Consider the following 72,089-nt stretch of genomic DNA (forward strand, 5'->3'; position numbering starts at 1 on the left):
ATCTGCTTGTCACTTTCTCAGGGATTCCTGATGAAGGGCGCCTGCCCGAAACATTGATTTTCCTGCTCCTTGGATGCTGCCAGACATGCTGTGCTTTTCCAGCATGACTCTAATCTTGACTTTCTTACGGATCTCCAAAAAAGTAATTGTATGATTTCACAGAACAAAAATAGTTTCCTCTTCACAAAACCATGCCAACTCTGCATTAAGCTTTTCTCAGTGCCCTGCAATTCCTTCCTTAATAACAGGCTCTAGCAGATTCCCAGCAATAATGGTTATGCTAAATTGTTCCTGCCTTCTGTGTCATTCCTTTCTTGAAGACAGGCGCCACATTGGAGGTTCTCCAGTTTCACTGGAACACTCCTGTAATCCAGAGAGTTATGAAATATTTCACACAGTGCCGCTCGTCACTCTGTGACCACTTCTTTTAAAATTAACTATGAATTACTGCTGACCTGTCTACCCTTATTCTTATCTGTTAGATAAAAACCTTGTTCCCTTTGTTAGAGACATTTCAAGAACTTCCCTCCTATTACCATTTTGTTTGCACCATTGACATGCTTACAGTACTTTCCCCATTAGGAGTGATTTAAAATGCGAGTGTAAATTATCTGCCTGTTCCCTGTGGCCAGTTCTCCAGTCACACCCTCCTAATGGCCTCAATGTACTTTCCTCACTTCACTTCTGCTTCAATTCACACACACATCTTCAAGCTTTAAATGTAGACGGAAAAGCTCATGATGCTTGTTTTTATATTTCTTGCCAATTTATTACATTTCGTACATTTTCCTCACTTTCTAGATTCACACAGTCATATCGTGCACAAAAAGACCATTTGGTCCAACTTGTCCATGCTGACCAGATTTTCTAAACTAAACTAATCCCATCTGCTTGGACTTGGCCCATATGCCTTTAAACGTTTCCCATTCGTATATTGGTCCAAATGTCTTTGAAATATTGTAGCTGTGCTTGCATCAACTACTGGTCCTGTGGCAGCTCATTCCATACATACATCACCCCCTCTGTGTAAAAAAAGTTGTCACTTTGTCCCTTTCAAGTTTCCCCCTTCCACCCTAAAGCTATGCATTTGTGTTTGAACTCCCTGATCCTGCAGAAATGACCTTCGCTATTCGCTCTATCCATGCCTCCCATGATATTATAAACTTCGAGAATGCCACCCCTCAAACCCGTACACTCCATCTGATACTAACTTCAACATCAAACGTTTAACGATAACCACTGCAAATTGAAAAGAATATTAAAAATGACAGGTAAAGAAAACAACCCAAACTTCATACTGTTAGTTTTGCTCTAAATTACAAAACTAAGGCAGCATGAAACTCTTACTCATGTTAATAAGAGGTCAAGCACCTGAATTCCATAGTGTGAAGGCATTGATGATGTATACTGTGAAAACGGATAGATCTAGATCTATTTAATACCACGTGGTCAACATTCTCCCTCCTGTTCTCCCTATGACCTTGTATGGTTGTGTCTTCTTTATCTTATACTCAGTTAGAGAGAATCCCGTTCCCCCATTCACACCTTAATTTAAATCCATTTTGCATCATTTTCTCGTTCACCACTGCTAATAGCCCGTTTATCTTTTGCCACGCCATCTTTTCCAAGTCAACCATCCCCCATCTCCGGCAAGGGATTAAGCCCAGTTTCCAACCCGTTTCAGTTCTGAACAAGTCACATTGGACTTGTAACGCTAACTCTGTTTCTCTGTCTCTGCAGATTTTGCCAAACCAGCTGAGTTTCTCCAGAAACGAATAGGCACCGCACAAATTTTCAATTAAACAAATAACTATGGATACTGGAAATAAATACAAAAATTGCTGGAGTAACTGCGAGCTTTGTAGATGGTCACTGGACCCGAAAGATTAACTCTATATTCATGACAGAATATGCTGGCAGATTTGAGTGATAGTGGAATCAAGGGTTATGGAGATAAGGCAGGAACAGGATACTGATTAGGAATGATCGGCCATGATCAGGCTCGAAGGGCTGAATGGCTTACTCCTGCACCTATTGTCTATTGTCTATTATCTGCTTTATTTCTTCAGCAATTTCTATTTTTGAACAAGTTCCAATGATGTGTGTGAAAGCTGCTCAAACGCCCTGTCCAACACGGAGCGCCCTAAACTGGGTACTGAATGACAACACAAAGTGCACACATTCATTCGCTCAAAAACTGCATAAGAGTGGCATCACTGGCGCCACAGAGCTCTTAATCATGGTCATGGAGAAAACCAGAGAGAAACACATTCAATTCAAACGCAGAAGATGGCACGACGACAAAGGGAAAGATTCAGGTGAATATTTTAAAGGGTTTGAGTAATGTAACAAATTGGAAGCATGGCACCAAGGAGAGCCCTCAGCAAAGTGAGAATACGAAAATGGAAGTATTACCGCAACAGAAACCAGGTGAGGTCACCGAGTACACGGCTGATCGGTGACTGGGTCTCGATGTGAACTGGGGGACAGTCAGTAGAATTGAATTGCAGATATTGCAGCTCAAACTGGGCTATCACGTGATGCTGTGGACAACAGCAGCAACAGAAGTAGGATTGTGTTCAAACATAATCTGTAACATTTTCCCCAGGATATTCCATCAGTCTACCATTACCATCAAACCGAGTGATGGTTCAGTGACGAGTGTAGGTGAACATGCAAGGTCAGAACCATATGTACCTAAAACTGATGACAAACCATCAAAGCTACGGCGCTTGAGTGGTTTCATTCCAAACAGCAGAACTAACATCTGATAGAGAGGTCTAAATGATCCCAAGATCAACAGATAGAGATCTAAGCTCTGCAGTCCTGCCACATCCAGACATAAATGTCGTTGTACTATGAAACAACTTACTAAAGGAGAGGCCACCAGAAATATCCCCATCCTTAATAATGGAATAGCCCTGCACATTAGTGAAAAAGACAAGGATCTAGTATCTGCACCATCCTCAGCCAGAGGTGTTGAATGGATGATCCACCTCACCCTCGCCATGATATCCACAGTATCACAGATGGCAGTGTTCAACCAATTCGATTCACGTGACATGAAGAAACAACTGAACACAGAAGATACGACAAAGGCAATGGGCCCTGGCGCCATTCCTGCAATAGTACTGAAAACTTGTGCTGCACAGCAAACCGTGTCCCTGTTTCATTCCAGCTCCAACTCTGACATCTCCCTGACAATGTGGAAAATTACTCAACTATTTCCCGTCCAATAATAGGTGAATAATTACATCCGGACAATTTAACACTCCCTCAGTCCCTCCACGATATCAAATTGGTGGGAGTTTTTTTTTGACAGAGCTATCAAGCAGCACAGAAATAACATGCGCATTGCGGTTTCCAGTAGGTTCCTATGTAGTGATGGTGGTGTTGTGCAAATGTTACTGGATTACTAATCCAATACAGGATAATGCTCTGGCAGCTGGTTGAAATTAAAAATAATTAATAAAATAATTAATTAATTAATAAAATATCAAGATCTATAATCTGGTGAAGGTAACAGTGACATTGCATCCAATGGTGATTGTAAACTTCGATCTCCTTCCCCAATGTACCTTCAGGAAGTGAATCTCCGTGCTTTTCTGATCTCTGAAACGGCCAAGCAAGACACTCAATTGTATCACACTGCTCCAAGGTCTTCAAGGATAAAACCAGACAGAATACCCGGCACCAGCCTTGTTATCAGAAAAGGGAACGGGAATCACAGTCCTGTTAACCCTGCAGAGACCTCCTTCCTAACATCTGAGAGCTTGAGACAACATTTACAGTGCTTTTCCACAGACTGCACAGAAACATCGGAAAAGGAGTAGGCCATTCCACACATTGAGTCTTCCCCATTCTAGTTCATGGAGAAAACCCACTCAATGCAGTTTTCCTGACACAGTGTTCATATCCATTAATATGTTTAAACATTGTGAAATATAAAATAAGAACTGTTGTAGTCCCTTCAGTCCATCAATCTTGCTCCTCGATTCAATATGCAGGCAGTTCTCTGATAACACGTGTTTATTAAACGTGATTTGACTGCAATGCGATTCGTGAATTACGCACCTTTTTTCTATAAAGTGAACTTCCGCTCAATGTGACGCGATTCCTTGCCAGGCACCAGCTGAACAAAAAACCCAGCTTCAGGATCCTCTGTCTGCAAAATGCACCCTCTGAGTATTTAGCTAAAACAGGAATGCAATCTGCTCTGCAAGCTTTGAACCTCTGCCGAAAACGGGGAAGTGTTCTCTCCAGTTAGAAGGAACTTTATTTCAAACCAGAGGGAGAATCTTGAGGAGAAATGGAATTCCGTGTTGACATCACGAGGTCAGTCAGCCCTGCGCGCTTTCTAGTGAAGAGCTTGGTGAAAGGTACAGGGATGTAGCCAGTGACTGTATTGTGTAAGTGTTGCATTTACAGCACTATTTCATTGCAATATATGATTTATAGGTTTAATTAGACTGTGCTATTGTATGTGTTAGACTAACTTTAATGTTTGGTTTTTACCGATATTTTGATGGGAAGTTTTATTTTTCGTTTCTATTTCTTCTGTGAAGGCATAACTGAAATATTTCGTACATAGTTCTGCCTTTTTCCTGTCCTTAATTCTCTGGAATCAGACTGTAAGAACGCTGCACATTTTTTCCCTTAATTTTGCCATTGACATATTTTTAGAAGATATTATGAAGATATTATTAATCTTAAAACCCTTGTTAATATACTCTTCAGAAGCCCATCAATTCCTATCTTAAGCTACTCAATAATTGACCTTCCACAGCCATACAAACACAGAAGCACAGACTTCGTACCATCAACAATACAGCATGGTCTACATTAGCCCCACTTTCCGATACAAGACCGTAGCCGTGAATCTTATGGCATTTCAAGTGCACAGCCGTGTATTTTCTAATGGCTGTGAAGTTACCATGGGGAGAAAGTGAGGACTGCAGATGCTGAGATCAGAGCTGAAAATGTGTTGCTGGAAAAGCGCAGCAGGTCAGGCAGCATCCAAGGAACAGGAGAATCGACGTTTCGGGCATAAACCCTTCTTCAGGAAAAGGCTTATGCCCGAAACGTCGATTCTCCTGTTCCTTGGATGATGCCTGACCTGCTGCGCTTTTCCAGCATCACATTTTCAGCTGTGAAGTTACCGTGACAAATCTTCTCTCAGGAAGTGCATTCCTGACCCCAGCACCCTCTGGGTGAAAAACAATCCTCAATTTCTCTCCAAATCCCAAACCCTTCACTTTAAAATGTGCTCCATTCTTCTTGGCCCTTTGACTAAAAGGAACAGCAGCTATCTATCCACTGTGTCCATATCCCTCGTAACCCTATCCTTAAGAATCTCGGCCCACTCAGACCTCTCTCCTCCAAACTAAACTTCCCGAGCATATCCAGCCTCTCTCCACAGCTGATATGCTCCATCTCAGCGAACATTCCGGTGAATCTCCTCTGAGCCCGCTCCACTACAATCACATTCTTCCTGTAATGTGGCTCCCAGAACTACACACAGTATTCCATCTTGACAAAACCAAACTTCCGCATAGATCTTATAATCTATGCCTTGATGAATAAAGGTTATGTCTATGGTCCCTTATGCTTTCTAAAATTGTGCATTAACCAGTTTAGTCACATTCAGGGATTTGTGGAGAAGCACCCTCTGAGCTTCCTCGCGTGCTGTCATTCATTGATTACTCCCCTGTCCAGTTTCTTCTTCCAAAGTGCATCGTTTCATATTTATGAGGGTTACATTCCATCTGCCATTGATCCACCCATCTGACCATTCCATCTGTATCTTCCTCACTGCCAACCACCCGGCCAATTTTTGCATCAAACACAAACTTAGTTGTCACACTCCCGCCACCGCCGTCTATATTCACAGCTGCATCATTTATGAATACCACAAATAATAAGTTTAAAGATGACACAACACCAGGTTATAGCCCAACAGGTTTATTCAGAGGCACTAGCTTCGAAGCGCTGCTTCTTCATCAAGTGGTTGTGCGCTTTGGAAGCTCGTGCCTCTGAATAAACCTGCTGGACTATAACTGGTGTTATGTGACTTTTAGGTTTGTCCACCCCAGTCCAACACCAACACCTCCATATCACAAATAATAAGGGACACAGCACTGATCGCTGTGATACACCATTGGACACAGGTCTCAATCACACTAACAGCCTTTCACCACTACCCTCTGTCTCCCTACAGTAAGTTGATTTGGATACAATTTGGAAAGTCACGAATGACTCCTACCTGTTCCCTTGTTATCCTTTTCCGCTTGACACACTTGCAGAATATAGAACATAGAACATAGAACATAGAACAATACAGCACAGAACAGGCCCTTCGGCCCACGATGTTGTGCCGAACTTCTAACCTAGATTAAGTACCCATCCATGTACCTATCCAAATGCCGCTTAAAGGTCGCCAATGATTCCGACTCTACCACTCCCACGGGCAGCGCATTCCATGCCCCCACCACTCTCTGGGTAAAGAACCCACCCCTGACATCTCCCCTATACCTTCCACCCTTCACCTTAAATTTATGTCCCCTTGTAACACTCTGTTGTACCCGGGGAAAAAGTTTCTGACTGTCTACTCTATCTATTCCTCTGATCATCTTATAAACCTCTATCAAGTCACCCCTCATCCTTCGCCGTTCCAACGAGAAAAGGCCGAGAACTCTCAACCTATCCTCGTACGACTTCCTCTCCATTCCAGGCAACATCCTGGTAAATCTTCTCTGCACCCTCTCCAAAGCTTCCACATCTTTCCTAAAGTGAGGCGACCAGAACTGCACACAGTACTCCAACTGTGGCCTAACCAAAGTCCTGTACAGCTGCAACATCACTTCACGACTCTTGAATTCAATCCCTCTGCTAATGAACGATAATACTCCATAGGCCTTCTTACAAACTCTATCCACCTGAGTGGCAACCTTCAAAGATCTATGTACATAGACCCCAAGATCCCTCTGTTCCTCCACCTGACTAAGAACCCTACCATTAACCCTGTATTCCGCATTCTTATTTGTTCTTCCAAAATGGACAACCTCACACTTGGCAGGGTTGAACTCCATCTGCCACTCCTCAGCCCAGCTCTGCATCATATCTAAGTCCCTCTGCAGCCGACAACAGCCCTCCTCACTGTCCACAACTCCACCTATCTTCGTATCATCTGCAAATTTACTGACCCACCCTTCGACTCCCTCATCTAAGTCATTAATAAAAATTACAAACAGCAGAGGACCCAGAACTGATCCCTGCGGAACTCCACTTGTAACTGGGCTCCAGGCTGAATATTTACCATCTACCACCACTCTCTGCCTTCGACCGGTTAGCCAGTTTTCTATCCAATTGGCCAAATTTCCCTCTATCCCATGCCTCCTGACTTTCCGCATAAGCCTACCATGGGGAACCTTATCAAATGCCTTACTAAAATCCATGTACACTACATCCACTGCTCTTCCCTCATCCACATGCTTGGTCACCTCCTCGAAGAATTCAATAAGACTTGTAAGGCAAGACCTACCCTTCACAAATCCGTGCTGGCTGTCCCTAATCAAGCAGTGTCTTTCCAGATACTCATAAATCCTATCCCTCAGTACCCTTTCCATTACTTTGCCTACCACAGAAGTAAGACTAACAGGCCTGTAATTCCCGGGGTTATCCCTATTCCCTTTTTTGAACAGGGGCACAACATTCGCTACTCTCCAGTCCCCTGGTACCACCCCCGTTGCCAGTGAAGACGAGAAGATCATTGCCAACGGTACTGCAATTTCCTCTCTTGCTTCCCACATAATCCTAGGATATATCCCGTCAGGCCCGGGGGACTTGTCTATCCTCAAGTTGTTCAAAATGTCCAACACATCTTCCTTCCTAACAGGTATCTCTTCTAGCTTACCAGTCCATTTCACACTCTCCTCTTCTACAATACGGTCCCTCTCGTTCGTAAATACTGAAGAGAAGTACTTGTTCAAGACCTCTCCTATCTCTTCCGACTCAATACACAGTCTCCCACTACTGTCCTTGATCGGACCTACCCTCGTTCTCGTCATTCTCAGGTTTCTCACATACGCATAAAATGCCTTGGGGTTATCCTTGATCCTATCCGCCAATGATTTTTCATGCCCTCTCTTAGCTCTCCTAATCCCTTTCTTCAGGTCCCTTCTGGCTATCCTGTATCCCTCCACTGCTCTGTCTGAATCCTGTTTCCTCAACCTTATGTAAGCCTCCTTCTTCCTCTTTACCAGACATTCAACCTCTCTCGTCAACTAAGGCTCCCTCACACGACCATTTCTTTCCTGCCTGATAGGTACATACATATCATGGATACGTCGTATCTGCTCTTTGAAAAAGTTCCACATTTCCACCACATCCTTCCCTGACAGCCTAAGCTCCCAACGTATGCTCCTCAAATCCTGCCTTACAGCATCGTAATTTCCCTTCCCCCAATTATAAAATCTACCTTGTTGTGCGCACCTATCTCTCTCCATAACCAAGGTGAAAGTCACAGAATTGTGGTCACCATCACCAAAATGTTCACCCACTAACAAGCCCACCACTTGTCCCGGTTCATTACCGAGTACCAAATCCAATATGGCCTCCCCTCTGGTTGGACAATCTACATACTGCGTTAGAAAAGCTTCCTGGACACGCTGCACAAACACCGCCCCATCCAATCTACTTGATCTAAAGAGCTTCCAATCAATATTTGGGAAGTTGAAGTCGCCCATGACTACGACCCTGTGGCTTCTGCACCTTTCCAAAATCTGTTTCCCAATCTGTTTCTCCACATCTCTGCTGCTATTGGGGGGCCTATAGTAAACACCCAACAAGGTGACTGCACCTTTCCTATTTCTGACTTCAGCCCATACTACCTCCAGAGGCAGATCCCCCTCAAACTTCCTTTCTGCAGCCGTTATACCATTTCTAATTAGCAATGCCACCCCCCCTCCTTTTTTCCCACCCTCCCTAATCTTACTGAAACACCTGTAACCAGGAACCTCCAACAGCCATTCCTGTCCCACATCTATCCACGTTTCCGTGATGGCCACAACATCGTAGTCCCAGGTACCGATCCACGCCTTAAGTTCACCCACCTTATTTCTGATACTCCTTGCGTTGAAGTATACGCACTTGAGCCCGTCTCTGTGTCCGCAAGTAGTCCCTGTCAGTGCTACCTTCTCCACAGCCTCCCTACAGTCTTGGGCATCCTGACAAACAGCTAACCTACTTGCTGGACTACAAGTCCGGGTCCCATCCCCCTGCCAAATTAGTTTAAACCCCCCCGAAGAGTGCTAGCAAACCTACCCCCCAGGATATTGGTGCCCTTCTGGTTCAGGTGCAACCAGTATTGTTTGTACAGGTCCCACCTTCCCCAGAATGCAGTCCAATTGTCCAAATATCTGAAGCCCTCCCTCCTACACCAGCCTTGCAGCCACGTGTTCAACTGCACTCTCTCCCTATTCTTTGCCTCACTGTCACATGGCACCGGCAACAACCCAGAGATGACGACTCTGTCTGTCCTAGCTTTTAGCTTCCAGCCTAACTCCTTGAGCTCTTGAATGACCTCCCCACCCCTCTTCCTACCTATGTCGTTGGTGCCAATGTGCACCACGACTTCTGGCTGCACACCCTCCCCCTTAAGGATTCTGAAGACACGGTCTGAGACGTCTCGGACCCTAGCACCCGGGAGGCAACAAACCATCCGTGAGTCTCGCCCATGTCCACAGAACTGCCTGTCCGTCCCTCTAACTAGAGAGTCCCCTGTAACTAGCGCTCTCCTCCTCTCCCCCTTTCCCTTCTGAGTCTCAGAGCCACAGACCCCTTCACTGCAGCTTACACCTGCAACGCTGTCCCCCCCAACAGTTTCCAAAGCTGTATATTTATTTTTTAGGGGAACGACCACAGGGGAACCCTGCACTGCCTGCTTCTTCCCCTTCCCACCTCTAACTGTTACCCAGCTACCTCGGTTCTCCGGCGTAACTATGTCCCTGTAGCTTCTATCAATCACCCTCTCAGCCTCTCGAATAATCCTCAGTTCATCCAACTCCAGTTCCAGTTCCCTAACTCGTTCGGCGAGGATCAGAATCTGACTGCATTTCCTGCAGACGAAGTCGGCAGGAGTATCGGTGGTCACCCCTACCTCAAACATCCTGCAGGAGGAACATTCCACCGCCTGCGCTGCCATGACTGTACACTAGAACACACCCACTCAAATACTAATCACTTACCTTCCCGCCCAGCTATGCGCTCCAACCTCACTTCCGCTGCTGGGGATTCTCACTGAACTTGCCCTACCGGCAGGTTTCTATGCTTTTGTTTTCGGCAGTTCTCACCGAGTGAAGTATTTCCTCATTATTGTGGTCTTAAATGGTCTGTCCCTCAATCTGCAATTATTTGCCTTGAATGTGGATTAGACAGCCAGGGAAACGTCCTGTTTATTTCCAACTTGGTATATGTTTTGTGAATTTCCCAAGTTTCATTGTGACCCTCCTCTCATTCTTTGAAAGTCTAGAGAACACAGGCCGAGTTTCCTCATTAGGCAAACTCGCCATCTGATGGATTAATCTGGACAATATCCATTGCATTTTTTTGTGGTCAGTATACTCTTTCTCAGATTGGGTCACCCACACTTTACACAATGGATGTAGGTTTGCTCGCTATGCTGAAAGGTTCACTTCTAGACGTTTCGTTATCTTACGAGGTAAGATCTTCAGTGGATCTCATGCGAAACAATGCTGAATATTCCTGCTTTCTATCTGTATGTTTGAGTTTCTTTGGGTTGGTGATGTCGTTTCCTGTGGTGATGTTATTTCCTATGGTGAAGTCACTTCCCTGTTCCTTTTCTCAGAGGGTGGTTGATGGGGTCTATAAACTAATAGCACTTCGAGTTAGACATCTGTCAGAAATACATTTTCTGTCATAAATGGATTTTCTCCATTGTTGCTGTTAATTCCTAAATATCCAATATCACATGCTGTATAATAGATTCCAACAGTTTCCTTGGAGATGTCAAGTTAATTGTTCGGCAGTTCTCCAAACTATGTCTTCTTCCCTTTATAGATGCTTGTATTCCTTCCATTAATCTATTGTGCTTGGACCACGTTTGCTAACTTCCATTTATTTATAATGGCTCACAGCCTCTGCAGAATGCACAGGAAAATAAAAGGCAGTCATCGACAGTGCAATTAATATTTCTATTGCTGATTTATGTCTGACATTTTAATATGAAGTACATCAGGTTTGTCAGACTTAGCAATGGTCAATCCAGTTACATTATCAAATACTACCTTGTTACTGATATAAATTGACTTTATGTATTTAGTTGCACAAGCCCTAGATGATCACTGGGAATTACTGGATGATTTTGTGGATCTTCCTCCATGAAGACAGATGCAAAGTAACTGGTTATTTTCTTGGCCATTTCCCTGTTCTTCACAATAAACTCTTCTCTCCCGATGACAAATTTCCATATTTGACCTTGCTTTTATTTTGTTTCCTTTGAAATACAGATTGTAGATTAATGCAGTTTTTTTGTTCCTATTTGTTAGCATACATGTTCTGCTTTTGATTTCCTTATCAGTTTCATGGCCCTTGATTCTGGATGCTGAATTTGTGAGAATTCTCAGGTTTCCACAATGACTGAAATTCATCTGAAGCCACTTCCTATGATTAATACATTTTCTAATTTGATATGTTAAATATCATTGTGTCACTTTCCCTTTCTTTAGTGTTTGTACCTGAAATAAATAGACGCATTTTTCAGACTTTGCAATATTTCTATAAATCTCCTGGTCGTGACCAGATAAATTCAGGGACACTGCAGGAGGACAGAGAAGGAATTGTGGGAGCCCTCGCTAATATTTTTGCATCATTGCTGGCCAACGGGTGAGGTCCGGTGGACAAGAAGGTGGTGAGTGTTGTGCCCTTACTCAAGAAGGGCTACAAAGAAAAACCTGCGAACTATAGACCACTGAACCTAAAATCTGCATTAGGTAACTCACTTGAAAAGGTTCTGACAGATAAGATATACATGCATTTGGAAAGACAGGGTATGATTAGGAACAAGACTGGAGTGCTGCTAGAAAAGCACAGCAAGTCAAGCAGCATCCGAGGAACTGGAAAATCAACATTTTGGGCAAAAGCCCATCATCAAAGTCAGCATGGCTTTGTGCATCGGAGACCACAGGTCACAATTTTGTTCGAATTCTTTGATGAAGTGACCAGCCAATGTTGAGGAGGGTAGGGTGGTGTACGTAGTCTATATGGATTCCAGTAAGGCCTTCAATCAGGTTCCACATGGTGTGGTGCTCTGGAAGGTTAGATCGCATGAAATTGAGGAGGACCTGCCAAATTAGGTACAAAATTGGCTTGATGGTAGGAAGGAAAGTGTAATAGTGGAAGGATGCTTGTCAGACTGGAGGCCCGGGACTAATGTAATGCCGCGGGTTCGGTGCTGGGACCACTACATATTACATATATCTATAATTTAGATGAGAATGTGCAGGCATGATTTATAAGTTTGAAGATGACAATAAAATAGGCGGTATCATGGAGACTGAGAAATGTTGTCAGAAATTTCAGAACTTACAACAGTATCTTGATCAGCTGGGGAAGTGGGCCGAGAAATGGTAAATCGATTTTACTGCAGATCAGTGCAAGTTCTTGCATTTTAGAAACTCAAATCAATATCGGAGTTTTATGGTGAATGGCTGGGTCTTAAGGAGTGTAGTGGAACAGAGGGGCCTCGGAATTCAGGTGCATGGTTCTCTGAAAGTTGAGTCAGAGGTGGACAGCGCAATGAAGAAGACTTTTGGCACACTGGCATTCATCAGTCAGGGCACTGAGTATCGAACTTGGGGAGGTAAAAACAATGACTGCAGATGCTGGAAACCAGATTCTGGATCAGTGGTGCTGGAAGAGCACAACAATTCAGGCAGCATCCGAGGACAGGCAAAATCGACGTTTCGGGCAAAAGCCCTTCTTATTCCTGATGAATATGGAAGTTATACGGGACGCTGATGAGGCCATACTTATGTTCAGTTTTGTTCACATTGCTATAGTAATGATGTTATTAAACTGTAAGGAGTGCAGAAGAAATTTACATGGATGTTGCCAAGAACTCAAGGGTCTGAGTTATAGGGAGAGGTTGGAAAAGCCAAGACTTTTCACTTTAGTGTTTATGAGACTGAGGGGAGAATCTTTTTGAAGGGTATAAGATCATGACAAGCATGGATAGAGTGAATGCACTCAGTCTTTACTCTCCGGGGTTGGACAATCACGGACTAGAGGGAATCAGTTTAAGGTCAGAGGGGTAAGAATAAAAGGGAACCTTTGGAGCAACCTTTTTACACACAGGGTTATACGCATCTGGAATAAGCTGCCAGCAGAAGTCGTTAAGGTGGGTACATTCACAACATTTAAAATGCATTTGGACAAATACAGGATAGGAAAGGATTAGAAGGATACGGGGCAATGGCTGGGAAATGGGGTTAGTGTGAAAGGACATTTTGGTCGGAATGGATCAGTTTGGGCCGAAGGGTCTGTCTCCATGCTGTAGGACTCTATGACTCTAACAGCCATTGCTTATCTCCCACTGCATGTTATATTGTACTTTCCCAATTCGCTGGAACAAACTTGACACTTTCGGCTCCATGCTTCCATATGTTTGACCAGAATGTACAAACATTCTATGTTGAATGCAGACGCCGTATAAAATACAACATATTAATATCACTACTCCTCCAAAGTTGCTTCAGAGGAAAGTTATTGATGAATCCTCCTGACCACACGAAACGAAATCCAATAAAACATGCTCTCTAGTTTGGTTCAATACATACTCTTCAACGCACCTGATATACATTTAGGGAATTTATTTTTCACAGCATGAGCAGTCACTCAGTTAACGCAGTTCTGATGCAACTTGAGACCATCCAATAAGACTGCAATGTCCATGATACTTGCATGTTTAATTTGCAGTGCATATGATGCTCAGACCTTCTGCAACTGTTTTAGTTTCGAAATATAATACACCAATGTTTGCTTCTCCTCTTATTTGTAAGCTCCACCTAAACTGAATCTGAGGGACATGGTCTGTGGCGTTATTAGTTATAGACTTGGACAAGACATTCCGGAAGGGTCACCTTGACGCTATGATCATCTGAAGAAATACTCAAAAATACAGGACAAGCATCAATAACCTTCTCCGCTCTGTCAGGATAAGGATCACCGAATTCTATATGCTCCCTCACACTCCCTGTATATCTGTTAGAGGACCGACCCACGAACAAGGCTCACGCTCTATCTCCAAATAAAGCTCAGGCACTATCAAACTCACTTTTGAATTCAGCAACTTTCTTCCTCACTTTCTCTATCACCTCCGCAATACCCCCCACGCTAACAATACTAATTGGATTCACAACTATCGACTGATTCATTCTGGACACCTCACCCCTCCCGGCTCACCTCCACCAGAACTCACAGTAGGGTCACCCATTCCCACTCTCCCTCCCTCCCTCCCTATTTTCAGTTCCAGGAGAAACTGCCTGGAATGGGACAGAAAGGGCCAAGCCGGGTGATGGAGTGCGTGATATCCGTTCCCTCACACACCCCTTCCCCCCCCCATGTGGAGAGGACCCTGGCACGAGCCGGACGGGAACAAGATGGCTCATGTGGAAATTCTGAAACATCCACTTCCCACCAACCAAGTAAGGAGCAACGTTCAGTTCTCATTTTAAGCCCAATGTCAGTTCCAACGTCAGTCCTTTCATGCCCCAACAAAAACAGATACCTCACTGCACAGAGACGCAAACACAGAAATGCAAAGATGCATTGGTAAACAACCCAACATACTAACATGCACAATATATGAAAGGAGATAGGCATATGCACACATTGCAACACACAGAGACATATACAGTTGCATACAAATAGACACAAACACAGATAGAAACACAGAGGCTGATGCACAGACACACAGATGTAGATACACATATACACAGAAAACAAGCACATGGACACACACACATTCATATACGTACACACAAAGACACAAACACTAGTGTCATTAAGACACAAATCGATCCATTTTTGGTTTATAAGGGGATCAAGGATTCTAGGGAGAAGGCAGGAGAATGAGGTTTAGGTACATACAAGAAATTATTGAATGGCATATCAGACTCGATGGGCCAAATGGCCTCATTCTGCTCCTTTTTTCATGCTCATATGGCGTTATGCTGTCAAGTATTCACTTTCTGAGACAGGAGCATAGGCTGGGTTTGATACATATTTGACTGGAAACAGTCAGTGGGAATGTGGGACAGGTTTGGAGGGCAGAATGGTTTATGTTTATTCATAATTATTATATCCTCAAGTATGAAAAGAGGCGGTGATTTGATGTGAGGTTAACACAGTTTTAAAGTAATGGGTCCCACAATGAAATAAGGATGTCCCTTTCCCTTTAGTGCTGTGCTCTCTGTGGTATCCTCATCCTCAGGGAATAGGGAAGACTCGGTTATTGAAGATATTCTAGGCTGAGCTTGACTGATTTTTGGTGGACAGGAGAGTCAATGTTTATTGGGAACAAACAGGAGAGGGATGATCAGACACACTGGGATCAGCCATGAGCATTCTGAATGGTGCAGCCAAATGGCCAACTGCTGCCCCTACCACATCTGTTATTCCCTCAATGGACCCGTTGAGGCTGTTACAGCGATATACTGCTGCCCCTACCCCATATTTTGTTCCCTCAATCCACTCTCGCGGCTGTTACAGCGATATACTGCAGCCCCTACCCAATTTTTTGTTCCCTCAATCCACCCCTCTACGCTGTTACAGCGATATACTGCCGTCCCTACATCATGTGTTATTCCTCAATCCACCCCGCGAGGCTGTTACAGAGATATACTGCTGTCCCTACCTCATATTTTGTTCCCTCAATCCACCCCTCGATGCTGTTACAGAGATGTACTGCTGCCTCTACCCCATATTTTTTACCCTCGTTCCACCCATTGATGTTATTACAGACATGTACTGTGGTCTCTACCCCACGCATTGTCCCTCAATACAGCCTCGAGGCTCTTGCAGAGATATACTGCTGCCCCTACCCCATGTGTTTTTCCCTCAATACAGCCTCGAGGCTCTTGCAGAGGTATACTGCTGCCCCTATCCCATGTGTTGTTCTCTCAATCCACTCTTCGATGCTGTTAGAGAGTTACACTACTGCCCCTCCCACGTGTGTTGTTCTTTCAACCCACCCCTCCTTGCTGTAACAGATATACTGCTGCTCCTACCCCACGTGTTGTTCTCTCGATGCTGATACAGAAATATACTGCTATCGCTATCCTATGCGTTGCTCTCTCAATCCGCCATCAAGGCTGTTACAGAGATATACTGCTGCCCCTACCCCATGTGTTGTTCCTTCAATCCACCCCTCGATGTTGTTACAGAGATATACTGCTGCCCCTACCACACGTGTTGTCCTCTCAGTCCACCCTTGAGGCTGTTACAAACATATACTGCTGTCCCTACCACACGTGTTATTCCCTCAATACACCCTCGGTGCTGTTACAGAGATATACTGCTGCCCCTATCCCATGTGTTGTTCTCTCAGTGCACCCTCGAGGATGTTACAGAGATATACTGCTGCCCCTACGTCATGTGTTGTTCCCTAAATATGTCCCTCGGTGCTGATACAGAGATATACAGCTGTCCCTACCCCACGTGTTGTTCCCTCAATACACCCGCGTGGTTGTTACAGAGATATATTGCTGCCCCTATCCCATGTGCTGTTCTCTCAATCCATTCTTCGATGCTGTTAGAGAGATACACTGCTGCCCCTACTCCGTGTGTTGTTCCTTCAACCCACCCCTCCTTGCTGTTACAGAGATATAATGCTGCTCCTACCCCACGTGTTGTTCTCTCAATCCACCCCTCGATGCTGATACAGAGATATACTGCTATCGCTATCCCATGCGTTGTTCTCTCAATACACCCTCGAGGATGTTACAGAGATATACTGCTGTCCCTACCCCAAGTTTTGGGCGGCACGGTGGCACAGTGGTTAGCACTGCTGCCTCACAGCGCCAGAGACCCGGGTTCAATTCCCGCCTCAGGCGACTGACTGTGTGGAGTTTGCACATTTTCCCCGTGTCTGCGTGGGTTTCCTCCGGGCGCTCCGGTTTCCTCCCACAGTCCAAAGATGTGCAGGTCAGGTGAATTGGTCATGCTAAATTGCCAGTAGTGTTAGGTAAGGGGTAGATGTAGATGTAGGGGTATGGGTGTGTTGCGCTTCGGCGGGGCGGTATGGACTTGTTGGGCCGAAGGGCCTGTTTCCACACTGTAAGTATTCTAATCTAATATAATCTCAATACACTCACGTGGTTGTTACAGAGATATACTGCTGCCCCTACCCCATGTGTTGTTCCCTCAACCCACCGCTTGGTGCTGTTACAGAGATATACTGCTGCCTCTACCCATGTGTTGTTCTCTCAATCCACCCTCAGGCTGTTACAGAGATATACTGCTGACCCACCTCATATGTTGGTCCCTGAATCCGTCCCTCGGTGCTGTTACAGAGATATACTGCTGCCCCTACCCCGTGTGTTATTCCCTCAATTATCCCTCAAGGCTGTTACAGAGATATACTGCTGTCCCTGTCCCATGTGTTGCTCCCTCAACTCACCCGCGAGGCTGTTACAGAGACATACTGCTGTCCCTACCCCATGTGTTGTTCTGGCAATCCATCCTCGAGGCTATAACAGACATATACTGCTGTCCCTACCCCATGTGTTGTTCTGGCAATCCACCCTCGAGGCTATAACAGACATATACTGCTGTCCCTACCCCATGTGTTGTTCTGGCAATCCACCCTCGAGGCTGTTACAGGGATGTACTGCTGCCCCTGCCCCGTGTGTTGTTCCCTCAAATCACCCGCGAGGGTGTTACAGAGTTATACTGCTGTCCCTACCCTATGTGTTTTTCCCGCAATCCGTCCTTCGCTGTTATTACAGAGATGTACTGCTGCCCTACCCCATGTGTTGTTTACTTAATCCACCCTCAATACTGTTACAGAAATATACAGATGCCCCTACCCCATGTGTTGTTCCCTCAATCCGTCCCTCGGTGCTGTTACAGAGATATATTGCTGTCCCCAACCCATGAGTTGTCCCCTCAGTCCACCCCTCGATGCTGTTACAGGGTAGGCGACCACACCATTCAGTCACACAGGATCGTTACATTGAGATGGGAGGAAACCATTCTCTCCTCTAAGGAATTACACAGGAATTTAGAATGAAGTAATTCAGCTCATTGATTACTTTACACAGCCCAGGACGATGTCATTCAACAGGCCTGAACGGATACACAGAAAGAGGGAATTTCTCGCGAACAGGAAATAAAGAGTAGAGAGAAACGTATACTTTTAGGCTGCACAGCTGTAACTGATGAAGTGCCTCAGAGATCACTGTGGGGTCATCAATGCACATTCCCACCGTTAAAAGAGGAGTTCATTGAGCATCTCAAGCTGGTTACACACTGATATGTGGAAGCTATTCAGCCCATGGAAACAACTGAACAAGAAGAGGGACAGCCCACAGGAAGAGAAGGGGTCTGGTCAGTACATCAACCTGTTAAACAGGAACAGGCAGAGCCCAATCAGACCCTTAAACCTGTTCCATGAGACCAGGAGGAGGCCATTCAGTCCCTTGAGATAATTATACAGGAACAGGAGGGTGCCATTGATGTTACAACATGACAAACCAATAAAACCGAGACTGCAATGATAGAGGGCTCCATGATGATAATCATGGCTCCAGCGTGTGTAGAACGCGAGCTACTTTAACATGGTTTGGTGGCAGTGAGGAGGGAAGCAAAATGTTTTGTGTCAAGTCTCAAGGAGGCATCTCCCATCTCCGAGAAGACAAACCCATGTCTCCATGGAGGTCAGAAGCTGCTGGGAAGAGTTAACTCCTTTATAATGAAGGTATTGCGTCTGCTGTCAGGATTATGGATAGCATGACCTTCAGGGCAGGATCACGCACCAATTGAACTGTATTAATGTTGGGAGAGTTTATTCAAAAGTCTGAACATCTGTCTGTCTGTCTGTCTGTCTATCTGTCTGTCTGTCTGTCTGTCTGTCTCTCTGTCTCTCCCTCTCTCTCTCTCTGTCTCAATCGAAATAGGGAGTTGAGGGTGGTTGGGTGGAACGTTCTCAGAGGATCTTAAACTATCGAGAATCATGTAACCTGAGTGAAAAAAAGCCATGGAACTTATCACCGTATCAGTGTCTGTTTAGATCATCATGAGCGATTGTCCATCCCGCTTAAGGTTCAATGCAATCACATCTTATTCTCTCACTGAGCTTCACTCACTGCTCATGGTGCCATCACCCCAGGGGTTAGTCTGGTGAAACTTGAGAGATGGTCTTTCCACATTTCCCCAAATACTGCTCAACTACACTGTCAGGGATGATTGCAATAATCCTTTTCTCTCACTTAGACATCGCCGTTTCTTTCCTGAGCCACAAAAAGCAATTACTTCTTTATGCAATACGACTAACTTAGAATTTGTAAGTTCCTTACATCTGTACGTCAGCAGAAACAAAACCAGCACCAGAGATGCCTATGGAGATGTGTATCACATTCGGGGAGAATGTCAATTCGATTGAATACACCTAAAATTGGGGATGATCACCTGTCTGAATAGAAATGAGCTGTTGGAATATGGGAAACAGCAGAGGAAGGGAGCCATCTTTACTTTTGTTCTTCTCTCACGGGATGCATGCAGCCCTGGTTAGTGCAGCATGTTATGGTGATCTTGAACTGAGTGGCTAATTTAGCTATTCCACAGTACCGTAAAGAGTAAAACACGTTGCTGTGGATTTGTAGCATTACAACACAGGATAAATTATCCTACGCAATTAAAACCAGCAACAGAGAAAAGGTTTATCCCATGCAGCAATATGTGATAATTCTAGAGTCCAAAAATATTTAAAGTAAAAATTAACAACTTTATTTCTTAAAGTATAACAGAGAATAATAAACGAATAATTTACAATTTCTTCCTCTAACCATCTTTTGCCTTCTCCCGCCACAATACTAGTCCGATAAGACTCCTAAGTAAGATTTGCAAAACAAAACTTCTAATCTCAAAACCAGGAAGCTTTCGATTCTTCTCCATATACCTGTCTTCTTTTCTTCTTGGGGATTCTGTTTCACCAGTTACTAATCAATAAAGGTACCTTTAACAGAGCTATTTTTTCAGGTAGTCTTTGCATGGTGATCTTGAACTGAGTGGCTAATTTAGCTATTCCACGGCTTGGCCGTTCTCCTCTCAACTGTTCAATTTTCCACGGTCGTGTACTCCCCAAACCATCTGATTGTGTCATTGGCTTTTATGATTGTCAAGAGACTAAATTCAAACTTGATTGGAGGTGGATATTTTGGAGTATAATTGAAACTGTTCGGTTGAATTTGTTTTTGTCTTGAGACAATAGGCGAATCGTGTTGTTCAACCAAATGTTACATTATATCTATTATCCAGAACACTTGGTGCTGTCAGGTAGTTATTGCTGGCTCTTAATTCTCTTAAAGGTACAGTACACACACATGTTCATCACAGAAGTCACACGGAAACCTGACTACAGAAGCATGACACATTGACTTTCCTAAAGGACTTGAGGCAAGCAGATGAGTTTTTATAAGAAATGATAATGGTTGCTTTCATATTCCACCAATTTCCTTCACGAGATATCAACAGACTATTATTCTGTGGCTCTAGATTATGAGCTAATGGCTTGACCAATATAAATTGTCTTCCTGTAATTACAGAGAACAAGTTAAACATCCTGACGAGTAATTATTTAGTGACAGACATGTGGTTAGAAGGAACTTGAAACTGTTGCATCCGGATTGAACAAAGGCACAAATCATGGTTTATTCAGAAGTTGCACTGAGACTGAGAAGGAGACTGGGATATCATGGTGGCGGTATTGGACAAGATTGGTGAGTTGAGAGGACATGGAGATGTAAATCTGTGGAGGACAAAATGGATTATGGAGTTTGAGAACAGTCTGGTTCATTCTCGCATATCAGTGAGTAATTTATAAATAGTAGTTTTATAGTTATAATTTTTAGGGAAGGATGTTTTGTTTGGAACTGAAGACATTGACTTGCACTTTTTGAAATTTATATATCATGAGCAGAAATTCAGTTCAACCCGGGTTAGAAGACAAATATAATGACTTACCAGGAACACCAACTATAGCGAGGATGGGATAATAACCACCTTGAATAATGTAAATGATAGCCTGGATCCGATATGCAAATGATATCCAAGGCAGAGAAAGCCAGTAAAGACTCAAAGATAAACTTCTGTCCATTGTTGTAACATTCCAGTTTACTGTTCTCAGATTCTGACCCATCTTTGGAACATTCCAATTCAAGGTCCTCAGATTCTGAACCATTATTGTAACGTTCCAGTCTGATAATCTCAGATTCTGATCTCTCCTAGCCCTCTCACTCGAGCTGCTGATCCCTGTTAGAGCTGTCAGTGTTCTCCTACTCATACCATGGAATAACACATTGACAGAGCCCATTTATCATTCAATGATGGAAATTCTCTACTGGGAAATCTAAGATCCATGGAGATTGACATTAATCACAGTCACTGAACAAATAGCCCCAGTTAACCCCTTTCAATTCAATACTGATTTTATTAAAATTCAAAAGAACATTTAAAATGTATCCATGTTGCATGGGATATGTGGGGGGCGACTGAGAGAAGGAACTTGGAGATGGTAGATTGATTGTGTGCAATCATTCAATCTGCCTTGGATATGGGAGTAATGTCAACGGATTGTCAGAACGTAACCAAGTTTCTCAGTTTATGAATGGAAACATACAGCCTGTAACTACTGATCAGTGAGTATAATGTCAGTAAAATATGGAGAGAACCTTTCTAGTCCATAATCTGACAGGAAAATGTGCCTATGACAACTTGAGTTATAACAGACAAATGGCATGGATATGTGAACAGAGAATATGACATGACACAGAATTCAGATGATTACTGGAGGATCAGAGAGGGCAGGTGAGGGTCATGCTATTAATGTTATCGATGTCAATCAACTGTGATTAAGTACCATTCACTGGAGTCAATTGCAGTGTGGTTATGATATTGGGGACATGGTTGCTGAGACTGGAGGGAGGGGGTATGATCTTTCCCAGTCATCAGTATTGTAATGTTGTTCTTTATAAATAGAACATAGAACATAGAAGAATACAGCGCAGTACAGGCCCTTTGGCCCTCATGTTGCGCCGATCCAAGCCCACCTAACCTATACTAACCCACTATCCTCCATATACCTATCCAATGCCCGCTTAAATGCCCATAAAGAAGGAGAGTCCACCACTGCTACTGACAGGGCAATCCATGAACTTACGACTCCCTGAGTGAAGAACCTACCCCTAAATTCAGTCCTATATCTACCCCCCCTTAATTTAAAGCTATGCCCCCTTGTAATACCCGACTCCATACGCGGGAAAAGGTTCACACTGTCAAGGAGAAAGTGAGGTCTGCAGATGCTGGAGATCAACTTCACACTGTCAACCCTATCTAACCTCCTAACCATCTTGTACACCTCAATCAAGTCACCCCTAAACCTTCTTTTCTCTAATGAAAACAGCCCCAAGTGTCTCAGTCTTTCCTCATACGATCTTCCTTCCATACCAGGCAACATCCTGGTAAACCTCCTCTGCACCCGTTCCAGTGCCTCCACATCCTTCCTATAGTATGGCGACCAAAACTGCACACAATATTCCATATGCGGCCGCACCAGAGTCTTATACAACTGCATCATGACCTCAGGACTCCGGAACTCAATTCCTCTACCAATAAAAGCCAGTACGCCATATGCCTTCCTCACCGCACTATTTACCTGGGTGGCAACTTTCAGAGATCTGTGTACATGGACACCAAGATCCCTCTGCTCATCCACACTACCAAGTATCCGACCATTTGCCCAGTACCCCATCTTTTTGTTATTCTTCCCAAAGTGAATCACCTCACACTTAGCTACATTGAATTCCATTTGCCACCTTTCTGCCCAGCTCTGCAGCTTCTCTATATCCTGCTGTAACCTGCCACATCCTTCCTCACTATCAACAACTCCTCCGACTTTCGTATCATCCGCAAACTTGCTCACCCAACCTTCTAACCCCTCTTCCAGGTCATTTATAAAAATGACAAACAGCAATGGTCCCAAAACAGATCCTTGCGGAACACCGCTAGTGACGGCACTCCATGAAGAAACTTTGCCATCAACTACTACCCTCTGTCTTCTTCCATCCAGCCAATTCCTAATCCAAACCTCCAACTCACCCTCAATGCCATATCTCCGTATTTTCTGCAATAGCCTACCATGGGGAACCTTATCAAACGCCTTACTAAAATCCATATATACCACATCTACCGCTTTCCCCTCATCAACCTCCTTCGTCACCTTTTCAAAGAATTCAATAAGGTTTGTGAGGCACGACCTGCCCTTCACAAAACCATGCTGACTATCCTTGATCACATTATTCCTATCCAGATGTGCATAAATCCTATCCCTTACAATTCTTTCTAAGACTTTTCCCACAACAGAAGTGAGACTCACCGGCCTATAGTTACTAGGGTTATCCCTACTCCACTTTTTGAACAAGGGAACCACATTTGCTATCCTCCAGTCTTCTGGCACTACTCCTGTAGACAAAGAGGACATAAAAATCAAGGCCAATGGCTCTGCAATCTCCTCCCTTGCTTCCCAGAGAATCCTAGGATAAATGCCATCAGGCCCAGGGGACTTATCTATTTTCACCTTTTCCAGGATTTCCAACACCTCTTCTCTACATACCTCAAAGCCATCCATTCTACTTATTTGTGACTCAGTATTCACATCGACGACAATGCCCTGTTCCTGAGTAAATACTGAAGAAAAGTATTCATTCAGTGTCTCCCCAATCTCTTCCGCCTCCACACGCAACTTCCCACAACTATCCTTGACTGGACCAATTCCTACCCTAGTCATTCTTTTATTCCTAACATACCTATAGAAAGCCTTAGGGTTTTCCCTAATCCTACCGACTAAGGACCTTTCATGTCCCCTCCTTGCTGCTCTGAGCTCTCTCTTCAGGTCCTTCCTGGCTAACCTATAACTCTCAATCGCCCCAATTGAACCTTCACGTCTCATCTTGAGATAGGCCGCCCTCTTCCATTTAACAAGGGATTCCAATTCCTTATTAAACCACGGCTCACTCGCACGACCCTTTCCTCCCTGCCTGACAGGTACATAATTATCAAGGACACTCAATAGTTGCTCCTTTAACAAGCTCCACATATCATTTACACTCTTGCCTTGGAGTCTACTTTTCCAAGCCACACATCCTAAGCCATGCCTCACCGCATCATAATTTCCCTGACCCCAGCTATAACTCTTGCCCTGTAGTACACACTTATCCCTCTCCATCACGAGAGTAAAAATCACCGAATTATGGTCTCTATCCCCAAAGTGCTCACCTACCTCTAATTCTGGCCTGGCCTGGTTCGTTACCCAGAACCAAATCCAGTATGGCCTCACCTCATGTTGGCCTGTCTACATATTGTGTCAGGAAACTCTCCTGCACACATTGAACAAACACTGACCCATCTAACGAACTTGAGCTATAGCTTTCCCAATCAATATCAGGAAAGTTAAAGTCCCCCATAACAACCACCCTATTACTGTCACTCATCTCCTGAATCACCTTCCCTATCCTTTCTTCAATGATTCTAGGACTATTAGGAGGCCTGTAAAAGACTCCTAACAGGGTGACCTCACCTTTCCTATTCCTAACCTCAGCCCAAACTACCTCAGATGGCAAGTCCTCATCCATCGTCCTTTCCACCACTGTAATACTATCTTTGACAAGCAATGCCACACCTCCCCCTCTTTTACCCCCACCTCTGACCCTACTAAAACATTTAAATCCTGGAACCTGCAACAGCCAATCCTGACCCTGTTCTAGCCATGTCTCCGTAATAGCCACAACATCGAAGTCCCAGGTACCAACCCACGCTGCAAGTTCACCTACCTTATTTCGTATACTTCTTGCATTGAAGTATACACACTTGAAGCCACTTTCCTGTTTACAGGCACCCTCCTTTGAAATTGATGCCATGTTCCTAACCTCCCTACACTCCAGGCCCTGCACCCTGAAGCTACAATCTGGGTTCCCATGCCCCTGCAGAGTTAGTTTAAACCCCCCCCCCCCCCAAGAGCACTAGCAAACCTCCCCCCAAGGATACTGGTGCCCCTCAGGTTCAGGTGTAGACCATCCTGTTTATAGAGGTCCCACCGTCCCCAGAAAGAACCCCAGTTATCCAAAAACCGGAATCCCTCCCTCCTGCACCATCCCTGTAGCCACGCATTTAAGTGTTCTCTTTCCCTATTCCTCGAATCTCTATCACGTGGCACGGGTAACAAACCACAGACAACAACTCTGTTCGTTCTAACTCTGAGCTTCCAACCTAGCTCCCTGAAAGCCTGTCTAACATCCTCGGCACTCATCCTAACTATGTCGTTGGTGCCAATATGGACCACGACTTCGGGCTGCTCCCCCTCCCCCTCCAGGACCCGGAAAACACGATCAGAGACATCACGTACCCTTGCACCTGGGAGGCAACATACCAAACATGAGTCTCTCTCGTTCCCACAAAACCGCCTATCTGTGCCCCGAACTATCGACTCCCCAATTACTACTGCTCTGCTCTTCTTCACCCTTCCCTTCTGAGTAACGGGGACAGGCTCCGTGCCAGAGACCTGAGCCCCGTTACTTACCCCTGGTAAGTCATCCCCCCCACAAGTATCCAAAACGGTATACTTGTTCTTGAGGGGAACGGCCGCAGGGGGTCCTTGCACTGGCTGCTTCCTCCCAGTCCCCCTCACTGTCACCCATCTATCTGCCATCTTTGGAGTTACTACTTCCCTATAACTCTGATCTATGACCCCCTCTGCCTCCCGAATGATCCGAAGTTCATCCAACTCCAGCTCCAATTCCCTAACACGGTCTTGGAGGAGCTGGAGATGGGTGCACTTCCTGCAAGTGTAATCGGCAGGGACGTCGATGGCATCCCTCACCTCAAACATGTTGCAGGAGGAACATTGCACTGCCTTCACTGCCATCCCTCTAAAGCTAACTTTTATTTAAAAAAAAACTGGGTCTAAAGAATACAACAAGCAAAATTCAGCACTTACCTACTTACCACAACAGATGTTATTATTAGGTTAGAGGAGGAGGGCGGGCGGGAGGCACTACCCGTGTAGTGCCTCGGGTTCCTCTCCTTCGCGCTTTTCAAGGGGGAAAAAAACCTACCCAGGTAAGCTTACACTATCTGCTTCCGGGTCTCGGCTGCCCCTCTGGTCGTCGTCACTTCCCCCTGGTGCTCCCGCTCTTTCTGTGAAGAGAGAGTGAAAGAGAAAAAAAAAATATGAATATCAAATTCCAGGATACATGTCCAATGAGGAATGAGGACAGCCAATATTAAGCATACAACTGGAAGACATTGCAGCAGAAATGTGGTAACTGAGCCCATTGACTCTTTTCCGCCATTCAATGATGCCTGTTAAGCTTCTCAACCTCAATGTCCTGCTTTTTTTGATCCCCTTTACAATGAAGAACGTATCTGTTTCACTCTGAAATATAATCAATGACCTGCCCCCAACAGCCGTCTGAGGCAGGGAATTCCATAGATTCACCACCTTCTGGCTGAAAACGTTTCTCGTTGTCTCTGTTCTAAAGGTCTCCTCTTCACTCTGTACCCTCGGGTCCTAGTCTCTCCTATCATTTGAAACATCTTCCAAAAATCCTCACTGTCAAGGTCATTCAGTATTCCGCAAGTTTCAATTAGATCTATAACATCCTTCTGAATTCTATCAAATATAGACCCAGCGTAATCAAATTTTATTCATATGTTAAGCTTCTCATTCCTCGTACCACGCTCGTCAATCTCCTCTGAAAACACTCCAGGGCCAGTACATCCTTCCTGAGATATGAGACCCAAAACTGCGCACCATCATCCAAATGTGGCCTGACCAAATCTTATAGAGCCTCAGAAGCCTCCTTGCTTTTATATTCAAGCCCTGTTGAAATAAATGCCATCATTGTATTTGCCTTCCTAACTATTGACAACCTGCAAGTTTACCTTTCGAGACTCATGGACGAGAACTCTCTTGGCTTTTTGCACTTCAGACCTCTGAATTTGCTCGATAATTAGAAAATAGTCCATGTCAGTATTCTTCCTGGCAAAGTGCATGGCCTCACACTTTCACATGTTATACTCCATCTGCCACTTTTTTGCTCACTCCCCTAACCTGTGCACATCCTTCAGCAGGAGAAACCGAGGACTGCAAATGCTGGAGATCAGAATCAAAACTGATCAAAGTGGTGCGAGAAAAATCACAGCCAGTCAGGCAGCATCCGAGGAGTAGGAAATTCGTCGTTTCAAGCATAAAGCCTTCTTCAGGAATGGCGGGGGTAGGCGAAAGGGGACTGAGAGATAAATGGGAGGGGAACTGGGCTGGGAGGAAGGTAGCTTGGAAGGCGATAGCTGGATGAAGGTGGGTGGTGATAGTGATAGGTCAGAGTGGAAGGTGGAGTGGATAGTTATGAAAGAAGATGGACAGGTAGGACTGTTCAAGAGGGCGGTGCTGAGTTGGAGGGTTATATCTGGGATAAGGTGGAGGGATGGGAGACAAGGAAACTGGTGAAATTGCCCTTGATACCGTGTATTTGAAGGGACCCAAGGAGGAAAATGATGCGTTCTTCCCACAGACGTCTGGTGGCAAGAATTTGGCAGTGGAGGAGGCCAAAAACTTGCATGTCCTTGGCAGAGTGGGAGGGTGAGTTGAAGTATTCAAACACCGGGCAGTGGGGTTGTTGGGTGTGTGTGACCGAGAGTCTTCCCTGGAGCGTTTTGCAAATCGACGTTCTCTCTCCCCAATGTAGAGGAGACCAGGAACAATGGATAGACTAGATGAGGTATTTGGATGTACAGGATTTTCTCTGCCTAATGTGGAAGGATTCTTTGTGGCCTTGGATGGAGGTGAGGTGGAAGGTGTTGGCACAGGTTTCAGACCTCTTGCAATGGCAAGGGAAAGTGCCTGGAGTGGAAGGTGGCTTGTTGGGTGGGGGGGGGGGGGGGAGGGAGGGGCAGGAGTGAACCTAACGAAGGAATCGTGAAGGGAATAGTCTCTGCAGAATGATGATGGGGTGGGAGGGAAGGAAATCGCTGGTGGTGGGGTCTGACTGTTGGTGGCGGAATTAGCGGAGGATGACACAATGTCATCCTGAGGTTGGTGAGATGGAAGGCGAGCGCCAGAGGGCTTCTATCCTTGTAGTAGTTGGAAGGTTGGAGTTCAAGGGTGGAGGAGTGGGAAGTTGAAGAGATGCGTAGAGCACGCTCCTGCAGCTGAACCACCTCTTCAATGCTACCTAACACTCTCTCTATTTTTGCACTGTTTGAAAACTCAGCCAGAATGCCCTCAGTTCCTTCATGTAGGTCATTAATATACAAAGGGAACTGTTATGGTCCCAACACTGAGTCTTGAGGAACACCACCTGTCACTGGCTGCCATCCTGAGAAGGACAATTTCATCCCCACTTTCTGGTTTCTGTCAGATAGACATGTTTCTATCCACGCTAACACCTTGCCTATAACTCCAGGGGCCGTTACTATTCTCAATAGCCTTCTGCGTGGCACCTTGTCAAATGATTTTTGCGGAGCAGGTGGATAGCATCTATTGGTTCTCCTTGGTCTAATCTGCTCGTTACTCCCTCAAATTATTCTAGCAGGTTTGTCAGGCATGACCTCCACTTGATTAAACTATGCTGACTTTGCAATATTTTGCTAAATACTTTCAAGTATTAAGAAATCCCATCCTTCACAATGGATTCCAGGATGTTAACCACAATAAAGGTTAGGCTACTCAATCTGTAATTTTCTAGCTTCCCCTTATTAAACGGGATGTGATGTTAACAATTTTCCAGCCTCTTGGCCCTTCCCTGATTTTAGTCATTCCTGAAAGATTACTACTTACACTTGCACTACCTCTTCAGCTATCTTCCTTAAAAGGCTGGGGTGAAGTTCATCTGGTCCAGGTTATTTCACAACATTCAGGCGATTCCATTTTCTAACACGATCTTCTTGATGATGGCCACCATACTCAGCTTTGCCCTCTCACTCTCTTCAAGTTTTGGGAAATTACTCATGTATTCCACCATGAAGACTGAAGCAAATTTCCTCATTCATTTCTTTGTTTCCCTCGACTGTCTCTCTAGCAACATTTCCCAGTGGTCCATATTCACGTTTACCTCTCTTTTGCACTTTATATATCTAAACAACCTCTGACAATCTCCTTTCTATTACTGGTTAGCTTACACCTATATTTAATCTTCTCCGTCCTTTTTTTTGCCCTCTGTTTGTCTTTGTAAGTTTCCCAATTCTTTAGTTTCCCGCTACCCTTCACTACATTTTACGCTTCCTCTTTTGCTTGTATGCAATCCCTGACTTCCCTCGTCAGCCCTGGCTGCCTCATCCTCCCTGTACCATGCCTCTATTCCTCGGCAAGAATCTCTGCAGAGTCTCCTGAATTAATCTTGGAATCTGCTGCCATTGCTGTTCCTCTGTCTTTCCTGCTTGACCCCTCTCCCAGTCAATTCTACCCAGCTTCTCCTTTACGCCTCTGTAGTAGACTTTATTCAGCTGAAATACTGTTACCTCTGATTCTATCTTCTCTCTCTCAAATTGCAGAATAAATTCAACTATGTTCTGATCACTACTTCCGCAGATTTCCATCACCCTAAGCTCCCTTATCTAGACTGCCTCATTAAATTCAGTATGATCTTTTTCCGAGTGGGTTCCCCCATAAGCTGCTCCAAAGAGCCATCTCATGAACATTCCTGAAATTCCTTTTCTTGCGAACCACTACCAATCTGATTTTCCCAGTTCCCTTGCATATTGCACTCACCCACGATTACTGTACTTTGCTTTTCTACGCATCTTTTCTGTCTCCTGGTGTATGTTGTACACCAGCTCCTGACTTCTCTTTGTAGCCCTGTACAAGACTCCAACTGTGGTTGTCTTATCTTTGTGGTTCCTCAATTCTACCCACGCAGATTCTACACCATCTGACCTTACTTCCTTTCTTAATAATGATTTCATTTCATTTCTTACTAATAATGCAAATCCACTCCCTCTGCCCAACTGCCTATCTTTTCGATAGGATAAATGTCCTTAAATATCCTGATCCCCTTGCAGCCACTTCTCCGTGATGCCCATCACCTTATATCTGCCGATTTCAACCTGTGCTACAAGCTCACTTACCTTATTCCTTATACAGCATGCATTCAGATATAACTCTGTCAGTCCTGTATGAACCGTTCCTCTTCTCATTGGCATTTGTTTGTCCAGTGTGCTTGAAGTTTGATTGTTAAACATTTCCAGATGCGCTATCCTATTTGTGTCTATGCTGGAGATTTTAATAACCCCTCCTGAGTTCTGTATTCTTACCTCCTCTTTTAATTCGGCTTTTTTAATTAAACCCTAAAACTGAACCCCCACTCCACACATACACACTCCTGATCAGCTTAAAGCTCTGTCTACAGCCCTAGTTAGGATTCACTCGGGCTCTGGTCCCAGCACGGTTCAGATGAAGACTGTCCCATCGGAACAGGCTCTTTCTTCCTCCGTAATAAAATGTGTTTATTCAACACAAAATGCAAGAACAGAAAAAGCTTTTCTGTACATACCAAAATATGAAAACTACAAAAAGATAGTATTGTTAAAGTATACTTACTATGTGGAGCTATATAAATTGAAATGTGAATTACAAAACCATGGAAGTGGTCGGCAAACTTTATCAATCATTATTTGACCCCCAGCCGAGATCCTGATTTCCCCTCTGTCAGTGATCCCCCTGACTGGGATTCTCTCGCCCTGTCTCTCACACAGTGCATTGAGTGGCTACAAGTTAATGATGGCCCAGAGTATTTCAATTCATCCACTTTCTCCCTGGAACCAATCTATTGGTCTCTTGGATGTTATTGACGATAAATGATCTGGGATGACAACAAGTATCAGAATGGTGCTCAAAGGGTATGGCACCAGACAAAGGGCTTACAGTCTCTGGAAGTTTCTAAATAAAGTTTCTGTGTATTTATCCTCATGCTGTCTCCTGTTCTAACTTCACACTCGTCTGACGCCCCTTGTTCTCACTCATTGTGTCGCTCCGTTTTCTCTCCACTCTGTTTATCTCACTTAACTTTCTTTCCCTCTGTTTAATTCTCTTTCTCCCTCTCAGTCTATCTCTGATCATTCTCTTTATTTTCAAGTTGTCAAGTTGGAGAGCTCGTGGAAGCACGGTAGGCTGAATGGCCTCCTTCTGTGCTGTATTAATTCTGAATTTTTCTGACCCACAATAAGCACTTTAGGTGCCTGGAAAGACAAACTGGTCCACTGAAGGACACAATGGACAATTAATCATAATGTTTTCTGACATGCAGCGGCCTCAAATTATCTGTTCAAACAACCAGACCCCTCACATAAAAATCAGCACACTTCAGACTGCCAGGCATATTGTGTTCAGTACCCTCTGCCTGTTTTTTGTTGGTCTTAGGTGTACTTAGATTAGATTAGATTACTTACAGTGTGGAAACAGGCCTTTCGACCCAACAAGTCCACACCGACCCGCCGAAGCGCAACCCACCCATACCCCGACATTTACCCCTTACCTAACACTACGGGCAATTTAGCATGGCCAATTCACCTGACCTGCACATCTTTGGACTGTGGGAGGAAACCGGAGCACCCGGAGGAAACCCACGCAGACACGGGGAGAACGTGCAAACTCCACACAGTCAGTCGCCTGAGGCGGGAATTGAACCCGGGTCTCTGGCGCTGTGAGGCAGCAGTGCTAACCACTATGCCACCGTGCCACCCACAAACTGGTATTAGTCTCCAACTCCTCCTCAGTCGTTGTACCTGTTGGCTTACTGCTGTGGTTCCCCACACCCCTCCCAACCACACCCCTCCCCCAGCACCGCCACACACTAGTTTAAACCCTCGTAAAGGACAATAGCAAATCTGCCTGCCAGGAGATTGCTGCCAGTTCAGGTCCGTCCTGTCCTTCTTGTGTATATCCTACCGAACTGGGAATCCCAATGATCCACATATCGGAGATTGCTCCCGGTTCAGGTCCATACCGTCCCTCTTGTCCGTATCCTATCGCCTCGGGAATCCTAATGATCCACATATCAGAAGTGCTGCCTCCCCTACCAGCTCTTTGGCCGTTTATTTATCTGTGCTACATTCCCATTCTTAACCTCACTGGCACGTGACATATTCTAATGTCTCCAAAATTCAAATATCCTTTCAGCACAACTCCATCAAGTCCTTTTCTTTAAAGTGAATAGACTTGATAATAAAAACTTAAGTGTGTCATCAGGAACGTGAGACTACTGAATCGGTCCAATGACCACAAGATCTGATATCGATCCTCGCCACCAAACCTGTTTGACAAGGCATACATATGGGCCATCTATTTGCAGATGGACGAGGATAAGCAGATGATTAGGAAATGTCAGAGCAAATGGATGTCATTCAGCCTGTTTACTCAGCTTTGCTATTCAATTTGATTCTAATCATTCTGTTCCTTTTAATGCCAGGGTGTTTACCCAGCATCCGCAGCGGGTCAGAAAGTGCCTAGTGTCATTGTGTGCACAGTCCTGCGAAGGGAGTATCCAATACCAGGCAGTGGGATGTGGGGAGTCCCGTGGTGGCACAAGGAAAGGCTACATGTAGTGATGATGGACTGAGGGACTGAAAGAGATGGAATGGTTATCAAGGGACACTGCACTCTGACAAGTGGCCGGGCAAGATTCCTAAATACCCAGGGAACCCGCGAACCACGGCTGTGTTTACAAATACCTGTCACATTTGCTGCATGTCTCCATCAAACAAAAGCGAAAATATTGTAGATGGTAGAAATCCGAAGCAAATACAGAGACGTACTGTGGAGAGAGAAAGGAGTTAATGCTCCCAATGCAGACACGGGAAGAATGTATAAAATCCACACAGACAGGGTCCAGAGATTGGAATTGAACTCGAGTCTCAAGCACTGTGAGGCTGCATTTCTGTGTCACCGTGCTGACCAATGATTGATAATTGGGGATAGTATAGTTAGAGGCATAGATACTGTTCTCCGTGACCGGGATTCAGAGTCCAGAAGGTTGTGTTGCCTACCTGGTACTCGGGTTTGGGATATGTCATTTAGTTTGCTGAACTTGGAGCGGGAGGGGATGATCCGGAGGTCAGGTTCCGTGTAGGTACCAATGGCTGGACAAACATATGACATTGAAAAGAGCGACGGGCAATACAGAACTGCACTATTATATCGGAATGCATGAATAAGATAAATACGCTTGTGACTCATACACAAATTGGCAGGCACGGCATGGTGGGCATCACAGTGACTGGAAGAGTATCAGGATTGGGAGCTGAATATTCAAGGATATTAATCCTGTCGAAAAGATAGGCAGGTGGGCAGAGAGATAGAGTTGCCTCATTATTAAGAACGGGATTGAATCAATAATCAATAATAAGAAATGAAGTAAGGTCAGGTGGTGTAGAATCTGTGTCGGTAGAATTGAGGAATGAAAACGGTGAAAAAATGCAGTTGGAGTTATGTACAGGGAGCTGGGGTGCAAGATACAACAGGAGCTAGAAGGATCTGTAGGAAAGGCAAATTCACAATGATCATGTGGGATTTCATTATGTAGGTGGACTGGGAATTCAGGGTGATAGTGGTTCGAAAGAAAAGGAATTTTTGGAATGTCTATGAGATGGCTATTTGGAACAGGTTGTGCAGGCAGACTAAATGAGGGAGCTTAAGGAGGCAGAAATCATAGGAGGCAGAGATCATAATATGATTGTATTTACTCTGCAATTTCACATGGAGAAGTTAGGATCAGAAGTAACGATATTACAGCTGAATAAAGGCAATTACAGAGACATGAGGGAGGAGCTGTGGGGGAACGAGAAAATGGCCAAGGAACTGAATAATTACTTTGTATCAGCCTTCACTGTGGAAGACATGAATAATTGCTTAAACATTCAAATCATTGAGGGGCCAGACCTGAGTATGATGGCCACCACCACGGAGAACATGCTAGAAAAAATTGAATGGCTCGAAGGTGGTTAAATAACCTTGACCAGATGGACTACATCCCAGTTTTATAAGGGAGATAGCTGAAGAGCCAGTGGAGGCAATCGTGGTGACCTTTCAGGAACCACTAGAGTAAGGAACAATCTCAGAACACTGGAAACCCTCGAACGTAACACCTCTTTTTAACAATGGAGTAAGGAATCATTGCACAATGATTAACCTCGGTCGTGGGTAAGATCCAGGAATCCATTGTGAAGGATGAGATTTCTGAATATTTGGAAGTGTTTGGTAAAATAGAGCAAAGTCAGCATGGTTCCATCAAGGGAAGGTCATGCATGATAAATCTGTTGGAATTCTTTGAAGACAAATAAGCAGGCTCGACCAAGCACAGCCAATGGATGTTATCCACCTGGACTTCAAGAAGGCCTTGGACAAGGTGTCACACAGGAGATGACTGACTACGATAAGGGTCCGTGGTGTTTGAGGCAAAGTAGTGGCATTGGTAGAACCTTGGCTGTCTGGCAGAAAGCAGAGAGTGGGGATGAAATGGTCCTTATCGGGGTGGCAGCCGGTAACAAGTGGTGTTCAACAAGGCTCAGTGTTGGAATTATAACTTTTTACTCGTTACGTTAACAATCTCGATCAGGGTATTGAGGATACTCTGGCTAAGTTCGCAGATGATACAAAGAAAGGCTAATGGACAGGTCGTATTGTGGAGGGTTCTAGTGCAGGGTTCTCTCAAGGTCAGCTTGCAGGTTGAGGCAGTAGTTAGGAGTGCAACTGCATTTATTACGAGAGGATTTGAATATAAAACAGGTTGTATACGGCTCTGGTCAGACCACATTTGGACTATTGTGCATGATGTTGTGCATATCTCAGGAAGGATGTACTGGCCTTGGAGTGTGTTCACAAGTTCTTCACGAGAATGGTCGTAGGAATGAAAAGCTGATCGTGTGAGGCATGTTTGGCGACTCTGGGTCTATACTCGATGAAGTTTAGAAGGGTGAGAGGGATTGTAATGGAGGCATGCAGAATACTGAATGACCTGGACAGAGTGGATGTTGGTAAGATGTTTCCATTGGACTAGAAGGCGAGGGCACAGCCTTAGATGAAAGGGAACATCTTTTAGAATAGTGATAAGGAGAAATGTCTTTCAACAGAGAATGGCGAATCTTTGACATTTATTGCCACAGAAGGCTGTGGGGGCCAGGTCATTGAGTATATTTGAGACGGAGATAGATAAGTTTTTGATTATCCAGAGGATCAAGGGTTACAAGGAGAAGGTCGGAGAATGCGTTTGAGAAACGTATCAGATATGATTGAATGGCGGGGCAGATTCGATGGGCAAACTGGCCTAATTTGTGTTCCTATGTCTTATCGTCTTATGGTTTAAACCTCAAGGAGGCACCTTGCATCTCCGACAAGATGGATTCATGTTCTTCATGAAGGTCAGAAGCTGGTGGAAATAGTTAACTGTTTTTGAATGAAGGTATTGTGGCTGCTGTCAGGGTGGTGGATAATATGACATTCAGTTCAGGATCACACACCAATTGCGCTGTATTAATGTGGGGAGAGTTTACTCAAAACTCTCTGTCTCTGTCCATCACCGTGGGGAGTGGGGGTCGGGGTGGAAGGGCGTAACGTCCTCAGAGGCACTTAAATTATCTAGAATCATGCATCCTGAGTGAAACAACAGTCATGGAAGTTATCACCTTCCCATTGTCTGTTTAAAATATAACGAGTAGTTGTCCATCCTACTCAGTGTTCAATGCAATCACCGCGTATTCTCTCACAGAGCTCCCGATCAACCTTCAGTTACTCCTCATGGTGCCATTATCCAGGGATTAACCTGGTGGAACCCTGCTCACTCTGCCTGTGGTAAGGAGATCATGGCCACAATGCCCCAAATACTGCCTCAACTACACTCGCAGGTTTGATTGCAATAATTCATTTCCCTCACTTAGCTGGCTCCGTTAATTTTTTGTTGAAATGGAAAACTATTCATTTCAGACGCACTGTCACTGATTCCGAATTTAAAACATCCTTACATCTTTAGGTCAGCACCAATAAAGCCAGCACCGGAGGTGCCTTTCAAGATGGACAACACTCTAGGGGAGAGACTCAATCACAAAGAATCCATCTAAAACAGTGATTGGCCACCTACCTGAATGGTAATCAGCTACAGGAATATGGGATACAGGCAGAGGAAGGGAGTTATCTTTCCTTTTGTTCTTACCTCATGGGATGTGTGCAGCCCTGGTCAGGCCAGCATGTTATGGCTAGCTTGAACTGAGTGGTTAGTTCAGCTGTTCCACTGGACAATAAAGAGTACAACACAGTGCTGTGGGTTTGCAGTCACACAGAGACCTGACCAGGGAAGGATGACCCACTGCTTTCTCGAATGGGCATGAGGCAAGGCGGTATCAACAGATTATTATTCTGTGGCTCTAGATTATGAATAAATGATGTGACCAACGTACACTGTCTTCCCATCTTTCAGATTCTGTGCAGAGAACAAGTTAAACATCTCAATTATTTTGCAATGGACTCGTGGTAAGAAGGGACGTGAAACAATGTATCCGGCATTAACAAAGGCACAAATGTTGGTTTATTCAGGAGTTACACTGAGGCTGAGGAGGAGACTGGATGTCACAATGGTTGTACTGGAAAGTATTGGTGAATGGGGAAGATCTGGAGATATGAACTGTGCAGGAGGAAATGAATCAAAGAGGTTGAGAACCGTCTGTTTCATCCTCGCATATTGGAGAGCAATTTGTATTGAGTAATTTGTTAGTTAGAATTTCTAAGGAATGGAATCTTTGAATGAAAATGAAAACGTTGACTTGCACCTTTCCAAAATTTACATCTCATGATGATAAATTCAGTTCAGACCGTTTCACAAGACATCTCGAGTGACATACTAGGAACACCAACTGTAGCAAGGAGAGGATAGTAATCAGCTTGAATAACCATAAGTACATCTTCAATCCGCGATGCTAATGATATCCAAGGCTGGGAAAGCCAATGAAGACCCCAGAATAAACTCCTGTCAATTGGTGGAACATTCCAGTCTAATGCTATCAGTTTCTGATCTATCCTCACCCTCCCTCTGAAGCTGCCGATCCCTGTTACTGGTGTGAGTGATGCTCCCGCTCATACGATGGGATAAAATACTGAAATCATTCCCTTATTCATAGAAGGGAGAAACTCTCTGGGGACGCATAGGATCCATTGACACTGACATAATCACAAAGGCTGAATAAACAGCTCAGTTAATCCCTTTCAATTCAATACTATTTCATTAAAATTCACAATAACTTTGAACATTCATGCATTCTGGGTGTGATATGTGAGTGTGACTTGAAGGAAGGAATGTTGACGATGGAAGATTGATTGTGTGTAATCATTCAGTCTGCCTTGGATATGGAAACAATGCCAGAGGTTTAACATAACATAAACATGCCTCTGTGCTCATACAAATCCTGTAACTACAGATCAATCATTGCAATATCAGTAAAACATTGAGAGAACATCTTTCATCCATGATCTGATGGCAAAATGTGCCTGAGACAATGTGGTTTTATAACAAACAAACGGCATGGATATTTTGTACATGACAAACACAATTCAGATTGTTATTCCAGAATCAGAGAGGGCAGGTGTGGGACATATTGTTGATGTTATCGATGCTAAGGAACTGTTGAGAAAGTATCATTTACTGGACTTCATTTACATTGTGATTATAACATAGGGGAAAAGAGAGAATATGGAGAGGAATTGGGGACATGACTATTCAGTCTGGGCGGAGGGACAGTGATGTTCCACAATCACTAGCATTGGAACTTTACTCTTTATAACTCATATGAAGAACAGATTCAATCTACAATGAGGAATTAGCAGAGACAATATTAATGAAATACTTTTATGCAATACAAAGTATAGGGGAAAAATGATTTTTTGTACAGACCAAAATATGCAAACTACAAAGAGATAAGGTTGTTAAAATGCACTCCTGATATGGAGCTATATGAATTGAAATGTGGATTACAAAACTATGGAAGTGGTGAGTGATATTTATCAATCATTATTTGATCCACAGCTGAGATCCTGATTTCCCCTCTGTCAGTGTAATAGAAAAGTTGCAAATTAACATTTTCAGTGAAATCTGCAAGAGAATGCTCTGCTAATTCTAAAACTTTTCTGACTGTTGCAAACATTTTGCTGAATTCTGCAGTTGAGGAAACAGCCTGTCTTTGCTGAACTTTGTATATATTCAACCTGGCCTGGCGAGCAGTCGAATTCAACAGAAAACCTAAGGGAAACACAAAGAGAGTTATGTCCACGGCAAGGGAATGAGAAAATAAGAACTCGAATGTTTCCCAGCCCTTGTCATTGAGCGTGTGATAAGAAGAGCACAAAAGGAATACGTTAATTATGTTCAGGGCCCTTACACAAGGTGCGTTTTCCAAGTGTAATGGTTCCCTGCAGTGGTTAAAAATAAAGTTTTTCCTTTGCTCTTGCTAGCATCTGAGTCCAGTCAGTTTAATTTCCACGACAGTCAGCGATCCACCTGACTGAGATTCTCTGGACCAGTCTCTCACACAGTGGGGGGTGTTATCATTTCCTGCTGTTCTTGGCATAGTCTATTTTTAAAAATCCACCTTCTCCATGGTACTAATCTATTGGCCGAATGGATTTTGTTTCGCTGTCACTAACCTAGCTCTGTGAAATTATTGGAAATAAGTGATCTGGGATGACAGCCAGTATCAGCGCACTGCTTACAGTGAATGACATCCAGACAAAGGTTTGCAATCCAAAGGAATTTCTGAATAAAACTTCTAACTTCTGTCTGTCCATATCTATCCATCGTCATGCTGTCTTCTGACCTATTTAACCTCACCCTCATCTAACACCTCTTCATCTCCCACTCAGTTAGTCGCTCCCCTTTCTATTCTCTCTCAGTTTATCTCTCTTTACTTTCTTTCTCTCTATTTATTTCTCTCTCACACAATCTATCTCCACACACTCTATCTCCACTTGTGCAGTAGGAGAGCTTGTGACCCCACGATGGGCTGACTGACCTCCAGTTGTGCTATAATAATTCTGCGGTTCTCTAACCCACAATAAAAACTTTCGGTGCCTGGACAGACACGCTGGTCTGGTGACAGGTACAGTGCACAATTATCGATTATTTCTTCCTGTTCTCTGATCTGCAGCTGCCTTGAAATGTCTGTTCAAACAAAACAGACTGAATGAATTTCGAGCAGTCGGGATGACTTTCATCACCGTGTATTTCAATCAGAATTTACTGAAGTATGAGGTTCCACAATAACATAACAATGATAGCAAAACAGGGCAACACAATGAATAGCAGTTGAGTACAACATGTGGTTCCAAGTAGGCGTCATGGTATTACCGCAAGATTATCAATTCATAAAATCAGCTCCTGTTCTGTGGACCAAGGTTCGAATCCTGCCACTGCAGATGGTGGCAATTTAATTCAATAATATAAAACTATCCCTGGAATTAATAATCTACCTATGAGAATGAAATTGTTGCCGATTGTCAGAAAAAATCCATCCGATTCACTGATATCCTTCAATGAAGGAATCTTTCATCCCTCACCTGGTCTGGCCAACCGTTGACTCCAGACCCAAAGTAATGCGATTGACTCTCAATTGCCCTCTGAAATGGTTTAGCGAGTCATTCAGATGTGCTGAAAAATCTCAAAGAAATGAAACCGGATGTATTGACCTGGGTAACGGAAAAGTGAACATTAGAAACATCATTGTCGAATCTGCAAAGTCCTCCTTACTATCAATGAGGGTTCGTGCCACAATTGGGACAACTGTTTTACAGACTAGTCATGCAACAGCCTGACATAGGCATACTCACGGAATTTCACCTTACACATATAACCCAGACAGCACCATTACCATCCCTGGATATGCCCCGTCCCAAAGATGGGACCGATCCAGCACAGGAGGCAGTTCAGTGCGACAGATTCGGGTAGTAGATGCTCTGGGAGTCTCTGTAACCTGTAATCTCATATACCCAGCATATCCCCCACTCAACCACTACTATCAAGCAAGAGGATTAATCCTGATTCAATAAAGTGTGCAGGAGGGCAAGTCAGGAGCAGAACCAGGCATACATAAACATAAAATATTAATCTGCTGAAGCTTCCAAACAGAACTAGTTACATGCTAAATAGCATAAAAAAGCAAGGAACAGACAGAGCTAAGCGATCCCAGAACCAGTTAAGCTCTGCAGTCTTGCCAATCCGATCGTGGATGGTCGTGGACGATTAAACAACTCACCGGAGTAGGAGGCTCCACAAATATCCCCATCCTCAATGATGGAGGACCCCAGCATATCAGTGCAAAAGATAAGGCTGAAACTTTCACACAATTCTTCAGTCAGACGTTTCGAGTGGATGATCCGTTTCGGCCTCCTCCCATGGTCCCCAGCATTACAGATAGCAGTCTTCAGCAAATTCGATTGATTGATATCAAGAAACGATTGAAGGCACTGGATGCTGCAAAGGCTATGGTCCCTGACAACATGGTGGCAATAGTTCTGAAGACTTGTGCTCCAGAATTTCCCGCTCCCCTAGCCAAGCTGTTGCAGTACGGTTACAAACCAACAATGGGTAAAAATTGCTCGAGTGTGTTCTGTACATAAAAAGGACAATTTCAACATGGACAAACACCACCTCATCAGTCTACTCCCCATTATCAGTAAAGTGATGGAAGGGGACATCAACAGTGCTATCAAGCCAGCACCTGCTCAGTGTCACCCAGTTTGGGTTCCACCAGGGCCACTCAGCTCCTGACGTCATTACAACCTTCGTTCAAACATAGAAAAAGGAGCTGAATTCCAGCCCTTGACATCAAGGCTACATTCTTTCACATGTGGCATCACGAAGCCCGAGCAAAAAGGGTATTGCGGGCAAATACTCCATCATTGGTGTAGCGCAGCATGTCAGGCAGCATCCAGGGAACAGGAGAATCGACGTTTCGGGCATAAGCCTTTCTTCAGGAAGATGGTCACTGTTGTTGGAGGTCAGTCATCTCAGCTCCAGAACATTTCTGCAGTAGTCCCTCGCCATAATGTGGATATTGGTTTCCTCGCTGAGCTGGAATGTTCATTATCAGACATTTCATCACCATACTAGGTAACATCTTCAGTCACTCTTCAGATAAAGCCTATATCCAAGCATCTTCAGCTGCTTCATCTATGACCTTCCCTCCATCATAAGGTCAGGCGTGGGGATATTCGACAATGACTGCACAATTCGCAAATGCTCAGATACGGAAGTAGTCCATTCCCAAATGCAACAAGATCTGGACCCTCTTCAAGCTTGGGCTGACAAGTGGCAAGTAACATTCGCACCACACAGATGCCAGACAATGAACATCATCAAAGGCAGGGATGAACATATGTATTTTCATTGATTCATTCATAGCCTGAGGCTGTCTCTGGTTGGACCAGCATATATTACCCCACTGCTAATTGCCTAGAGGCAGCTCAGAATCAGCCATATTGCTGTGGGACTGGAGTCACATGTGAGCCAGACCAGGTAATAATGCTAGATGTCCCTCCCTAAAGGACATATGTGAACAAGGTGATTTTTACCAGATAATCAACAATGCTTATATAGTGGCCTCAGTAATCTCCTGTACAGATACACCATGACATCCCAACTCCTACTCTCAATGCTCTGCCCAATGAAGGGCAACCATCCCAAACGCCTGCTTCACCAGCCTGTCTACCCATGACGCTACTTTCAAGCAATCCGTTCAGGTCTTTTATACTCTAGTGGGCCAAGTCAGTACAGGGAAAATTAAAATCTCTAGTCTGCACTCCTCTATTATTCCTATAGTTATCTGCAATCTCTCTACACATCTGCTCCTCTGGTATCTGTTGGGTCTACAACAGTCTACAATACAGTCCCAACAAAATGACCCCCCCCCCCTTCTTCTTTCTAGCTTCTAACCATGTGGAATTTTAAATGAATATATATATATTTTAAAATTGGAATGAACAATCCATAAATAAGTATTGATTAAAATCCAAACACTTGACTTTCAGAGAAGAAAAACTATTCACTCGTGTGGTCTGCACCACATACCAACAGCAAAGTGTTTGCCTCTCAATTACCCTTTGAAATGGCCGAGCCAGCTGCTTAGCTCAAGGGCAGCAAGGGGTGGGTAAAAAAAGGCTGGTCAGCCAGAGACATCCGCATCCCATACCTGATTTTTTTGAAAAATCCATTCAGATTGTTCCACTGGAACTATGCTGGGACCAATGGCCTGGCCAATCATGTCGGTAGGTTTATGGGCAGGGCTTTAAACTGACAGAGAGGATGCAGGAACAGGCTTCAGGTGAAAGGAGCTTTCCAAACCCAAAGAAAAAAGGTGACGCATCGGAACATCATGGGGATGTGGCTGAAGACAACAGAAAGGAACAGGATGGGACAAAGTTTAACTAAAACTATACAACAGCAAATCCATTTGTGACAGGAAATTGTGGGAAAGAGTAAGTTATGTTTTTTGATTCATGGACAAAGTCTCTGCAACAAGGTAGATGGATTTGTGATACAGAGATAAAAGAGATTTCGACATCAAAGAGATGTGGTTACAGGGCAAACAAAAGGTGGACATAAATATTCAGTTGTTCACAACCTTGCGGAAACTCAAAGCAAAATGGGTAACGCTAACAATAATGGGTAACAAAGGCAATACAGAGAAAACATTTGGCCGCAGATCATGAAGTAGAGTCAGTCTGAATGTAAATTCTGGCTACTACTTGCCAAGGAAACAAGCAGCAGAACAGTTTTAGATCACCGGATAGCATTTCATTGCTTTTCACTGCAATAAATATGAATTCATTGGAATTTTAAATAAAGGCATGGTGATAATTTAGTGAAACGTCAATATTCACATAATCTGGGACAATTACACTGATAACAGTGATATTGGAAGAGGAGTTCAGAGAATCTTTTTTTCAGTGTTTCTTTGAATAACACATTGTGCAACTGGCGAGGGACGTAACTGTCTCAGAGCGACTGTTGTCTGATGAAACTGAGCGAATGAGTAATGTCACCTGGAGAGATACTCTGGGAAATTGTGATAAAGTGCAGTTTAAAGAAATATAAAGTTTTAAAGTGAATCACACAAAGGACTAGCTACAACTAGAAACAAAATAGCCAATTACATGAGTTGGAGAGGAGACCTGACCAAGGTAAACAGGCTAAACAGACTGAAATATGTGTCTGGAAATGGACAGTGGAAAACATTTGAAGGAACAGTGTAAAACAGTCAACAAAAGGACATTCCACTGAAACAGACAAAACCTCAGCAAGAAATCCCCACCGGTTCCTCACTCAGGACAAAATGTATCATATTAGATTATGAGGCTGAGAAGATCATCGCAAAGTACTTAAAGTCCTGAAGTGAGAGAGAGCTTTAGGAGTAAGTTTTAAAGGGATTGCAAAGGGTCTGCTAGCAGGAGGAGGGCAATGTGAAGGCGAATCGTTGTCAAGGTTTATTGAAACGATAGGAACAGGGAGAGGTGAAGGTGATGGAGGTGGTTAGAGTGTTACAGAGAGTGATCAGGGCCTGAACGGTGTTACAAAGCCAGTACGAATTGCTGCAGCTGGAGGGGTTTGCAGAGGTAGGGAGGGTCGTGTGTATTTTTATTTATTCATTCATGGGATGTGAGTGTCACTGCTTGGACCAGCATTCTTTGACCCCATGCTAATTACCCAGAGATTGCTGGGGCCCTGGTGGATAAAGATAATACTTTGCTGGCCACAGGTGAAGTGCTGAATGACTGGAGGATCGCTAATGTGGTTCCTTTGTTCAAGAAGGGCAGCAGGGAAAGGCCAGGTAAGTACAGAGCAGATAGTCTGACAGCGGGGGGAGGGAAATTATTGGAAACAATTGTGAGGACGAACCGACACTTGCAAATGCAAGGATCAACTCGGTTTAGTCATCACGGATTTGGCAGAGGAAGATCCTGTCTGAGGAATTCAGTTCAGTTTTTTTGAGATGGTGCTTAACTATATTTATGAGGGCTGTGCAGATGATGTGGTTTACATGGACTTGAATAAGTCCTTTGACAAGATCCAAAATGGAAGGCTGGTCCAAAAGGATTTGGTTCCAAGGCAAGTTGGCAAATTGGATGCAAAATTGGTGGATAGAATACTTTCACCAGCGGGTGTACCACAGGGATATGTGCAGGAACCATTGAACATTAATAACACGGATGTGAAAGCCGAAGGTATCATTAGTAGGTTTGCAGATGACATGAAAGGTGAGGGTGGTGTCCACAGTGAGGACGATGGTCTCCGTGTGCAGTCGATGTCGATCAGATGATAATCTAAGCAAAGTTTGGTTCTGATCGAAGTGAGTAATACTCTATGGGAGGTATGATAATCGAAGGACAGACCTAATGAACGGTAGGACCTTGCGGAGTACTGAGGAATACAGGGACCTTGGTGGACAAGTCCATAGATCCCCGAAAGTGTCAGCACAGGGAGACAGGGTGGGAAAGGCACCTCAACTGGGAGCGGGAGAGGGACCCATATCCTGCTGCGGTGAATTGCTAGAGCTGCTTGAGAGGGTCAGGATGTTGGACCTTAAGCAGTCGTAAGGCCAGAAAAAAGATTGAGGCTAGTACACAAGTAAAAGAGAGTGATTTCAAAAGACAAGACACGCAAGAACATAAGCAGGGAATAGGGGAAAACTGGTTATTAAACTACATGTATTTCAATGCACGGGGCCTGACAGCTAAGGAAGATGAACTCAGGGCATGAATTGGAACATCAGACTGGGAGATTATAGTTATTACAGAAACACAGCTGAGGGAGGGATATGACTGGCAACTCATTGTTTCCAGGGAGAGATGCTGCAGGAAGCATCGAAGGGGAGGCAAGTGGTGCTGGATTTTGATTGCATGAATCATCACAGCAGTACTTAGAGAGGATATTCCTGTGGGATTGCCCAGTGAAGCTATGTTAGTCGAACTGAGAAATAAGAATGGGTCATCACTTTGACACGACCGTACTGCTGATGCCTAATAATCAATGGGAGACTGAGGAACAAATATCTCAGGAGATCTTAAATATCAATCATAATAATAGGGCTGTTATGGTAGGGGATTTTGAACTTTCCAAACCGAGACTGGGAGTGCCAGTGTTCATCATTTGCAAGGGAAAAAATTGGTAATTGTGTTCCAAAAGAACTCCCAAACAATATGTAAACGGCCTGAAAAGAGAAATGGCACAACCTGACCTCCCCTTGGGAAACAAGGTAGGAAAAGGGACTGAGGTGTTAGTGGGAAAACATTTTGCCAAAGTGACCACAGTTCTATTAGTTTGAAAATGGCTATGGAAAAGGGCAGGCCTGGTCCACAAGTTGAAGTTATAAAATAGGGCCAGACCAATTTTGATCGTATTAGCCAGGAACTTTCAAAAGGTGATTACAGAGTCTATTTACAGGGAAAGGGAAGTCCCGCAAGTGAGAATATTTTAAAATATAAATTGAACGATCAGTGCCAGCATGTTCCTATTTGTGTGCAGCTCAATGCTGACAGCACTCGGAAACACTGGCTGTCTATCGAGGGTCTGGTCAAGGAAAAGGAGGCACATGTCATGTATAGCCAGCTGGATCAAGGGAATCCACGAGGGGCTGTAGGAATACACTGAGGGTGGATATCAGGAATGCAGAAAAATATAAGAAATAGCCTCAGCAGAGAAGCATAAGGAGAATCCAAAAGTGACTGTATAAATATATTAAGAGTAAAAGAGTAACTCGAGACAAAATACGGCCCTTAAAGATCAATGAGGCAATTGATGTGTGGAACCGCAGGATATTTGCTAAGACCCTAACCAATTTTTTTCACTCCAGAACTTACTGTGGAGAAAGTCTGGGGAACTCACGAAACAATAGTAATATCTTAGACCACAATTGGAGTTCTCTGCAATTCCAGTCTCCCTGCTCTAGGAATGACATTGCGAAACTAGAAAGTGCTCAGAAAATATTGGCAAGATGTTGCCAGGGTTGTTGCTGAATAAGCTGTGGTTATTTTCCCTGGAGCATCGGAGACTGAGGGGTGACCTGACAGACGTTTATATAAACATGAGAGGTATGGATAGGGTAAACATTCAAGGTCTTTTCCCAGGGAATGGGCAGTCCAAACCTAGAGGGCATAAGTTTAAGTTTAGAGGGAAAAAGATTTAAAAGGGTCCGAAGGGACAGCTTTTTCAAGCATTAGGAGATGCGTGTATGAAATGAACTGACAGAGAAAGTAACAGATACTGATAGATCCACAAACCTGACTGCCCCGGCCGACCCATTGTCTCAGCCTGCTCCTGTCCCACCGAACTCATCTCTGCATACCTCGACATGGTCCTGTCCCCCTTAGTCCAAGAACTCCCCACCTACTTTCGGGACACCACCCACGCCCTCCAACTCCTCCATGATTTTCGCTTCCCCGGTCCCCAACGCCTTATCTTCACCATGGACATCCAGTCCCTGTACACCTCCATCCCCCATCACGAAGGACTTAAAGCCCTCCGCTTCTTCCTTTCCCGCCGTACCAACCAGTGCCCTTCTACTGACACCCTCCATCGACTGACTGAACTGGTCCTCACCCTGAACAACTTCTCTTTCCAATCCTCCCACTTCCTCCAAACCAAAGGAGTAGCCATGGGCACCGCATGGGCCCCAGCTATGCCTGCTTCTTCGTAGGATATGTGGAACAGTCCATCTTCCGCAGCTACACTGGCACCCCCCCCACCTTTTCCTCCACTACATCGATGACTATATCGGCGCTGTCTCGTGCTCCCACGATGAGGTTGAACAGTTCATCCAGTTTACCAACACCTTCCACCCCGACCTCAAATTCACCTGGACCGTCTCAGACTCCTCCCTCCCCTTTCTCGACCTTTCCATTTCTATCTCGGCTGACCGAATCGACACGGACATTTACTATAAACCGACCGACTCCCACAGCTACCTAGACTACACCTCCTCCCACCCTGCCCCCTGCAAAAACGCCATCCCATTCTCCAAATTCCTTCGTCTCCGCCGCATCTGCTCCAGGAGGACCAGTTCCAAAACCGTACAACCCAGATGGCCTCCTTCTTCAAGGACCACAATTTCCCGCCAGACGTAGTCGACGATGCCCTCCACCGCATCTCTTCCACTTCCCGCTCCTCTGCCCTTGAGCCCCGCCCCTCCAACCGCCAGCAGGACAGAACCCCACTAGTCCTCAGCTACCACCCCACCAACCTCCATGTACAACGTATCATCCGCCGTCATTTCCGCCACCTCCAAACGGACCCCAGCACCAGTGATATATTTCCCTCCCCTCCCCTAGCAGCGTTCCGAAAAGACCACTCCCTCCGTGACTCCCTCGTCAGGTCCACACCCTCCACCAACCCAACTTCCAGTCCCGGCACCTTCCCCTGCAAACGCAAGTGATGCAAAACTTGCACCCACACCACCCCCTTACTTCCCTCAAGGCCCCAAGGGACACTTCCATATCCGCCACAAATTCACCTGCACCTCCACACACATCATCTATTGCATCCGCTGCACCCGATGTGGCCTCCTCTATATTGGGGAGACAGGCCGCCTAATTGTGGAATGTTTCAGAGAACACCTCTAGGACTCCGGGACCAACCAACCCAACCACCCCGTAGCCCAATACTTTAACTCCCCCTCCCACTCCACCAAGGACATGCAGGTCCTTGGACTCCTCCATCGCCAGACCATGGCAACACGACGGTTGGAGGAAGAGCGTCTCATCTTCTGCGTGGGAACCCTCCAACCACAAGGGATGAACTCAGATTTCTCCAGTTTTCTCATTTTCCCTCCCCCCACCTTGTCTCAGTCAAATCTCTCGAACTCAGCGGGCGGCACGGTGGCACAGTGGTTTGCACTGCTGCCTCACAGCCCTAGAGACCCGGGTTCAATTCCCGCCTCAGGCGACTGACTGTGTGGAGTTTGCACATTCTCCCCGTGCCTGCGTGGGTTTCCTCCGGGTGCTCCGGTTTCCTCCCACAGTTCAAAGATATGCAGGTTAGGTGAATTGGCCATGCTAAATTGCCCGTAGTGTTAGGTAAGGGGTAAATGTCGGGGTATGGGTGGGTTGCGCTTCGGCGGGTCGGTGTGGACTTGTTGGGCCGAAGGGCCTGTTTCCACACTGTAATGTAATGTAAAAAATGTAATCACCACCGCCTTCTTAACCTGCAATCATCTTCCTGACCTCTCCGCCCCCACCCCACTCAGGCCTATCACCCTCACCTATCACATTTCCAAAGTCCCTCCTCCTTACCTTTTATCTTAGCCTGCTGGACACACTTTCCTCATTCCTGAAGAAGGGCTTATGCCCGAAACGTCGATTCTCCTGTTCCTTGGATGCTGCCTGACCTGCTGCGCTTTCCAGCAACAGATACTGATACTATGACAACATTTAAAAGGTATCTGGATGAGTATATGAATTGTAATGGTTTAGTGGTTCATGGGCAAAATGCTGGTAAATGGGATCGATTTATTTAGATCTTCTGGTCAGCATGGATGAATTGCACTGAAGGGTCCATTTCCACGCTGTAGGTTTCTATGACTTGAAAACAGTACATTTTATAGAAGACGTGGTGCTGGAGCTTTTAAAACACAAAAGTATTCAAAGCCCCAGGACCTCATTAAGTGTAAAACAGGACATTGTGAGATGCTAGGGAAGACATTGTGGAGCAGGGCAAAAGTGAGGACTGCAGATGCTGGAAACCAGAGTTTAGATCAGAGTGGTATTGGAAAAGCAGCGGTCATGCAATTTACGAGGAGCAGGAAAATAGACATTTCGGGCACATACCCTTCATCGGGAATAGAGGCAGGGAGCATCCAGGGTGGAGAGATAAATGGAGGGGATGCGGCTGGGGAGAAGGTAGCAAAGAGTACAATTGTTGGGGATGGAGGTGATAGGTCGGAGGAGAGGGTGGAGCGGATAGGTGGGAAAGGGGATTGGCAGGTAGGACAGGTCATGAGGACAGTCCTGAGCTGGAAGGATGGAAATGGGGTGATATGGAGGAAGGGAAATGAGGAAACTGAAGTCCACATTGATGTCCTGGGGTTGAAGTTTTCCAAGGCAAAAGGTGAGGTGTTCTTCCTCCAAACGTTGGGGAAGGAGGAGGCCCTGGACCTGCATGTCCTCCGCAGACTGGGAGGGGGAGTTGAAACGTTGGGCCACGGGGCAGTGGGGTTGATTGGTGTGGGTGTCCCTGAAGCGCTCTGCAAGGAGGCGTCCAGTTTCCCAAGTGTAGAGGAGATGCATTGGGAGCAACAGATACAATAAATGACATTAGTGGATGTGCAGGTGAAACTTTGATGGATGTGGAAGGCTTGCTTGGGGCCTTGGATGGAGGTGAGGGAGGATGTGTTGGCACAGGGTAGCAGGAATGGGTGCCAAGATGGAAGGGTGATTTGTTGGGGGGGGGGGTAGATGTGGTCCTAGCCAGGTAGTCATGGAGGAAACAGTCTTTGTGGAAAGCAGAAAGGGATGTGGAAGGAAATATATCTCTGGTGGTGGGGTCCATTTGGAGGTGGCGGAAATATCGGTGGATGATGCGGTTTCTGTGAAGGTTGGTAGAGTGGAAGGTGAGCACCGGGGGATTATGTCCTTGTTACGGTTGGAGGGGTGGGATTTGAGGGCGGAGGTGCAGGATGTGGATGAGATGCGTTGGAGGGCGTATTTAACCATGTGGGAAGGGAAATTGTGGTCTCTAAAGGAGAAGGCCATCTGGTGTGTTCTGTGGTGGAACTGGTCCTCCTGGGAGCAGATACAGCGGAGGCGGAGGAATTAGGAATACGGGATGGCATTTTTGCAGGAGGTAGGGTGGGAAGAGGTGTAATCCAGGTAGCTGTGGGAGTTGGTGGGTTTGTAAAAAAATGTCGGTGTCAAGTCGGTCGACATTAATGGAGATGGAGAGGTCCAGGAAGGGGAGGGAGGTGTCAGAGATGGTCCGGGTAAATTTACGGTTGGGGTGGAATGTGTTGGTGAAGTTGACGAATTGCTCAACTTCCTCGCGGGAGCACGAGGTAGCACCAATGCAGTCATCAATGTAACGGAGGAAGAGGTGGGGCGTGGTGCCGGTATAACTACGGAAGATGGACTGTTCTATGTAGCCAACAGAGAGACAGGCATAGCTGGGGCCCATACTGGTGCCCATGCTACACTTGTGGTCTGGAATTGTGGAGCCCCGAGCAAAGGTATTTGTACCATTGACAGCCATGTGAGATGGGCTGGAAGATTGGAGGGTGGCATGGTGGACAGTGAAGGAGGTTTGCGACGATTCCAAAGGGATCTTGATGATATGGGTGAATGGGCTGAAAAACTGTAGATGGAATTCAATCTGAGTAAATGCGAGGTAATTCATTTGGTAAAACAAACAAAGGTAGAGCTTATACAATTAATGTTCGGGCCTCGTTTAGTGTTTTAGAGCAGAGGGACCTCCGGGTTCAGGTACATAATTCTTGAAGTTTGCATCACAGGATGGATAAGACAGTGCTTGGCATGCCTGACAATTGCTCAGTCCATTGAGTGTAGGATTTGGGACGTCATGTGGAGATTCTGAGGACATTGGTGAGGCCTCTTCTGCAATACTCTGTCCAGTTCTGGTTGCTCAGTTATAGAAATGATGTTATTAAACTGCAGGGTGTTCAGAAGAGATTTACCAGGATACTGCTGGGTATGGAAGGCTTGAGTTCTGAAAAATGGCAGGATAGGCTGAGTCTTTTTTCACTGGAGCCTGGAAGCTGAGAGATGACCTTATGGAGGTTTATGAAAAGGATGAGGGATATAGATAGATTTAATGTCAGTTGCCTTTTCCCCACGATGGGGGAGTCTCAAGAGGAGGGGCCACATTTTTAAGGTGAGAGGCGGAATATGTTCAAAAAAAAGACACGGGAGTAAATTGTTATGCAGAGGGTGGTTTGAGTGTGGAATGCACTTCCTGAGGAAGGGGTGGGTGTGGGTACAATAACAACGTTTAAAAGACATTTGGATAAGTACGTGAACAGGAAAAGCTTGGAGGGATATGGGCCAGCAACAGGCAGGTGGAATGTGTTTAGTTTTAGATTATGGTTAGTATCAACTGAAGGGTCAGTTTCCATGCTGTATGGCTCTATGACAAGAACATAGTTCTGTTCCATTATTTAAGAAAGGCTGTGAAGGAAAGCCAGTGAACTAAAGGCCAATTAGCCAGATGTCAGTGGTGGCTAAGTTGTGGAAGTGATTCTGCCAAACAGGAGTTACATGCATTTAAAAAGGCAAGGATTGATAAACGATTGTCAGCAAAGCTTTGTGATTACAAAGTCAGGTCTCTCTAACTTGATTGCTTTTGTTGAAGTGGTGACCATACATTATCTACACTCATATCAGCAGGGCCTTTGACAGGATTTACCATGATATACAGGGTCATAAGGTTAGATCACATGGGATCAGGAAGAGCTAGGCAACTGGATACAAAATTAGGTTGACAGTCGGAGTCTGAGGGAGGCGGGAGAGGATTGTCGTTCAGACTGGAGGCCTGTGATCAGCGGTGTGCTATAAGGATCGGGGCTGGGCCCACTGACGTGCATCATCTACATAACGAGTTGGTTCAGAATATAGAAGTAATTGTTATTAATTTTGTGGATGATCAAATTAATGGTGCAGTGGGCAGTGAATGCGGTTATCAAAGGGGATCTTGACCAACTGGGCCAGTGGGCCAAAGAATGAAAGATGCAGTTGAATTCAGGTGGTGGATTTTGTTAAGACATAGCAGTAAGGACTAACACAGTTCATGGCAGGATCCTGGGCAGTGTTGTCAAACAGAGAGATCAAGGGGTGCAGTTACATTGTTCCTTGGAAGTGGCATCACAGTGGGCAGGGTGGGGAAACCGGCATTTGGTACACTTGCCGTCATTGGTCATCACTTTGATAGACGAGTTGGAGATATTTGTAATAATTTCCGAAATATTTCCCTTGGGCAGAGGAGGCTATGGGGTGATCTAAGCAAGGTTTACAAAATCTTGCGGGCCCTGAGGAAAGTGAATAGTCAAGGGTAGGTGAGTCCAAAACTAGAGGGTATAAACGTGAGGTGAGAGAGCAAGGATTTAAAGAGGGAGCTGAGGGCCAACATTATCCACAGAGGATGGTGCATAGACGGAACGAAATGCCAGGGCCACGTGGAGAAACAAGAATAATCACAACATGGAAAAGACATTTCGGCAGGTACATGGAGAGGACAAGATTTGAATGGATTGGCGAAACGTCGGAAAAAGCGACTCCAACAGTTTGGGAAACCTGGTCAGCATGGACTAGTCAGAACAAAGTTCTGTTTCCGTGCTGCATGTCTCTGTCTCCAGTTATTGGAGAAGGAGACTACTGAGATAAGGCATGTTGTAGACACTGAAGAAAGCGACAGAAACAGGGATGGTATTCTGGAATGCAGGACATTTCAAATATGTGGAGGGTCTATCGTAAAGGGAGGAGGTTACAGTGACTGGAACTGATGTAGGAGTTACACATTCTTCAAGACACTGGTCAATGGGACATGACATAAATACAGTGTTGGAGAGGGAACGCAGACCAGAAAGATCCCAGGGAGCAGTCCCGCCCTCTGTGGGAGGCCTGCTTTCCTTTTTGTAGTACTGATGCTCACTAAGACAGCACAGGCCTGGATTGATAACTCCCAATGCTGTCTTAGTATAACATAATGTAGAGGCAGTGATTGATCCTTGGTTGGGTCTGTGGTGTGCTCCCCGTCCAGCACTGCATCTGTGTCATGTCTTGTTAGCCGATATTTGGAGCCCTCTCATTGCTCTCTGCTCTGTGCACTGTGAGTAACCTTATGCCGCTGCAGGATTTATTGAAGGCTCCAGATCTCCCTTCCCTTTGTCTCTGGCTGATCAACCATCTTCAGCAATTGGGAAGTATATGGAGTCCAGAACTTCCTGAGTACCTGCAGGAGACACAGAAATAGACAGAATGGGAAATTAGACTGATGTAGTGAGGGTTAACACACGGAAAATCGTGCTGTGTCCCACAGAGATCTGGAAAATCCCAGTCTCCATCCCTGCGTCTCTCTGGAGTGGAGAATTCTGTTGGCTCAGGATCTGGAGTAGCTGCAAGTGTGAAAGGCGCTGACAGAGGCAGCAATTAAACCCACACAGTGAGGAATACCACATGGAAAGAGACTGAGTGATATCACCAGATTTCAGGATAATTTCAGGATCAAACAAGTGTGTAGGAAGAACGTGTTTAGCTTCATGGTGCATGGTATTAGTGCTCAAGGATGAGCAACCAGTGAGCAGACGAGGTGATGCCCTAGTGGTATTATTACTGGAGCATGTATCCCAAACCTCAGCTAATTTTAAGAGGAGACAGGTTTGAATCTTACCTTCAGAAATGGAGAAATTTGAAATCAATAATTTTAAAAGGTAGTAATTAACAATGCACAATGTACAAAAAAGCCCAAACATTTGTTCTTTCGAGAAGGACATCTGCCCATCCTCACGTGGTCTGCACGACAAAACCACAGAGAAGTGTTTGCCTCTCAATTACCCTCTGAAGTGACCGAACAAGTTACTCAGCTCAAAGGCAGCTAGGGCTGGGCAAGAAAGGCTGGTCAGCCAGAGACACCAACATGTTTCACCACTTTTAAAAAGAAATCCTTTAGGATGGCCCCATTGGAACCGTGCTGGGACCAGTGTCCTGGCCAATCATGTCGGTAGGTTTCTGGACAGGGCTTTGAACTGACAGAGAGGATGCAGGGACAGGGTTCAAGTGAAAGGAGCTTTCCAACTCCAAAGAGAAAAGGTGAAGCATTGGAGCAGCATGGGAATGTGGCTGAAGACAAGCAGGAAGGAACAGGATAGGACAAAGCTAAACTAAAGTTACACATCAGCGAATTGGGCTGTGACAGGAAATTGTAGGAAAAAAGTATGTTTTGACAAATGGATAAGGTAGATGGATTTGTGACACAGAGATAAATGAGATTTAGACACCAGAGACACGTGGTTACGGGCGAACATAAATATTCAATGGTTCACAACCTTGTGCAAATTCAGGCAAAATGGGCAACGCTAACAATAATGGGTAACAAAGGCATTACAGAGAAAGCATTTGGCCTCAGATCATGAAGTAGAGTCAGCCTGAATGTAAATTCTGGCTACTACTTGCCAAGGACACAAGCAGCAGAACAGTTTTAGGCATTTCATTGCTCATCACTGCGTTAAACAGGAACTCATTGGAATTTTTAACAATAAACACATTGTGATAATTTTGGGAAACTTCAATATTCGTATAATCTGGGATAATCACAATGATAACAGTGATATTGGTAGGGAGCGCGGAGATTTTTTTCTGTGTATCTTTGAATAACACTTTGTGCAACTGGCTCGTGACATAACTACCTCAGACCGTTGTGTGATGAAACTTAGTGAATAAGTAATGTCACCTGGGGATATCCTCTGGGATATTTTGATAAAGTGTAGTTTAAAGAAATATAAAGCTTTAAAGTGACTCACAGAACGGAAATGCTACAACGAGAAATAAAAATAGCCAATAACATGAGTTTGAGAGGAGAATTGACCAAGATAAACAGGCTAAACAGACTGAAACATGTGTGTGTAAATGAACAGTGGAAAACATTTGAAGGAACAGTGTAAAACATTCAACAAAAGGGCATTCCACTGAAATAGACAAAACCACAGTAAGAAATCCCCACCTGTCCCTCACCCAGGACAAAATGAATCATATTAGATTATCAAGATGAGAAAATCACCAAAAATTACTTAAAATCCTGAAGTGAGAAAGTGTTTTCGGAGTAAGTTTTAAAGGTATTGCAAAGGGTCTGCTAGCAGGCGGAGGGCAGTGGGAAGGGTAATCATTGACACGATAGGAACAGGGAAAGGTGAAGGTTCTGGAGGTGGTGAGAGTGGTCAGGGCCTGAACAGTGTTACAAAGCCAATACGGATTGCTGCAGAGGGAGGGGTTTGCAGAGGTAGGAAAGGAAGGTATGCATTTTCATTTATTCATTTATGGGATGACGATGTCACTGATTGGGCCAAGAATCTTTGCCCCACTGTTAATTATCCAGAGGGTCGCTCAGAGTCAGCCATACTGTTGTGGGTCTGGATTCGCATGTCGACCACACCATGTTAGTTTGTTCGATGTTCGAGACTAAAGGAGGTAAGTGAACCTGATCAATTCTTCCTTCTGATCAACAATTGTTTCATGGTGGCCACACCATGACATCCCAAATCCTACTCTCAATGCTCTGAACAATGAAGGTAACCATCCCAAATGCCTGCTTCACCACCCTGTCTGCCTGTGACAACTGTGTACCTGCATCCCTGAGTCACTGACTGGTAACACCACCTAGGGCTCAAACATTAACTGTAGACGTCCCACCCTGGTTTGGTTCACCAGAATGGAACACCTCCCATTTATCTAATTAAACTCTGCTATTCTTCAGCCCGCTATCACAGCAGTAATGTTCATCCTGCTTTATCAAAGATAACCTTCTTCACTGTCCACTTTACCACCAATTTCAGTGTCACCCAAAAAGGCTTACGTGACAGGAAAGCAATATTCCCATCCAAACCATTTATCCAAATGACAAACAACAGTGGACCCACTGCACCGTTGCTCACATGCCTCCAGTCAGGATGACAACTGTCTCCCACCACTCTCTGTCTCCGACCATCAAACCAATTGTACATCCATTTTACTAGCTCCTCCTGAATGCCACATCCTTTTACATTGATCTGAGCTTATTACCCATTTACCATAAAGAACGTAGATAACAGAACAGTGCAGCATAAGACCCTTCGGCCATAATGCCAGGCCAACCTTTTATCCGACTTTAAGATAAAACTAACCTACATACTCTTCATTTTACTATCATCCATGTGCCTATCCAAGAGTCTATTAAATATCCCTAATGAGTCTGATTTTACTACCACGGCTGACAGTGAATTGCACTCACTGTTCAAAGAACCTACCTCTGGAATACCCCCTTAACCGTCCTCCAGTCACCTTAAAATTACATTCCCTAGTAAGAGCCATTTCTCCCACTGGAAAAAAAAGTCTCTGAATATTCATTCTGTCTGTGCCTCTCATCATCTTGTTCAACTCTGCCAAGTCACCCCTCACCCTTCTTCACTCCAATGATAAAAGCCTTAGCTCCCTAAGCCTTTCTTCATAAGGCATGCTCTCCAGTATAGGCAGCATTCTGGTAAATCTCCTCTTTACCCTCTCTAAAGCTTCCACATTCTTCTTGTAATGACGGGACCAGAACTGAACACAATAGTCCAAGTGGGTTCTAACCAGATCTCTATTAAGCTGCAGCATCATTCACCACTTTAAAACGCAATACCACAGCTAATGTAAGCCAACAAAACATCTTCCTTTTTCACAACCCTATCAACATGTGTGGCAACTCTGAGGCTCTCTGGACGTCTACCCCAAGGTTCCTCCACACTGCCAAATATCCTGCCTTGAACCTTGTATTCTGCATTCGATCACTTCATATTTTTCCAGATTGAACTCCATCTGCCACCTTTCAGCCCAGCTTGACACCATGTCAATGTCCCGTTCCAACCTACAACAGACCTCTACACTATCCACTACTCCACCAACCTTCATGACATTGACAAAGTTACTAAATCACTCTTCCACTCCCACATTCAAGTAATTTTTAAAAAAATCATAAGAAGCAGAGATCCCGGAACCAATCCCTGCACAACAGGCTGAGTGATTTCAATCCATCATCACCCTCTGTCTTCTGTGAGCCAGGAATTCTGTATCCAGACAGAATGAGCTTTCTGAATGAGCTATAAACATGTTTTGTCACATTCTCAAAGGATTCAATGAGATTTGAGACATGACCTGTCCCTTACAAAGTCTTCGAGGAGAAAGTGAGGTCTTCCTGAAGAAGGGCTTATGCCCGAAACGTCGATTCTCCTGTTCCCTGGATGCTGCCTGACCTGCTGCACTTTTCCAGCAACACATTTTCAGCCCTTACAAAGTCTTGCTGACTATCTGTAATCAAGCTACGGCTTTCCAAGGAATTATAAATCCTGTCTCACAGAATCATCTCCAATAATCTACACACCGCAGACATAAGGGCGGCAAGGTGGCACAATAAGGGCGGCAAGGTGGCACAATAAGGGCGGCAAGGTGGCACAATAAGGGCGGCAAGGTGGCACAGTGGTTAGCACTGCTGCCTCACAGCGCCAGAGACCTGGGTTCAATTTCTGCCTCAGGCGACTGACTGTGTGGAGTTTGCACGTTCTCCCCGTGTCTGCGTGGGTTTCCTCCGGGTGCTCCGGTTTCCTCCCACAGTCCAAAGATGTGCAGGTCAGGTGAATTGGCCATGCTAAATTGCCCATAGTATTAGGTAAGGGGTACATGTAGGGGTATGGGCGGGTTGCGCTTCGGCGGGGCGGTGTGGACTTGTTGGGCCGAAGGGCCTGTTTACACACTGTAAGTAATCTGTAAGTAATCTAATCTAATCTAATCTAATCTAATCTAATCTAATCTCATCTAATCTAATAAGACTAACTGATCTGAAATTCCCACGATTAACCGTATTCTCTTTCACGACAGGGGAATAGCATTTGCCATCCTCCAATCTTCTGGAACGAATCCAATGGACAGTGAGGGTGCAGAGGTTATCGCAAAAGGTGCAACAATCTCTTCTCTCGCTTCGTGTATAACTTTGACAATATCCAGTCTGGTCCAGCAGATGTATCTGATCTTATGTATTACAAAATTCTCAGCACATCCTCCTTCTTAACATCAACCTGTTCAAATATAACAGTCCTTTCCCACTGTCCTCACAAATGACAATGCGCCTCTCAGGAGTGAATCCTGAGTCATAGTATTCATCAAAGACTTCCCCTACTGCCTACAATTCCAGGCACAAATTCCCTCTACCATCCCTGACCGGCCCTACCCTCACTCTGGCTATCCTCTTGTTCCTCGCACAAGTGGAGAATGCCTTATGGTTTTCCTTAATCCTTCCCAACCAAGCTTTCCCATGACCCTTCTCGCTGTCCATTCTTCAGTTCCTTTCTGCCTACCTTCAGAGAGTTCCCAGAGTGTGAAAACAGGCCATTTGGCACAACAACTCCATACCGACCCTCTGAAGGGTATCCCACCCGGAACCATTCTTCACCCTATCCCTCCACATTTGCCCCAACTAATGCGTCAAACCTACACATCCCTGAACATTATGGTAATATAGCATGGCTGAGTCACATAACATGCACACCCTTGGACTGTGGGTATAAACTGGAGCACCTGGAGGAAACCCACACAGACACGGGGAGAATGTGCAAACTCCACACAGACAGTCACTCGGGGCTGGAATCAAAATCGGGTGGCCGGTGTTATGAGGCAGCAGTGAACCAGAAGGTGGGTAGGGGCGGGCTGCCTTAGAGCGGTCGGAAGGTGGGAGGGGCGGGGGCTTGCTGGGTCTGTATTGTCTGCACTTTTGTATGTAACGGTATTGTCTAATGTATAAATGTCATTGTCACTGTCTTGTCACACATGGAACTGGGATTTGAGGTTTGTCCTCCTCTCCCTGTAAAATGGTTGAACGGTACGGTTCGGGGCCTAGCTTTGCTGCTCCTCTCCCTTGTAAAACTGCTGTCTTTTGTGTACAGCTGTCAATGTTTTTTTGTAAACTGTTTTGTAATTTTTTAATAAAATAAAAAAAATAAACAGGAAAAAAAAAAAAAAAGAGGCAGCAGTGCTAAACACTGAACCACCGTGCAGCCCCATGTAACTCTTAAAAGCTTGATCCTTGCTTCCTCAAGTAAGCGTCCTTCTTCCTCTTGAGCAGGTGTTCTACATCCCTTCGAACCTTGTTAAATGCTCACTAAAGTCCACGTGGACAATGTTCACTGCTATGACGTCATCTATCTCTTGGCCACCTCCTCGAAGAGTCAATTTTGTGAAACACAAAGCCATGTTGACTATCTCTGATCAGCCCTTGCCTTTCCAATGTATGTAGCTCCTTTCTCTCAGAATCTCCTCCAACAACTTCCCCATTAGTGGATTCACTGCGCTGTAATTTCCTGGTGTTTCCCTGCAGCCCTTAAGTGATGGCATAGCATTAGCCTCCCTCCAGTCTTCCGGCACCTCACTGTATCTGTTGATAATATAAATATTTCAGTAAGGGACACCGCAATCTCTTCCCTCACTTCCCATTATATTATAGCAGAGACCTAACGAGCGACTGAGGTTTGATCTACCTTTATTTGTTTTAAGATTCCAGCACTTTCTCTTCTCTGTTGAGGATTCTTTCCAAGACATCACGATTTATTTCCCCAAGTTCCCGAGCTTCCACGTCTTATTCCACGGTAAATACTGACAAGATTTGTTTTGCTAAGATCTCACCCATCTCCCCTGGTTCCACACATACGTGACCTTATGTAAAGGCTTCTGAAAATTCAAATAGAACGTATCCCCCGTAATACCACGCCTCTCCTACACCCTTATCTATTCTGCCATTTATATTCACACCAACAAATAAAATTCAACATGTTCAAAAACGTATTGTCTTTTATAAAATGTGTTTCTAATGGTCCAATTACTGTTTATTAACATATCAATTCTAACGTATTTCAGCATGCTCCCGACATACTGTCAGGCAAACACTACTTAGTTTCAGACTGAAAGCAGAAAGGGTTGTGGGAGTTCTTGTTTATCAATCTGAAAAAGGTAGCTTACAGGGCCAGCAGGTAATAGAGCAGGCAAATTAAATGCTGCCATTTATGACAAAGGGATTGGAGTCTAAAACTAGGAAGGTCTTGCTAAAACTATGTACGAGTCAGATCACACCCAGAATACTATGAACAGTATGAGTGCCCGAAGGAAAGATATTCTTCTATTGGAGACAGGTCAGAGAAGGGTCACTCGGTTGATCCTGGGAATGGATAAATTTTCCAATATGAGGTGGAGTAGATTGAGGTTGAACCCAGTGACGTTTAGAAAAATGAGAGAGAAATTGAATGCAACATCCAAGATTCTGAAGGGCCTTGTTCGGGTAGATCAACAATGTTTTATGGTGGCCTCACCAATGTCTTGTACAGCCACACCATGACATTCCAACTCCCACTCTCAATGCTCTGCCCAATGAAGCTAGCCATCCAAAACACCTGCTTCCCGAGCCTGTCTACCTGGGACACCACCTTCAAAGAACTGTGTACCTGCATCCCGAGTTCTCTGACTGACAACACTACCCAGGGCCCGAACATTAACTGTACAACTCCAGCCTGGTTTGCTTTAACAGAATGGCACACTGTGCATTTCTCCACCTGCTATTCCGAAACTCTCAGATAACCCTCTTCACTGTCCGCGTTACCATCAATTTCAGTCTCACTCACAAACTTGCTAACCATAGTCCGAGAAACGTAGAAGAAAGGATTGCGAGGATGATTCAAGAGAAGAGTGAAAGTAATAGTGTGGTTGTTATGGGGGACTTTAACTTTCCTGATATTAATTGGGAAAGCTATAGCTCAAGTTCGTTAGATGGGTCAGTGTTTGTCCAATGTGTGCAGGAGGGTTTCCTGACACAATATGTAGATAGGCCAACAAGAGGTGAGGCCATACTGGATTTGGTTCTGGGTAATGAACCAGGCCAGGTGTTAGAATTAGAGGTAGGTGAGCACTTTGGGGACAGTGACCACAATTCGGTGACCTTTACTCTAGTGATGGAGAGGGATAAGTGTGCACTACAGGGCAAGAGTTATAGATGGGGTCAGGGAAATTATGATGCTGTGAGGCATGACTTAGGATGTGTGGCCTGGAAAAGTAAGCTTCAAGGCAAGGGTGTAATTGATATGTGGAGCTTGTTCAAGGAGCAACTATTGAGTGTCCTTGATAAGTATGTGCCCGTCAGGCAGGGAGGAAAGGGTCGTGTGAGGGAGCCTTGGTTTAATAAGGAATTGGAATCCCTTGTTAAATGGAAGAGGGCGGCCTATGTAAAGATGAGGCTTGAAGGTTCAATTGGGGCGATTGAGTGTTATAAGGTAGCCAGGAAGGACATGAAGACAGAGCTAAGAGCAGCAAGGAGGGGACATGAAAGGTCCTTAGTTGGTAGGATTAGGGAAAACCCTAAGGCTTTCTATAGGTATGTCAGGAATAAAAGAATGACTAGGGTAGGAATAGGTCCAGTCAAGGAGAGTAGTGGGAAGTTGCGTGTGGAGGCTGAAGAGATTGGGGAGACACTGAATGAATACTTTTCGTCAGTATTCAATCAGGAACAGGACATTGTTGTCAATGTGAGTACTGAGTCACAATTAAGTAGAATGGATGGCTTTGAGGTATGTAGAGAAGAGGTGTTGGAAATTCTGGAAAGGGTGAAAATAGATACGTCCCCGGACCTGATGGCATTTATCCTAGGATTCTCTGGGAAGCAAGGGAAGAGATTGCAGAGCCATTGGCCTTTTTATGTCCTCGTTGTCTACAGGAGTAGTGCCAGAAGATTGGAGGCTAGCAAATGTGGTTCCCTTGTTCAAGAAGGGGAGTAGGGATAACCCTAGTAACTATAGGCCGGTGAGTCTCACTTCTGTTGTGGGCAAAATCTTAGAGAATTGTAAGGGATAGGATTTATGAACATCTGGATAGGAATAATGTGATCAAGGATAGTCAGCATGGTTTTGTGAAGGGCAGGTCGTGCCTCACAAACCTTATTGAATTATTTGAGAAGGTGACTAAGGAGGTGGACGAGGGGAAAGCAGTAGATGTGGTGTATATGGATTTTAGTAAGGCGTTTGATAAGGTTCCCCATGGTAGACTACTGCAAAAAATACGGAGGTATGGCATTGAGGGTGAGTTGGAGGTTTGGATTAGGAGTTGGCTTTTTGGAAGAAGACAGAGGGTAGTAGTTGATGGCAAATGTTCATCTTGGAGTGCCGTCACTAGCGGTGTTCCGCAAGGATCTGTTTTGGGACCATTGCTGTTTGTCATTTTTATAAATGACCTGGAGGAGGGGTTAGACGTTTGCGGATGATACGAAAGTCGGAGGAGTTGTAGACAGTGAGGAAGGATGTGGCAGGTTACAGCGGGATATAGATAAACTGCAGAACTGGGCAGAAAGGTGGCAAATGGAGTTCAATGTAGCTAAGTGGGCGGCACGGTGGCACAGTGGTTAGCACTGCTGCCTCGCAGCGCCAGAGACCCGGGTTCAATTCCCGCCTCAGGCGACTGACTGTGTGGAGTTTGCACGTTCTCCCTGTGTCTGCGTGGGTTTCCTCCGGGGGCTCCGGTTTCCTCCCACAGTCCAAAGATGTGCAAGTCAGGTGAATTGGCCATGCTAAATTGCCCGTAGTGTTAGGTAAAGGGGTAAATGTAGGGGGTATTACGCTTCGGCGGGTCGGTGTGGTCTTGTTGGGCCGAAGGGCCTGTTTCCACACTGTAAGTAAGTAAGTAAGTAAGTAAGTGTGAGGTGATTCACTTTGGTAAGTGAAATAAAAAGATGGGGTACTGGGCTAACGGTCGGATACTTGGTAGTGTGGATGAGCAGAGGGATCTTGGTGTCCATGTACACAATCTTTGAAAGTTGCCACCCAGGTAAATAGTGCGGTGAAGAAGGCATATGGCGTACTGGCTTTTATTGGTAGAGGAATTGAGTTCCGGAGTACTGAGGTCATCTTGTATAAGACTCTGGTGCGGCCACATCTGGAGTATTGTGTGCAGTTTTGGTCGCCATACTATAGGAAGGATGTGGAGGCACTGGAACGGGTGCAGAGGAGGTTTACCAGGATGTTGCCTGGTATGGTAGAAAGATCGTATGAGGAAAGGCTGAGGCACTTGGGGTTGTTTTCATTGGAGAAAAGAAGGTTTAGGGGTGACTTGATAGAGGTGTATAAGATGATTAGGGGTTTAGATAGGGTCGACAGTGAGAATCTTTTTCCACGTATGGAGTCAGCTATTAAAAGGGGGCATAGCTTTAAATTAAGGGGGGGTAGGTATAGGACAGATGTTCGGGGTAGGTTCTTTACTCAGCGAGTCGTGAGTTCATGGAATGCCCTGCCAGTAGCAGTGGTGGACTCTCCCTCATTATGGACATTTAAGCGGGCATTGGATAGGCATATGGAGGATAGTGGGCTAGTGTAGGTTAGGTGGGCTTGGATCGGCGCAACATCGAGGGCCGAAGGGCCTGTACTGCGCTGTATTGTTCTATGTTCTATGTTCTATGACTCCTGTATTATCATCCAAATCGTTCATATAATTGATGCACAACAGTAACCCAGCACCAAACCCCATGGCACACCGTTGGTTACAGGCCTGCTGCTGAGCAGTAACCCTCTACGAGCATGCTCTGTCTCCTACCGTCAATCTGGTTTTGTATCCAGTTGGTGAGCGCTCCCTGGTTATGTGTGATCTAAATTTACTAACCAGTCTGCCATGCAGAACCTTGTCAAAGGCCTTGCTAAAGTCGATGTAGACATCATCTACTGCTCTGTTCTATCAGTTGTTTACCTCCACAAACACTCAATCCCGTTTGTGAGACATGATTTCCCATGCACAAAGCCATGCTGGCTATCGCTAATCCGCCCTTGCCTTTCCAAATGCATGATGATCCTATCTCTAAGAATCTCCTCCAACAAGTTACCCACCGCTGCTATCAGTCTCACTGGTCTGTCGTGCTGCCGATGATACAAATATCTCTGTGAGGGGCCTTGTAATTTTCTCCCTAGCTTCTCACAAGTCTTTGGAATACATCAGATCATGTCCCAAGGTTTTATCAACATTTTTGCATTTTAAGACATCCAGCACCTCCTGTTCTCAAATGTAAACTTTGTTCATGACATCACTATGTATTTTCCAATTTTCCGAGCTTCCATGTCTTTCTCCACAGTAAATCCGAACGCAAAATATTTGTTTTGGACCTCGCCCATCAGATGTGATTCCACATAGGCACCCTCATTGACCTTTCACGGGCCCTATTCTCTCCCTCGCTAATCCTTAGCCATTTTTTAAAACCACGCATCGCCCATTGCACAGACCTGGAGTGTTGTTCGCAGTGGAGGTGATCACACTGATAGGAACAGTTTTAGAGACTAAACAATTTTAAGAAATAATGGTGGTTGCAATGCTAAGAGCAGATTTCAGCAAGTTGGAGGATATAGAACTGAAGGAGGTTTCACAGATAGCGATGGTTTTAGGTTCTGGTGGGGGCTACACATTAAAGGGGTTGTAGTAACTGGAGGCATTTACACAGCTAGGGACAGTACTCGTGATAGGCAGAATTCACAAAAAACGGGGAGATTGTAGAGTCTGCAGGGCCCTACAGATATGAGAAGAATTGTATCAACTTGATGATTATCACAGACAGGAAGGTTTGAGAGGTTTGGAGTCGCTCACCATGATCGGCAGGGGTACGGAGACTGGAGATGTTATCAAATTGCAAGAGTTTAAAATTACTGCAGGCAGTCAGAGATCATGAGAGAGTTACAAGGTCGGCTGGTGATCCCACAGTTTGCGAGGATTGGAGGGACTTGATGAAGTTCTACATGGAAGTAGGATTGTCGGAACTAAAGCTGAGAACAGAGATAGAGGGATCAGCAGGGGATTGCAGAGATATGGAGCGTAGTGGTCTCTGGTGGAAGTTCCACATAGAGGGATGTTTTGTGGAACTGCAGGAACTTGCAGAGATAGGCAGATTTGAAGGGGCTGGAGCAGTTTGCAGCAACTGGAAGAAACAGAGATCGTGAGGTCTGTAGGCGATTCAATAATTTGGAAGGACTGGAGAAGCTGGAGGGGTTCACACACATAAGGAGGATTGTAGGAGTGTGAGGAGTTTACAGAGTTAGGGAGGGTGGTGCCTTCTCAGTAATTAGTGGTTTGTAGCACTGTCCAAACTGGGGGAGGTTTCAGAATGAGGAAGAGACAGAGCAAAAGGAAGTGATCGCAGATAATAGAGGAACATAAACATGTCACTTTGGTGCTGTGTCACTGAGGGTCATCAGGAGGACAGTTGTCCTCATTAAGATGTACAGATCCTCAGGGGAATGGGCAGGGTGGATACTGAAAGGATGGTTCCTTCCTCTTATGGGAGAGACACAAACAAGCAGACTCTATTTGACACAAGTGGAGAAGGGGCTGTTCTCTTTCTCTCACTGGCCAAAACCTCTTTTAGGTTTGTTCCCACACAGCTCAAAGCAATGCAATCTGATAACAAAGAGGAAGATCAGTTGGGACTGCAGGAAATACGAGATGAAGACCAGGTTAGAAGCGATGGAGTGAGTGAGAGAGAAGGGAGATGTTTAACAGCTGGAAGGGTTTACAGGGAGTGAACATTGTCACGACTGGAGAACATGACACGCTCACTCATGAGAGGGAGATAACGATATGGCACAAGGTCAAACACAGCTGGAGGTTCCCAAGCTCCACACCTGTTATCTAGTCAGGGAACTGTTTTCACCCAGTCTGGTGCCAAGCTCCACATCCAAACACTATGAGGGTTCCCAGCTCCTGGTGCTCAGGGCCCAATGCACTCACTCCTGAACCAGTTGGTGTGGTATTTACACAGTTATACATTCTCCAGGAACACTGTGTCCTAGCCAGCATTAGCTGGTAAATTCAAACTCTCCCAAGGAAAGACCATGTGTACTCAGATTCCATGGCTGTGCAATCCTCTGAGTGAAAATCTGCAGACAGCAACAGAATCCACAATACTCCACTGCATGGGTCTGGGTCAATGATAAAAGCTTCATTCTCTCAAAATGGAAACACCCCAATTCCTGCATCTCACGTAACTGCCACTAAAAATATTAAAATACAGAAGGTTCCAAACGAAGTCTTTGATGAGGTGAGCGCTGGTCAGTCCTGTAGATCTGCAGGTTTCCAGATACATAGAGAGAATTTTCCACCAGAGCAGCACCAGATCAGTGTCAGGCACACAGACAGAATGGGCAAATAGATTCACACCTGAGCTCACATCTCCAAGCCTGGGAACCTGAAGCTGTGCTTACTCATTCTGGTAAAGCTGTCCTGAATTAGGACATCAAGATCAGTCCAATGGTCCAGTCAAAAAAGATCTATGGTTCAAATTGTAACATCCTTCAGGTTCCACAACACGTTCTCAGACCCATCCTACAGTTTCTATAAATCCCGCTCCCTCTAACCTCCTGCAGGATCCACATCCCTTCCTACATTAGTACCACCTTCCAGGTTCAGCAGCCCTTCCTACCTCTGTAACATGGACAGCACTCTCCAAATCTTCCATTCTCTGCAGTGTTCCCCAGAAAGATACTGGAACAAGGTGGATGTTACGGAGAAAGACAGAGATATCAGGACTGGCGGGTTGTGCAGATATTACCAACATTGCAGTGACCAAAATAGGCTTCAGCAATTTTGAGGGTTGATGCTCATAAAGGAGATCACAGAGCTAAGGAGGATTGTAGGGACTTGAAGAAGGGACTTGTGGGCACTTGAGTGTTGTCGGGACTGGAGGAATTTACCAAATAAGGCGGGTTTAAGACTGGAGGATTCTGCAGAAAACCTTCACAGGTTAGAGTAGGATAAAGGATCAGCACAACATCGAGGGCTAAAGGGCCTGTGCTGTGCTCTACTGTTCCATGTTCTAAATAGGGAGTGTCGCAATGGCACAAAGAGGTTTCAGAAAGCTGGAGAGGATGGTGTCTGAATGAAGAGACACAAATATGAAGGGTTGCCAGCAATATCGGAGTTTAGAGAGACAGCAATGGTCTGACCTGGAGCAGATGACCCAGACTGGGAGGGTTGTGGGGACTGGAGGTGGTTACACAGGAAGGGAGATTACAGAAATGTGGAGAGCTGGAAGGCCTACAGGGGTTTCATGGAGATGGGGACATTGGGAGGGTTGGAGCACTTTACAGGGATAAGGGTGTTGTTAGGTTGGGGAGGTTTACACAGACAGTGAGTGTTTAGGGAACGGAGCAGATGACAGAGGTAAAGACGGTTGTACAGACGGGAAGAACATACAGACATATGGAGGGGAGTGGTGACTGTAGATGTTTATAGATACAGGAAAGCTTAGGTTCTGTAGGTTATTTAGTCATCGACGATGTGGAATCGGACAGACTTTCCAGATTGATAAGAAGAGCAATTTTGGTTAGAAACAGTTTCACAGATAAGGGAGCATTACTAATTTCTTACAGTTTGGTCAAAGTGGGAAGGTGACGTTTACACAGATAGGGGTGTAAGAGCTGGAGAAGGTTATAGAGATGGGTGGATGGATGGAGAGACGGGCGGACCTTACATTGACAGGGTGTGTGCTGGCGACGTTTGGAAGTCACATTGATAGTCTTATATAAACTGGATTGGGAGAGTCACATGCATTGGAGCGGGTCCTACAGATCAGAATGCTGCAGGGACCTGAGAGGATTGCAGGGTGTCCACAAATTGATTGTGTCAATCAATCTGGTGAGATAGGTGAGGTAGATATGGAAAGCTTAAACCCAATGCATACCATCTTCAATTTCCAGACCAGAACGTAAAATATCAGCCATCAGCCATCAGCCATGAATCCCTGAACCTGCCCGCTTTTCCCTTCACTTTAACAGGATTCTTGATTCTTGAGATCACACTTTTAAAAGCCCACCATTTGTCAGTCATTCCATTTCCTTCAAACAGACTCACCCAGTTGATGGGAGCATGATGTGGAGGAGCCGGTGGTGACTGGGATGGACAAAGTTAAAAATCACACAACACCAGCTTACAGTCCAGCGAGTTTATTTGGAAGCACTCGGTTTAGGAGCACTGCTTCATCAGGTGGTTGTGGAGCACAATCATAAGGCACAGAATTTATAGCAACAGGATGGCAGTGTCATGGAATGTAATATCAAACACATTTAGTTTATGCCTTTCAATTTTTAGACTGATCACCTGCGCTTCGAAAGCTATTGCTCCGAAATAAACCTGTTGGACTATGACCTGGTGTTGCGTGATTTTTAATTCAGGGAGGAGAAAGTGAGGACTGCAGATGCTGGAGAATCAGAGCTGAAAAATGTGTTGCTGGAAAAGCACAGCAGGTCAGGCAGCATCCAAGGAGCAGGAGAATCGACGTATCGGGCATAAGCCCTTCTTCAAGAATGAGGAAGGTGTGCCAAGCAGGCTAAGCTAAAAGGTAGGGAGGAGAGACTTGGGGGAGGGGCGTTGGGAATGCGATAGGTGGAAGGAGGTTAAGGTGAGGGTAATAGGCTGGAGGGGGATGGGGGCGAAGAGGGCGGGAAGAAGATTGCAGGTCAAGAAGGCGGTGCTGAGTCCGAGGGTTGAGACTGAGATAAGGTGGGACAAGGGGAAATGAGGAATCTGGAGAAATCTGAATTCATCCCTTGTGGTTGGATGGTTCCTAGGCGGAAGATGAGGCGCTCTTCCTCCAGGCGTCGTCTTGCCATGGTCTGGCGATGAAGGAGGCCAAGGACCTGCATGTCCTTGTGGGAGGTGGAGTTAAAAACTGTTCAGCCACAGGTTGGTTGGGTTGGTTAGTGCGGATGTCCTAGATGTGTTCTCTGAAACGTTCCGCAAGTAGGTGGCCTGTCTCCCCAATATCGAGGAGGGCACATCGGGTGCAGCGGTTGCAGTAAATGATGTGCGTGGAGGTGCAGGTGAATTTGTGACAGATATGGAAGGATCCCTTGGGGCCTGGGAGGGAAGTGAGGGGAGAGGTGTGGGCGCAAGGTTTGCATTTCTTGCGGTTGCAGGGGAAGGTGCCAGGAGTGGAGGTTGGGTTGGTGGGGGGGGGGGGGGGGGGGGTGTGTGTGGATCTGATGAGGGAGTCGCAGAGGGTGTGGTCTTTCCGGAACACTGATGGGGAGGGGCGGGAAATATATCCTTGGTGGTGGAGTCTGTTTGGAGGTGGCAGAAATGGCGAAGGATGATACGATGTATCTGGAGGGTGGTGAGTTGGTGGCTGAGGACCAGTGGGGTTCTGTCCTGGTGGTGATTGGAGGGGTGGGGTTCAAGGGCGGAGGAGCGGGAAGTGGAAGAGATGCGGTGGAGAGCATCGTCAACCACGTCTGAGGGGAAATTGCGGTCTTTGAAGAAGGAGGCCATCTGGATTGTTCGGTATTGGTATTGCTCCTCCTGGGAGCAGATGTGGTGGAGGCGAAGGTCCTTTACTTTTTGTAATTTACATAAATGATTTAGATGCGAGCATAAGAGGTGCAGTTAGTAAGTTTGCAGATGTTACCAAAATGGAGGTGTAGTGGACAGCGAAAAGGGTTACCTCGGATTACAACAGGATCTGGACCAGATGGACCAATGGGCTGAGAAGTGGCAGATGGAGTTTAATTCAGATAAATGCGAGGTGCTGCATTTATGGAAGTGACCCTCAAAGGTCAACAAGATGTCTCTGGAACAGCAGGAGGTGGGAGAGATTCTATAGGTACTTCACATCAGTTTTAACTGAAAAAGCATGTGGAAGCTAGAGAATTTGGAGAAATAAATAGTGATAACTTGGCAATTATACATATTACAGAGGAGATGATACTGGATGTCTTAAAATGCATAAAGGTGGATAAATCCCTGGAATCTGATCAGGTGTATCCTAGAACTTTGTGGGAAGCTAGGGAAGTGATTGCTGCGATCCTCACTGAGATATTTGTATCATCGATAGCCACAGGTGAGGTACTGGAATTTGGGTGCCATTATTTGAGAAAGGTGGTAAGGAAAGGCTAGGGAACTATTGACCGGTGAGCCTGAAGTCAGTGGCAGGCAAGTTGTAGGAAGGGATTACAAGGGACAGGATTTATATGTCATTGGAAAGGCAAGGAAATATTAGGGATAGTCAGCATGGCTTTGTGCATGGAGATCATGAACTTGAACTTGAGAAAGTCACAAAGTTCCACATAACACACTGGTTAGCAACATCATAGAATACAGGCGAAACTAACTATTTGGGTACAAAATTGGCTGGAAGGTCAAAGATTCATAGATGTACAACCCGGAAACAGAGACCCTTCAGTCCAGCCAGTACATGCTGACCAGATATCCTAATCCAACCTAGTCCAATCTGCTCGCACTCGGCCCATATCCTTCCTATTCATATACCCATCAAGATGCCTTTTAAATGTTGCAATCGTACTAGCCTCTACCACTTCCTCTGGCAGTTCATTCCATATACGTACCACCCTCTGTGTGAAAACGTTGCCCCTTAAGTCTCTTTAAAGTCTTTCCCCTCTCATCCTAAACCTTTGGCCTCTCGTGCTGGGATTCCCCACCCCAGGGAAGAGACTTTGTCTATTTATCCTATCCATGTCTCTCATGATTTTATACACCTCCATAAGGTCACCTCTCAAGATCCGACACTCCAGGGAAAACAGTCCCAATCTATTCAGCCTCTGTTCAACCCCGAGCCTAGCTCAAATCCTCCAAACCTGGTAACTTTCTTCTAAATCTTTTCTGAACCATTTCAAGTTTCACAAAATCCTTCCGATAGGAAGGAGACCAGATTTGTAAACACTATTCCAAAAGTGGTCTGTACAGCTGCAACGTGACCTCCCAACCCCTGTACTCAATACTCTGACCAATAAAGGAAAACATGCCGCCTTCACTATCATATCTACCACTTTCAAGGAGCTATAACCCTATACTCCAGGGTCTCTTTGTTCAGTAACACTCCTCAGGACCTTACCATTAGGTGTATAAGTCCTGCTAAGATTTGCTTTCCCAAAATGCCACTCCTCAGACCATTGACCCATCTAATCAAGATCCCATTGTACTGTGAGGAAATCTTTTTCACTGTCCACTACACCTCCAATTTTGGCGTTAACTCACTAATTATATGCCTCCTTTGTTCACATCCAAGTCATTGATATAAATGACAAAAAGTAGTGGATCCAGCACCGATCCTTGTGAGACTCCACTGGTCACAGGCCTCCAGTCTGAAAAGCATCCCTGTGGGCGGCATGGTGGCACAGTGGTTAGCACTGCTGCCTCACAGCGCCAGAGACCCGGGTTCAATTCCCGCCTCAGGCGACAGACTGTGTGGAGTTTGCACGTTCTCCCTGTGTCTGCGTGGGTTTCCTCCGGGTGCTCCGGTTTCCTCCCACAGTCCAAAAGATGTGCAGGTCAGGTGAATTGGCCATGCTAAATTGCCCGTAGTGTTAGGTAAGGGGTAAATGTAGGGTTATGGGTGGGTTGCGCTTCGGCGGGTCGGTGTGGACTTGTTGGGCCGAAGGGCCTGTTTCCACACTGTAAGTAATCTAATCTAATCTAATCTAATCTAATCTAATCAACACGACCCTGTGTCTTCTGCGTTTGAGCCAGTTCTGCATCCAAATGGCTGGTTCTCCCATTCCATCAGATCTAATCTTGCTGAGCAGTCAGTGTCATGGTGGTGGGTTGCTTTATGGTCTGGAAGCCTGTAATGAGCAATATGCTGTCAGACCGGGTGCTGGGTCCATTGTTTTTTGTCATTTATATAAATGATTTCTATGTGAATATAGGAGCTATAGGTAATAGGTTTACAATAGACCACAACATTGGAGCTGCAGTGGACAGCAAAGTTACCTCCGAGTACAATAGACTCAGATCAAATGGACTTAGGAGTGGAAGATGGAGTTTAGTTTAGATAAATGTCAGCTTCTGCATTTTGGAAAAGCAAATCAGGGCAGGACTTATACACTTAATGGGAAGGTCCTGGGGAGTGTTGCTGAACAAAGAGACCTTGGAGTGCAGGTTCATATTTCCTTGAAAGTGGAATCATAGATAGGCAGGGTAGTGAAGAAGGTGTTTGGTGTACTTGCCTTTATTGGTCAGTGCATTGAGTACAGGTGTTGTGATG

This window comes from Chiloscyllium plagiosum, unplaced genomic scaffold (genome assembly GCF_037043375.1).
Source record: "Chiloscyllium plagiosum isolate Xiang-an unplaced genomic scaffold, Cpla_swu_hap1 HiC_scaffold_35, whole genome shotgun sequence".
Taxonomy (NCBI): domain Eukaryota; kingdom Metazoa; phylum Chordata; class Chondrichthyes; order Orectolobiformes; family Hemiscylliidae; genus Chiloscyllium; species Chiloscyllium plagiosum.